At 55.6% G+C, this 67,968-nt stretch overlaps 3 protein-coding genes and 3 pseudogenes across 3 annotated transcripts; 3 read left to right on the plus strand and 3 right to left on the minus strand.

Annotated features, from left to right (window-relative positions):
• Positions 1-5,189: 5,189 nt before the first annotated feature.
• LOC138110676 (olfactory receptor 14A16-like) lies at positions 5,190-6,366 on the plus strand (annotated as a pseudogene).
• A 7,082-nt stretch (positions 6,367-13,448) lies between these two features.
• On the minus strand, positions 13,449-18,576 carry LOC138110677 (serine/threonine-protein kinase pim-2-like). Its single transcript, XM_069015874.1, has 7 exons — positions 18,034-18,576; positions 17,270-17,636; positions 16,447-16,623; positions 15,628-15,759; positions 14,935-15,069; positions 14,166-14,261; positions 13,449-13,597 (listed from the first exon to the last, which is right to left on the minus strand). Exons 1-7 carry the CDS (start codon positions 18,574-18,576, stop codon positions 13,449-13,451), a joined length of 1,599 nt encoding a protein of 532 aa, XP_068871975.1.
• A 9,246-nt stretch (positions 18,577-27,822) lies between these two features.
• LOC138110678 (olfactory receptor 14J1-like) lies at positions 27,823-28,961 on the plus strand (annotated as a pseudogene).
• Positions 28,962-38,639: 9,678 nt separating this feature from the next.
• Positions 38,640-41,203, minus strand: LOC138110216 (serine/threonine-protein kinase pim-1-like). Its single transcript, XM_069014921.1, has 5 exons — positions 40,628-41,203; positions 40,456-40,506; positions 39,864-40,230; positions 39,042-39,218; positions 38,640-38,783 (listed from the first exon to the last, which is right to left on the minus strand). Exons 1-5 carry the CDS (start codon positions 41,201-41,203, stop codon positions 38,677-38,679), a joined length of 1,278 nt encoding a protein of 425 aa, XP_068871022.1. The 3' UTR covers positions 38,640-38,676.
• A 9,240-nt stretch (positions 41,204-50,443) lies between these two features.
• On the plus strand, positions 50,444-51,588 carry LOC138110679 (olfactory receptor 14J1-like; annotated as a pseudogene).
• Positions 51,589-59,284: 7,696 nt separating this feature from the next.
• LOC138110680 (uncharacterized) lies at positions 59,285-64,176 on the minus strand. Its single transcript, XM_069015875.1, has 8 exons — positions 63,882-64,176; positions 63,251-63,801; positions 62,487-62,853; positions 61,665-61,841; positions 60,846-60,977; positions 60,153-60,287; positions 59,384-59,479; positions 59,285-59,292 (listed from the first exon to the last, which is right to left on the minus strand). The coding sequence occupies exons 1-8, from the start codon at positions 64,174-64,176 to the stop codon at positions 59,285-59,287; spliced, it is 1,761 nt and encodes a 586-aa protein (XP_068871976.1).
• Positions 64,177-67,968: the final 3,792 nt, after the last annotated feature.

A 67,968-nucleotide genomic window follows, 5' to 3' on the forward strand; every position in this document is an offset into this window, starting at 1 on the left:
ACCGTGGAGACCATTATGACACTTTGTTACTATCTGATTTACACCCAGAAGGGCAAAGAAAATGAAATCTCTGAGTATAAAAAGGAAAGAACTTTGAAGGTTCCAAATATTCCCAAAGATGAGATTAAAACCAAACGAGATTAAATGTTGGTGCCAAAAAAATGGATATCTGTTTATCTAATGGTAAGAGAGGCAAAGAGAAAGGAGAAAAGTAGAGAAAAGTTAGAAAAAGCCAAGGTTACTCTAAAAGCATAGGATAAGTCACCACCACACTGTGCTACCTTTGTTGCTGCTGAGACAGGGTGGGGGAAGTGGAGAAGTTTTTGCCTTTTTTTTTGCTGCTGTTTGAAGGGTCTTATCTGCCTCTTCCCATCTCTGGAGCAGTTTGGCTGGAAAGCGGCAGCCCATCCTCCGAGATGCAGGCTCCATGCTTGCAGCTGAACCTCGGTCCGCCTGGGACGAAGGAGCAGGGGTAGGGGTTGCACAACTCACTCGGGATTTCAGTCCAGGGGTGAAGGACTGGGGGGGTTCTCCCCAGGCGGGCGGCGTCGGCTCCCGGAGGCCTCAGGGTGTCTCGTGGCTGGCGATGGTGGTGGTGTGGGGAAAGGCAAAGGGCAGGGATTCTACCTTTCGCTTTCGCCTCCACATTTTGCGCCAGTTTTGCCTTCCTTTTTGTGGGCCTCAAGGCGGGCTATGCACGGCCCGTACGGCACGTAGTTTCCAGGCGTTCAAAAGTGATTAGGATAAGCAGCCATAATGACGAAGCGCTTTTGAAGCCTTTCCGGTGTTGAGCAGTGATAATGACAAAGCATTTTTTGGAGCCTTTCTCCTATTATTAGGCTCTTGCACACTTCAGAACCAAGGGGCCATTGTGACACTGCAGGGCCTTGTATAACCAAGGGGTCATTGTAGCACGGCAGGGCCTCGTGGAATCAAGGGGATCGCAGTGACACTGTGGGGCTCCATGAGGCCACGGGGCCATTCTGACTGTGTGGAAGCAAGCATACCATTGTTACGCTACGGGGCATCATGGAACCAAGGAGGCCATTGTGAACCAGCGGGGGAACCCGCTGAGACTATTATGACACTTCAAAGGCCTTGTGACACGGAAGGGCCATTGTGGAACTGCAGGGCCTCGTGGAACCAGTGAGACCATTGTGACATCACAGGGCCTCATGGGAGCCAGGGGCCATTGTGACACAGCCAGGCCTCATAGAACCAAGGGGCCCTTGTGACACTGCGTGGCACCATGGAGCCAAGGAGACCACTGTGACACTACAGGGCGTCACGGAACTAAGAACTATGTAACAGTAAGAGGCCCAATGGAATCAAGGGGCCATTGTGACACCACAGGGCCTCATAGAACCAAGGAAACCATTGTGACACTGCAAGGTCTCATGGAAGCAAAGGGCCAGTGTGACACAGCCAGGCCTTGTGGAACCAAGGGGCCATTGTGATCCTGGGGAGCCCAATAGAACCAAGGAGCCATTGTGACACGGCAGGACCTTATGGAATCATGGAGACCACTGTGACACTCTGTGACCTCATGAAACCAATGGGCCTCTTAGGGGCCACCTCTCATCTGCCTTCAAAACACGGGGGGGCTGTGCTTTTCTTCCCATGGAAAAAACCATCTTTCAAGTCCAGCCATCCATGGCCAAAACTGGGAATTCACCTCTGAAATTCCATCTAGCCAAGGAATAGCTCCCAGACAAAAGCTGCCAGGAATGTCCAGCTTCCCTTGGATTCCTGAGGGCCAGCTCTCATCTGCCTTTGAAACACTGGGGCTCCTCACTTTTCTGCCAATGGGAAAGAACTGTCCTTCTTGGCCAGACGTCCATGGACAAAACTGGGATTTGGCCTCCCAAATTCCCTCTATCCAAGGATCGCTCCAAGACAAAAGCTGCCCAGACAAACAGGTCTGGCTGGCCTTGGCCTCCTTGAGCCACTGCTAATCAGCCTTTGAAACACTGGGGCTCTGCCCTTTCCTTCCTGGGGAGAAGAGCTGTCATTCCGGTCCAGGCACCCACAGCTGAAATGGAACTCCACCTCCAAAACTCCCCATATGTCCAAGGGTTGCTTTCAGACAGAAGCTGCAAGGACAGACAGGTCTGGCTTGCCTTGGCCTCTGGTGGCTGCCTCTCATCTGCCTTCAAAAGACTGGGCTTCTGTGGTTTCCTTCCTGTAGAAAAGAACCGACCTTCTTGTCCAGGTGCCCGTGGCCTCAAGCACATGATCACTACATAGGGACAAAGGGGCTCTGTGCTCAGTGGAGTGGAGTCTGAGGACAGTGGAGGAGAGTCCTGGGAGGGCTTGAAGGGTGGTTTCAGAGATGGTGGATCCTTTTGACATAGTAGAGAAGAGCCGGCAAAAGAAAGAATTAATGCAAAGGGCAGCTGGGGAGGTCCAGACTGGACAGAAGGAGAAAGGAATTTCTCTCCCAGGGCAGTGCTGTGGTGCCACGTGTCCCCCAGAAGAAGTCTGGAGCAGCCCAAGGCTTTGTGTGCCAAGGCAGAGCCAGGCAGGACGCAGAGCCATCAGCAAAGGAAGGGGCCGGTGAGGTGGGGCAGCCGGGGGGATGACGACAGCCTGCAGGGACAGAGACACAGGGCACGGACACTGTAGGACAGCCTGGGCCGGAGAGGGCAGAGGGATGTGCAGAAGCTGAAAGGCCCTGACAGAGGCAACTTCTGCAGCACTTTGGCCAGGGCTGCTGTCCCTGCCCCTGAGGCCAGTTGGGAGATAAGTGACCCTTGCAGCCCTGGGGCCTCATTGCCTCTTTTTTCCTGCTCAGCAGCATGGCAGGGGCCACCCCATGGTCCTGCCCTTGGCATTGCACATGCCCACATCCCAGTGCCCCGGGAAGAGTCCCGAGCAATGAGGGAGGGACAGGATCTGCCTTTGCGGCGGCTGGGGCACTGCCTGCAGCCAGCCCGGGCACAGCACAGAGGCACAGAGGGGTTCCATCAGTTAGGGCTGGGAAGATGCTGAGAAGTGACCGGGGGAGAATCATTCCCAGCCCTTGACACAGGAAGCCTCTGGCTGCAGGACAATGCAGCTGCAGTTCCTGAAATGATCTCCTCAAGCTGGAACATACCACTGACTGTGGATTCAGGAAGTACATTCTCTGAGTATCCCTGGTGTAGAACATGAGGACATGCTCAGGGCTTCAGCTCAGTCCAGTAATATTTCCGAGACAATCCTTTCTATAAGGATGAAATTTCCTGAGACTGTTTTCCCTTTCCTACTCTTGGGGAATGGGAGGGGGGGAAGTGATAAAGGAATTCTTCATTTTTAAGAGTCCCTGAGGCATCGGAAGTGTAACTTGAGTGCTCTGCAGGAGTTTCCTAAAGTGCTTTCAAGCCACTCCTCTGCCCACGCACAGCACCGGCATCACCTTTGCTGGACCCGCCAGGCTTAGTCTGACCTGTCCTTTCTCCCACCTGCAAGCAGAACCTGTCCCCAGCCAGTGCCCTGCAAACAGGCAGGTTTCTGTAGGGCCAAGGAGAGTGCCCAGAGATATGGGGTCTGTGAGTGCTGGCAGGAAGAGATCAGGCACAGGGAAACACCTCCAGGAGGAAGATCTTCAGCAAGCAGAGAGAAGATCGGGCAATGAGAGAAAACAAAAGGCAGAAATGTTGTGGCACGGAGAGCTTAGAGACCTCCACAGGATGCCCTCGAGTGCAGCCCCTCCCTCTGAACAAGCCCCCTCCGAACAAGCCCCCTCCCCTCCTCTCTCCCTCCGCCAAGCCTCTGCCCTCAGGGCCGGGGGTCCAAGGCGTGAAGCCCCTCCTGTGCAGGCAGAGCTGCAGCAGAGCTGTGGGGCAGCTCTGCAGTCCCGGGCCCAGTTCCCTCTGCAGAGCACAGGGCCGGGAGCATCTGCCTGGCACTGGGGGGCTCTGGGAGGGGGCACAGCTGGCTCAGCTGGCTCAGGGTGACGCTGTCCCCAGTGCCCGGCTGTGGGCAATGCAGCCAGGGAAGGAGCTCAATCTCCCTACATCCAATGCCATCATTAGGACAATTGGCTTTCTTCTTGAGGATTCTCCCTAAGCTCTGAGCTTCCCTCCAGGACGCAAACAGGTCGTGTAGCATCTTTGTGTTACCTGAAAGCCCCACAGTGAGACACAAAAGTTTTATGATGGCGAAAGTGCTGTTGGGTTGGTGAAATGAGCCATGTGTGTATTTGGCTACCAATGTGGGGCTGAGACCTCGAGAAGGGGATGGACATTTGATGGGCTGTGGTGGATCCATCTGCTCTCAGCAGTGTTGGGATGGTTTCTAAGGGAAATATGGGAGGGTGATTATCCTCTGTCTGACAAGGGTGAAAGCCCAGAGGATCTTGGAACAGGACAGAGTGACAGACCACCTCCCCTCACTCTCCACTCACCACCTTGCCTCACAGAACTCGCTCTATTCTCCCCGAGGGCAGCAGCAATGCTGAGTGTTTCTGACATCCAAAACCAGTCAGCCGGGGAGATGAAGAGGAGCTATAAAAACCTCTAGAACACTTTAACAGCTTTTGCCGTTCCTGTTCTTGGGCCCTGGGAGTGCCCTTGTGTTAGCTGGGGTTTCAAAGTGTAACACCAGGACAGGTCCCTGTCCCCCTCCCACTTCTGCACAGCAAGGCTGAATTGTAAAAAGCCCCGGAGCAATTGCCCTGAAACTCATGTCGCACGCAGCCAGCAGCAAGCAGGGCTGCGGCTGGAGCTGAAGGAAGATCTGCTAGAAAAACAGAAGGGTGTTGTCGGTGATGGAACACGGACTTCGCCGGCCGCATGCAAAGCCAAATTTGATCGCACGAGTCAACTCTTTATATACTGTTCCAAACCAACAGTTCAGCAGCTACAAACTTCAGCTTCTAAGGTTATATGTTTTACATCTCCAAGGGCTACAGATTAGCATCTCCTCGCCCAATCTCCCGTTAACTATCCTACTCTTTGTCTCGCCTCTTGCTCTTTGTCTCGCCTCCTGCCAGACGCGGCCCCGGCCCGCCCCGTCTCTCGTCTCTCGCAAGGCCCCACGCCAGCCAAAGCCGTTCTCCGTGGCGACACTCTGAATCCCCATAAGGTGTCAGTGTGTGACAGGAGAAGGATTTGTGGGACATGTCTTGGATTTGGCTGAGAGCCGTTTCCCTTAAGCTGTCACTGCCTTTTCTCCGTGAACAGGTCCCCATGTCCACACACAGCCAAATGTCCAACAGCAGCTCCATCAGCCCCTTTCTGCTGCTGGCATTCGCAGACACGCAGCAGCTGCAGCTCCTGCACTTCTGTCTCTTCCTGGGCATCTCCCTGGCTGCCCTCCTGGGCAGCGGCCTCATCATCAGCGCTGTAGCCTGCGGCCACCACCTGCACACGCCCATGTTCTTCTTCCTGCTGACCCTTGCCCTCACCGACCTGGGCTCCATCTGCACCACTGTCCCCAAAGCCATGCACAATTCCATTTTGGGACACCAGAACCACCTCCTACGCAGGAGGTGCTGCACAGCCTCTTTCTCTTTCTCTTTCTCTTTCTCTTTCTCTTTCTCTTTCTCTTTCTCTTTCTCTTTCTCTTTCTCTTTCTCTTTCTCTTTCTCTTTCTCTTTCTCTTTCTCTTTCTCTTTCTCTTTCTCTTTCTCTTTCTCTTTCTCTTTCTCTTTCTCTTTCTCTTTCTCTTTCTCTTTCTCTTTCTCTTTCTCTTTCTCTTTCTCTTTCTCTTTCTTCTCTCTTTCTCTCTCTCTTTTTCATTTCAGCGGAGTTTTCCCTCCTCGCCGCCGTCGAGTGCTACGACCGCTACGTGTCCCCCTGCAAACCCCTGCAAGACGGGACCCTCCTGGGCAGCAGAGCTTGTGCTCACATGGCAGCAGCTGCCTGGGCCAGTGGCTTTCTCAATGCTCTGCTGCACACGGCCACTACCTTTTCCTTGCCCCTGTGCCAGGGCAGTGCCCTGGGCCACTTCTTGGGTGAAATCCCACAGATCCTCAAGCTCTCCTGCTCACACTGCCACCTCAGGGAACTCGGGCTTGTTGTGTTTTGCATCTGTTTAACTTTTGGTTCATTTGTGTTCCTTGTTTTCTCCTGTGTGCAGATCTTCAGGGCTGTGCTGAGGATCCCCTCTGAGCAGGGATGGCACAAAGCCTTTTGCACGTGCCTCCCTCACCTGGCCATGGTCTCCCTGTTCCTCAGCACTGGCTTTGTTGCCTGCTTGAAGCCCCCCTCCATGTCCTCCCCATCCCTGGACCTGGCACTGCCAGTTCTGTACTCGGTGGTGCCTCCAGCCCTGAAGTCCCTCATCTACAGCCTGAGGAACCAGGAGCTCAAGGATGCCCTGAGGAAAATGATGACTGGATGCTTTCCAGAAGCACAAACCTGCCTGTTTTCAGCTCCATAGGCTAAAGTGTAATCATTAGAGGCCCAGCCTGCCTTCTCAGGTTGTTTTGGTGGTGGTGGTTTGGGGGCTTTTTTTCTTCTCCTATGTTAATGTTGTGCCCAAAAGATTTTGTTATGCATCTTATTCCCTGTTTACAGGCTGAATGTGACTGTTGACAGGGACTGTGTCAATAAGGAGTCTGCTCTGTGTGTATTCACATGAAAGAAAGGACCCATCAGCAAGGTCTCAGTTTGAGATCCTTTGGTTGAGTCCATCCCTGAAGCTGGAGGGCAGGGCCAGTTTTGCAGGCGTGGGGGGGAAGAGTCCCAGCAGAGCAGCACAGCCAGGGAGCAGCAGAGCTTGGTCTTTTCAGAGCTCCTCTCTTATTACTTCCACTCTCTCCTTTGGAGCCGCTGTGATGGTGTAAGGCCAACAGCTCTGTCCGGGTGGTGCGAGTCCTGCTGCGTGTCACAGGCAGGGACAGGCCATGGGCACTGCTGGGACACAGCTGGGCTCCGCCACAGCGGTTCCATCAGCAAAGGGCATCTCCTGAAGGAGGAACTGCAGGAAGGCTTTGCTCTCCCTCCACAGTCACTGTCAGGAACAGGCCCAAGGAGCAGACTCTAAAGAGGCTGCCTGTGTTCCTTGTTCTCCCAGGGCTCGGTGGGATGAGATCAGGGTCCCAGTGTGGCCTTCAAGAGACTCAGGTGTGGTTCAGGTTTTGCTTGTTGGTGGCCAGTGCCCACCAGATGCTGAATGGTCTGTGATGAACCTTCCTGGGGCTCTGCAGCTTGTGCCAGGGCTGATGGCAGGGGAATGTTCTTCTGGAGGGACTTGGGAGCTGCCAGGAGAACACAGGGGATCTGCAGGGACAGTGTGTGCCAGGGATCAGCAGTGAGTGGAGCTCAGTGGGCACAGGCCTGTTGAGGGTGAGCTCACCCAGAGATAAAGGACTGAATGTTTCCTGTGACCCATGAGAGCTCTGCAGCCCCAGGGGACACAGCAGCTACAGGGAAAGGAGTCTGGGCAGTGACTCGTCTGACCCTATGGGAACTTGCAGAGGAGGATCCAGGGCAGCCCCAGCCCATGTGCCAGCCCTGGAACAAGGCAGGCACCTCTGAGCACCCTCCATGGCCACAGCGGAGCCTGTGTGGGAAGGGGTCAGTGCAGGGAGCACCATCAGCTGCAGAGCTCTGTCTCCCAGCTTGAGCAGCACAGCCCAGCAGAGGCAGCCCATGGCCCCGGGCAGCACAGCCCCCATGCTCTGCAGAGCAGCACCCCCAGCTCAGGGGCTGTGGGCAGCAGGGCAGAGGCTACAGCAAGGGCTGCTCAGGCCAGCACAGACGTGTTCCCCTGGGAAAGGCTCTGTGGGGAGCTGGGATGGGCCAGGAGAAGAGCAGGAGCTCGTGTGTGTGCAGAGGAGCCCTGGCAAGAGGCTGCCCTGTCCCTGGGATGGCAGCAGGAGCAGCCTGAGGAGCCCCAGAGCCAACTCTCTGCTGCTGTGCTGGGCAGCGGGGCCCTGGGGCTGCAGGAGCTTCCCAAGCTGAGGATCTCCTGAGCATTCCAGACACAGAGTCACTGTCTCGGACCTGCAGTGCCTCCAGTTCCTGCTGCAGGGCCAGACAGGACTGGGCTTCTTTGCAGGGCTGGGGCCAGGGCAGGGAGAGGAAAACAATGGACCCTTGATTATAAGACTCCCCTCAGTGTCACAATGCTCTCCATGGTTCCACGAGGCCTTGCAGTGTCACGCTGGCCCCTTGGTTCCTTTGGGCCCCACGGTGTCACTGTGGCGCCCTTGGTTACACGAGGCCCCACGGTGTCGCAAGGCACCTTTGGTTCTCCGAGGGCCCTCAGTGTCTGTTTTGCCAGTGGGCAGGGTCAGCCCCAAAGACACAGACACCAAGTTCAGGAATAGTGTAATTTATTAGAATGCAAAACTGCAAAGAATCACAAAAGGAGAAGCCCAGCAAAGCACCCAATCATCACTACCAAAGATTGCGTACAGTAATCAAGAAAGAGACAGCACCAGTTACCCTCAGGCCTCGCCATCATCCACATCCTCACATCAGCTGGGGGAAGCTGTCACAGCCAAGGACTGGAGAGCCATTCCCGCACCCTGGGAATTCCTGCAGGTGCATCCACCTTTGCGGGCAACGAGGCTTCAACCTCGCTGTGAGAGGGCCCAGCTTTGACAGCGTTGAACAAACAAGCTGACATCACTGCTAGTGTGGGAACATCTGGTTTCATTCTCCTGTTTGGTTTCTCCCAAAGCCTGGCCAGGGCTCAAGGAGGAACCGAGGGAGTTTGATCCTAAAGCCCCAAACAAGGCCAGATGGGGCCTTGTCCAGTTTCTAAATACAGAAAGGTAAATCCGTGTTTCACCAATGAACATAGAGCATATTGCTAATAATGCTTCGTTAATGAGCAGATACAAATAGAACATTTGGTTGGAAGGTTCATCTAGATGTCAACTTTGGCTCCGAGCCTGTTGTTCAGGCCTCAGTCAGGGCCTGTTGTTCAGGCCTCACTACTTCAATCAGTCCTTTGACCTAGAGACGAACTGCAACCTTCATAACAATTCTTTTGATACTACAATCTTGGATTTAAGTATTAGAAAGTCTTTGTTGACAAGCCAAAATATCATACGGGAAGTGCTTTAAGGGTATCTTTTCACAATCTTCATAGGAACGCTTAACCCAGCCATGATTAAAGAGCTGTACGTGAGTTTGATTCCATTTCCCTTTATACTGGGTGCAATTGAACAGTTTACAGTGTGGGTGCATACAACCTATTCCAGGAGACAACATCCATCCACAGACACTTTTTCCTCCATATATTCCTCTTTATCCGATTTAGGTAGGAAATGCCTTTTCTATGAAAATGCAGCGGTCGGGGATCGCCACCCTCGCTCTAGAACTCTGTTTTTATCGTGAACTGTGCTCAAGTTTCTAACCCACCATTTGGGTTGGGCCAGATGGGCCAGCCAAGGCCAGTCATCGAATCCTTCTGGACTTCCACGCACCCAGCAATTACTGAGGTTAAATGAGTTCCCTATCTCTGCTCCTGCGGTTAGAAATCAATTTAGCCAACCAGTGCTCCGATTACAAGGACAACATTAAATCAACAAGATCAACAATAGTTTCACTGTTAAGCGGTCCCTTTCTGTCTGCAGAAGTCACTCAGTGGCACATCAGTCTTCACATCGAGCGCTGTGGATCAGAGCACTTTCCAAAGGGACCATTGGGGCAAACAGGGAGATTTGGTCTGGCAGGCTCTGCAAAACAATATCCTGTAACATCTCTTTGTTCTCTCACAGAACACTTGGCTGCAGGGACACGTGCCCATCTTTCTCACCCAGCTTTCAGGATTCAAACAGTGCTGTCTTTGCCTACAGCTCTTACTTCAGCTGGCTCGGGCGGGCCATTTGGCCTCTGGACCCACACTCTGGCTCCATGATTAGGACTGGTGGATCCAAACCCTTTATCTCCATGAACAGTAGTGATGTGAAGTGGATGTCCTTTTTTCACGGTTGTTTTAAAAACTGGCAATATCAATAACTGTGCTACCCTGCCGTGGGGTTGAATGATCCAGTGTTGTTCACTATTGTTTAACAGAACTACTTTACTTTCTCCTTGATAATCTGCACCAACCACTCCTCCCACCATATGAACACTTGTCAAGGCCAAGCTTGAGTGAGCAGTTATCAAACCAAAGTGTCCCGGAGGAACCTGAATTCCTGTGCCGGTACTGATAACTCTCATTTGCTTCTGATTTATCCTAATTAATTCTAATGCCTAAAGGTCCAGCCCTGCAGCCTCTGCGATGGCCCTGTCAGGGGCCATCTCCCCCGGAACAATCTCCCAGGAAGTCCAAGTGTCACTGTCCGTGGTTGTATTTGCAAATTGGGTGCAGCCATGCGCATCCAGGGGGTTTCCATTTCCCCAGTGGGCCCATTGTTAAGGATATGGAGCACATCTGTGAGGTGGGTTTTTCATTGCCACACGTTCCCATCTCCTATATTTTTCAACTGCTCTTTTAACAACCCCTTCATCTGTTCAATCAATTCTGCAGCTTGTGGATAGTCTGGTAGATGAAAAACCCAGCAGTCTTACTCACTTTATTTTTCGCAGTAACAGACAAAGCATTCCACGTCCTAGCGTCAGCAAACCCTATAAAAACAGCCAGTTTCATCCCTTCCTCCTTCATCTGTTGTATACAATCTCACACAGTTTCCCAGCGATGTTGGGGTCCTGGCCAATCCTTTTCTGTAGCGTATTTAGTCTTATATCCCTGAGCAGCCAAAGCTAACAAATGGGTATTTGGAGCATTATTTCACAATGTCATTATATAGATGTGAAAACATAAACATCGATTTTTATTATATTATATACATGTAGATCATTAATTTTTGTTATTATTCTCGTTGTTATTATTATTATTATTATTTCCTTTGCTCAAACAAATCCAAGCTCAAGATTAAAAACTTCTTCTGTCGCTCCATGTGGGAGCGTTTCAACAACAATCGTTCCTTCTGTTGGTGCTGTTTCCGAGATGCTGTTAACAAAATTCACCCTCCTCTTCCCAAACCCACAAGTTCTTTTCCTTTTTCCATATGCAATTTTTGGATGCATTTTAATACATCCAGTGCTTCAGCTTCTTTCAATTGACGTCCTCATTGCTCGCACGGTGCTCCGACCTCAGCCCACGCCACAGCCAGCAAACCCTAGGGAAGGTCTTCCCATGCGGGAATTTTGGATGGGACCGATTCCTTACACTTACATTTAAAAAGCAGCATTTTGTTGTGATCCGGCCAGACTATACCAAATTTGTTTTACCAGTGGGCAGGGTCAGCACCAAAGACACAGACACCAACTCAAGGAATCGGCGTCATTTACTGTAGTTCAAAGCAGCAAAGAATCACAAAAGGAGAAGCTCAGCAATGCACCCAATCATCACTACCAAAGATTGCCCGTAGTGATTAAGAAAGAGACAGCAGCAGTTACCCTCAGACTTTACCGTCACCCACATCCACACATCAGCTGCGGGAAGCTGTCACAGCCAAGGACTGGAGAGCCATTCCCGGACACTGGGAGTTCCTGCAGGTGCCTCCACCCACAGGTGAGGCTTCCAACCTCCCTGTGAGAGGGCCCACCTTTGATAGTGTTGAACTAACAAACCGACAGCACTTCCAGTGTGGGAACATCTGGTTTCATTCTCCCGTTTGTTTCTCCCAAAGCCTGGCCAGGGCTCAAGGAGGAAGCAAGGGAGTTGACTTTGACCATACAGCCCCAAACAAGGCCAGATGTCAGATTTCATGGCCTTGTCCAGCTTCCAAATACAGAAAGGTCAAGCCATGTTTCACTAATGGGTGGATACATCTATCAGAGCGCTAATGACCATGCGCATTTCATGAATGAGCAAGTTCAAAGATAACCTTTGCTTGCAAGGTTCTGATGGTGCCCCAAGCCCCAGGACTGGAGGGGCCCCTTGGCTGCGGGGCTGGGAGGGAGGGAGGGAGCTGCCCCTTGTTCTCACTCTGCCTCACGCAAAGCTGGGCCGCTCACAAGTGGGGCAGCACAGCAAACAGGCAGCCTGCGAGTCTCTTCCATCCTCGTCTCTTGAGATTTTTCACCTTTGAGCTTAGGGTCTACAAAGGCAACTGCTTTTGGTCCCGCTGTGTATCCCCACATACAGCAATGCTGCTAAATCCGTCTGTAGCACAGCAGCAGGGGAAAGGCCTCAGCCCTTCAGTGTCAGGAGCTGCCGGGCTCTGCCTGAGCAGCTCAGCCAGCAGGAAGGGAGCTGCTCCACACGGCAACGAGGAGCAAAGGACTGCAGCACCTCCTTCTTGGGCAGAGCCCAAATTCGGTGGGGGAATAACAGAGTTATTCTCGTGCACTGGTGCATCAGCACTGCAGGTGCTGTGCCCGCAAGCACATGGTTCGAGATCTGCAGAAGAATTCTGCAACTCTTGACTGGGTCAGGATGTCACCAGTGCTAAACTCCACTTTAGCCCAAAGCAACCACTTTACGCATCTGCTAGTGTCTGCTAGATTTTTTCTTCAGGGTATCCAGACAAAAGTAAACAGGAGGAGCCTACATTTTCATTGTTGAGCAGAAATGTATCTCATTTTGCTGTACAATCCTTTTTTAAGACGAGTTATCTCTTAAAAAAAAAAAAGAAAGAAAAAAGAAAAAAAAATATGAAAGAGAAAAAACCAAATGTGTAGTGAAAAATCTTCTGTAACTTTGGATTAAGAGGTAACTGATCTTTTTAAAAAGAGAACAAAGTTATTTACTTTGCAAATGTGCTGATGGCATGGATCCATCTCACTGACCTCAGCATCCTTTTTTAAAGATTTTGGGGTTGATTGTCAATATTAAATTGTGGTTGAAGCAATAGGAAATTGAAATATGGATTGTGCATGACCGTGTCTTGAGTGTAAAAATATTGCAGTTTGAAACTTGGACCTAAAGTATTGCAAATAAAAGTTATAAATACCAATGGATTGTGTGACAGCAGCTTTTCCTATAGGATGTGCAGCATCAGAAAGACTTCATCAGTGTGGCTGCGGGTGCTTTTAGCTTTGTCCTGTGCCACTCTATGATGACATGAAACAGGACTTCACCTGCCACCAGCCCAGGCCACCCTTTGCCACCCCAGCTCCTTGGACCTTGGACAAGCAGACACAAAGTCTTTCTGTTGCTTCCCCCTTTTGCACAAATGCACAGAGAGCTGGGATTTTTCCAGGCCTCGTGTCTCCATTGTGCCATATTCCTAAAGAACCAGCAGCCCCTCCCGATGAATACGGTGAGTTCCACAGATGCTTGTCAGCTCCACTTCCTGCCTAGAAATCTTGAAACTGCTTCTAAATGCTGCTCTCTTCAGCTCTTGGACACCTACTCACACAGAGCCGGGCAAAAAATGCTCCTGACGCCAGCTTACAAGGTGAGTAACGCCAAAGAGGGCTATGTGGGAAATCTCTATCCCTGCCTATCCTTTTAAGAGATCTGTGCCTTGTATCTAAAGGAAGGAATGTGCAAGCAACGGGACTGACACTTTCACTCTCCGTGTTCGTTCCGCAGCCACGGGTACAAAGACATTATGGGAACCCTTGTGCAGACAGAGCCTTCCGTCCCTGTAGAAGGGAGCGCGGCGGGTGGGGGCGGTTGGCGGGCAGCGAGCCCCGGACAGCAGGCGAGATCCGGCTCCACACCCGGCAGGCCCTGCTAAGGCTCAATGCCGGCTCCTCTGCAACAGCAAAGACCTTCAGCCTTGGCACTGCCCAGAGGGGCAGTGCTGGCCCGGCCGCACAGCTCATTTTCCCCACAAGTTGCAGGAGGTGAGAACGCAACACTTGCAAACACTGACTGCGAGCCACAGCGCCGGCTGCGCACCATTAACCTCAGCTCTGGGACCACTGTCTGCCCCAAGCTCCGGGGGATGCATTGGGAGCCCGGCTGGGCTCTGCCCTGGGGCCATCCTCCAGTGACAGCTGCAAACAGGGAGCATTTAGTTGCCACCAAGAGCCCAGCCACGCGTGGAGGGGAGCCGGTGCAGGTGCGGCCTGCGCTGTTGCCTGCTGTGCTCTGGGGCTGCTGCTCCCGCAGAGGGAACTGCACTGGCGTGCCAGAGGAGACAAAGAAGCTTCAGCTTAAGCCAAACTGAGCTGGGTGGCTGGGCTGGCAGGAGTGGGGAGGGTCAAGGGCATTCACAGAGCTCATCCTGCTGGAAGGACGAGGAAAAGTGGCAGTGGGAAGTGAACAGTGAGGAGAGCTGAGGCCTGGAGGGCAGCTCTTGAATGACACTCAGGTCTCACCGGACCTCTGAGACATTGCTGTTCTTCTGCCAGTGACAGGATGAGTCCCTAAACCTGGGGCTCGCTCCTCCCCGTGGTCAAAGGCATCAAGGAAGGCTACAGTGCGACAGAGACTGCCCTGAGCTGGCAGCTCACTGGGGGAAAAGAGGGAGCACTTGTGAAGTAAAAGGCAGGTGGGGCAGAGAACTGTTCAGAGAAGGGCTGAGCTAAAGCTTGAGCAAGCTGAGAAATGTCATTTGGGGTCATCGCAGATTGATTTCATTTCACAAGTTATTGAACAAGTTTATTTTAGGGCGGGGGGGGTGTCATGTTTTCCCCTGGAGGCGTGCACTCTGCAGGCTTGAGCTGCGTTGCTGAAATGCTCGAGCACGTCTCTGCTGCGGCTGACACCGGGTTCTTCTTTGGCTTCTTCCGGCCCGGTGCTGAGCCGCAGCAGAGCCCTGGCGGAGCCCAGAGCAGCCTCAGCATCCACAGAGCCCGGCTGCAAGGAGAGAAAGCAGAAACCGCCCGTCACTTGAAGGCTGCTGTCCCCCTTGTCCCAGCCGCCCGCGGTGCCCAGGCCGTGCTGGCTGTGCTCAGAGCGGTGCCCGAAGCCGCCCGTCACTGCTGCCTTTGGCAGGAGAGCAGGACGGCAGGACACGTGCCACCGCCCGCAGCCAGCCGTGGCAGATCCACCTCCTCAGCAGCTGCCCAGAGCGGGATGCTCCTGTGCTCGCTGCCATCTCCCAAAAGCCCTTATCCCACCCGTGCCAAGAAGACGGGGACCCACCGCACGCCACCCGCCGCCGGAAGAAAAGCTGCTCCCAAGCGATGTCCTCGGTCTTCTCCAAGGCCCCGTCCCATCCACGCCGCAGCTGGTCCCAAGCACTTCCCGATCCAGGCTGGACACCACCTACAACGCTTCCTTTAAGAAAAACAAACAACAAATTAATGAAAAGGGATTACAGACAAAAAGGAGAAACAAGAAAAAAGGGAAAAAGTCTTCTCTCTGTCGGGGGCCTGAGGAAGGCCCAACCTTCCCTACATGCTGGGGAAAAACCCACCCACAGGCGAGGGAAGCCCACGCTTTCTCCCTTCCCCCCCGCACTGCCCCCCAACAGGCACAGCGAGCCCAAAGCAAACAAGCGGAGTGGAGCAGCCCAAGCCCCTCCTTTCCTGCAAAACAAAGCAGCCCGTGCACAGCTCCTGGAGTGCCACCTCTGCTCCTGCCATGGGGGCTTGTTTGTGTCGGGCTGGCTGCCCCAGCCCCAGCCCCAGCCCGGGGAACAGTGGGTGGTGGGGGCTGTTGGCAGGGCCAGGGGCCGGCTCCCATTTCCTAAGCACCCCAGCCCATCCCGCCCGCCCTGCCGAAAAGCAGCTTGGCAGCCGGCTGAAGAATTAGTTGCATCCGCCCCAGCAAAGGGGGGAACCTTTGCTTCCTGGCCAGGCCGTGCAATGCCCAAATCTGGGAGCATCCCCCTGCGTGTGGACTCATCTGTAAATTCGCTGTGGAGCCTGGCTTTGAAGAAGGTGCCAGAATCAAAGCCCATCATCTTCAGCTTGCCGGTGGCCAGGTCGAGGAAGAGCTTGCCGTCCTTGACATCGTCCTCCACGTCTCCAGCAGCAGCAGGAGTACAGCTTCTCCAGGGGCTCCTTCTTCCCTGCGGCTGAGAGCAGGCTGTCAGTGCCCCGCCCAGGGCCCCGGCTGTCAGTGAAGCAGGACAAGCAAAAGCAGCTTGCACGGCGGCCACCAGTGCTGGGAAGAGCAGCTCAGCGCCAGCACAAGGGCTGCGTGTCCCCATCTGACGACCCCTGCGCAGCCATACAGGCAGGGCAAAAAAGCCTGCATTTCTTGGCTTCTTCTGGCCAAGGCACCTGTGGAGCTGTAACTTACCGGCTCCCTGGATCAAAGTGTGCCTGTGGCTCTCTCCCTTCTTCTATGGACGCTGAATATCCTGCAGCCAAGGATCACACGACAGGTCTTCTAATGAGGGCCTGTCCAAGGAGTGCAGGGACAGACACCCTCTGATCAATTCCTTGCACTCTGCGGGGAGAAACCAGAAAGCGCCGGTCAGTTGCAGAAGGCTCCTGTCCGCTTTGCCCCACTATTGCCATGCCCAGGCCATGCCATGGGGGCTCCGAGCTGTGCCCGAACTTTCCCATCCATTCTTTGTTTTGGAGGAGAGCAGGAGAGCGGGGCATGTGCCACCTCCTCGGCAGCTGCCAGAGCGGGATGCTCATGAGCCCGCTGCTGTCTCCCAGTACTGCTATTCCCCCCCGTGCCGCAGAGATGAGCATCCACCTTGAGAGAGCCGTTCTGGGAGCGACAGCTGGCCCCAGCTGATGTTCCGGCCCTTCGGGAACGGGTGCCGCCCGCAGACCATCTGGTGCAGCACGATGCCCAGGGACCAGACGGTAGCTGCCTCGCCGTAGTACCAGCCAAAATGGGTCCATTCTGGGGGGCTGTACGCTGGTGTTCCTACGGAATAGAGAGGCAGTTCATTTGCGGGATGCTGCCTGCTCCCGGAGCCTCGCCCCAGCATCCCTGGGCACGCGGGGGCCGCACCAGTGGCACGCGGCATGACCCGCTGCCCTCTCGCCAGCGCCTGTGACTTGTGGACAAACTGTGGGTTGTAAAAGAAGCCACCGGTGTCACAAGAGGGCAGCGGAAGCCCTGGCAAGGCCCGAGCATTCCACGCAAAGGGAAAACCCGCTCAGTGCCGGGGGGGGGGGGAAAACCATGCCTTCACCCTCCCTGCCTGCATTGCCCCAAAAAAACATTCTGAAGCCAAGGCAAACAAGGCGAGCTGAGCAGTCCGAGCCGTTTCTTGCCTGCACACCAAACCGGCGGGTGCACAGCTTCTGGCCCCCGCCCTCTGCTACCCCCACCCACGGCTGTGTTTTTGTCACGCTGGCTGCCCCAGCCCCAGCGCCAGTCCTGGGCAGAGTGGCTGGCGAAGGCTGCCAGCAGGGCTGGAAGATGGCCCCCCGGCCACCCGCACTCAAAAGCAACTGGGCTGAAAACTCGGTCCCATGACTGGCATCAAAAGGGAGAATCCCCGCTGCCACAGCCAGGTTGGGCCGCGAGATGCCGGCACCGGGAGCCTACCCCGGCGAGGACTCACCTGCAAAGCGGGTGTAGGCTGTGTCTTGCAGGTAGGTGCCGCAGCCAAAGTCAATCAATTTGGCCTGGCCGGTGGCCAGGTCAACCAGGATGTTCTCTGGTTTCACATCCCTGTGAAGGACCCCGCAGCTGGTGCAGTGCCGCACGGCCTCCAGGACCTGGCGGAACAGCTTCCGTGCCACCTCCTCTGACAGGAAGCCCCGCGCTCGAATGAAATGACGCAGGTCCTGAGAGTGCTCCGGCCGCTCCATCACCAGCACCACGTTGTTGGGGAGCGCGAGCCACTCGAGGAGCTGCACCACACCAGGGAAGCCAGTGGACACCTTGTCCAGCAGCACGACCTCGAGTGGTGCGCTGGTGCCGTTGGGCTGCGGGAGGAGCACGATGCCGTCAGTGGGGCTGATGCCGTGCCAGGGCTCGGGAAGCCCTCGCCCAGCCCGGGATGCTCTGCGCCCTCCGCTGCCCCCACGCCCCCTCTCCCCCGAGGCGTCCTGGCGCCTTCCACCCTCCCGGGCCTCGGCTTATCCCCGCCCGTCACGCCCCGGCTTCTCCCGCTGCCCACCACCGCCATCCCCCCACCGCCGCTCACTCACCAGCTCGCCCCAATGACGGATGCGGTTCCGTGGCACCCGTTTGATGGCCACCTGCAAGCCAAGGGGAGCAGCAGGCTGAGCTCGCCGCCCGCCCTGCCGAGCCCCATCCTCCTTCTCCTGCGCCCTCCTCCGCCCCCCTCCTCCTGCGCCCGCCGCCGGCCCCGCCACTCACCGGGGCGCCGTCCGAGAGCCGCGTCGCCGCGAAGACGCTGCCGAAGCCGCCGCGCCCCAGCAGCGAACCCACCACGTAGCGCTCCCTCAGGCCCTGCTGCGCATTCCCTGCCGGCGAGACGCGGCTGTCAGCGCTCGGCCCGGCTCCAGAAACGGCCGCCGGGCGCTCCTCAACCGCCCCGGGCCGGGTATCCCCAGATGCTGCCTCTTTCGAAGGGGACACCGGCGGCTCGGGGGCGGGGGCCGCGCTGCCGAGCGGAAGAGCTCGGACCGGGGAAGACGCGGCGGACGCGGCGGGAGCGGCCGCGCCGTCTGTGTCCTCGGCGGGTCCCGGGAGGAGCCGGGGCCGGGGCCGGGGCCGGGGCCGGAGTCGGGCCAGCCGGAGCCAGAGGCTGACAGTGCTGCCCAAGAGGCAGGCACTGATGCCCGCCCAGCAGCGCCACAGCCAGTACGCCAAGAGCCGGGCGGAGGCGAGACCGCGGCGGGACGCCCGGGGGCGGGGAGGGCGCAGCCCCGCCCGGCGCCGCGGGAGGGCCGGGCGCATGGCCCGGCCTGGCATGGGGAGAGGGAGGCCGCGGAAGGGGCGGAGGGGGTGGAGCAGTGAAGGGAGAGCGGGACAGGGGATGCGGGACACTGGGAGAAGGAGAGGAGGAACAGGAGAAGGAACGCAGAGGGTCTGGAGAACCGCTGCTTTCGTGTTGCTCTTCTGCTGCTGCCGCTGCTGCCGCTGCTGCTGCTGCCGCCGCTGCCGCTGAAGCGCTGGGAGCGTTGGTCCGCGTGTCCGTGTGTCTGTTGCCCGGGTGTCCGTTTTTGCCCCGCGCGCCCCGCGGCCGAGCCCCGCGCGCCCCGCGCCAGCACGGGCCGCTCCGGGGCCGAAGCGGAGTCACGGAGCATCTCTTCCTCCCGCAGCCGCGCCAAACGCACCGTCTTGTTTAGCTTCTTCTTCACCAGATTGTAACTCTTCCTTGCGGCAGTCTTGCAACTTGCCCCTGCTGCTGGCTCGCCCCGCGCCGCGGTCTCTTGCTCACAAGAGCAAGAGCAACCAAAGCGCTGTCCGCACTTTTCGCCTGGAGCAGAGCAAAGTGCTGAATGAGGAGCCTGCCAGCGCCAGGCAGAGGCAGCCCCGTGGGAGGGCAGAGCAGGACGTGAGGAGGGAGACGTGCAGCCCCTGCGGGGTGCAGCGCTGCTCCCCGGCCGCTCGGCGTGGGCAGTGGGAGCGGCGGGGCCGTGCCCGGCGCGGTGCCCTCGTCGCCAGGGCTGTTGCTGTTTTCTTGTCCGGTTGCAGGTGAAAATCGGAGACTGCCGATAGGAGGCTTCAAATAAAAGAATGGAAACACTCTTTTTGCTGAGTTCTGATGCCGGTCCAATAGAGCAGCTAAGCTCTCAGCTGTTTGCCTCCTCCCTGCCAATCCAGCACTTTCAGCCTGGAGCAAAGGCCCTCTCTGCAAAGAAACTGCTGGCTGGTTTCCTTCTCCTGCTGTTCATTGACACAGGTAGAAAAGCAGACTAGTTTGGATGCTGAGTCTGTCCAAACAGACAGTGAGCTTTGCCATGTGAAGCCAAGACACGGAGTCTTGAGCCCTGCGACAGTGTCATGGGAATCACCTTTGTTGCTGCTGCTGTCTATTGTCACTGCTGAGGGTGCAGTCCTAGGGGAGCACATGCCCTGTCTCTAGAAGCCAGAGCCGAGCAAGGCACTGGGCTCTAAAATCTTCCCTTGGCAGGCTTCTGGTGTCTCCAGCATTGCTTCCAAAGCCAAACAGGGAGAAGGCAAACTGTGTGTAGCTCTTGGTATTGTAGAGTGTCTCAAACTTGCTAAGTCCTAGGTGTTTGAGGTAAGATCAGTTTGCAATGACTGTGAGGTAGAACTAGTGCAAGACAGAAAAGGGGAGCATAGAAGGGAAGCAATTCATAGTATACGGGAACATCTTGGGTTGTTTCTTTCCCTTTGCGTGTCCCTTCTGGGAAGCTGTTTTGCTTTTGCAAGAATCTTGTCCACAGTGATGTTTGCTCTTTTCAAGACCCTTTCCTGGAGACCTAGCTGGAGCTCCTGTCCCAAGATGTGCCATCACATGCAGCTTCTCTTGGCTTGCCACACTGTGCGTGCAGCACGACTCTTGCAGCAAAGCAGGACCAAGGTTTTGAGAGCTTGACAACTTGTCCTTTCTCCTCCTGGTGGACTAGCGAGTTGTGCCGTGGGTAAGGTTTTCGTCGTTACTGTTCTAGGCTAAGGAAACAGGAGGAGGGGGTAGCAGCGATTGTTAGGCTGGCTGAATGGAGAGGAAGAATGTCCGGAGCCTGCAGCCAGAAGTGGAGAGCTGGGGGCTAATCCTTCCAAGCTCTCAGTGGACATCTTGCAAGTGACCTGGACTGTGAAAATGGTCTGACAGAGGCAGTTGGTTTCTGAGTTCAGCGTAGATGCTTGCACGTCTGGTGCGTTGGTGCGCAAATCAAGAGTACAATCGGTTCACAGGAAGCACCAGAAGAAGCTGGAGCTCTCCGAGCAGACGACTGAAAGAATGTGCAAAGGAGAAATGCGGGAAATGACTTGGTGTACCTTGCCTGGAAGAAGGGTAGTTTTTTCGAATAATTCCTAATCCGTTCCCTTGGCTTTTGACTTTCTTAACAAGGCCATTTGCATCCCCGATTCAGCACGAAGCGAGAGGCCCGGGCTTACGGAAGCGCGCCAAAGATTCCTCCGCAGCGACGCTCAGGTGGAAAGAGGAGCGGGGCGCCTGAGCAGCCTCCGGGGAAGCATCCCGCGAGGTGCAATTTGCGCCGTGCTGGGAGAGGAGGAGGGGGAGAAGGATGGGCCTTGCGTGGCAGCAGCAGCAGCAGCAGCAGCAAGTTTGGGCCGCAGGACATTGGGCCTGCGCCGCTGCCCCACAATGGGCGGGCGCGTTCCCGGGGCTGCGGCCCTGGCAGCGCGTCCGCTGAGCTGCCGACGCTGCGGGAGCTCCCCGGGCTGGGCTCGGGTTCCCGCTGGGACTGGGCAGCAGGCTGTGCTCTCACTGTGGTCAGCAGCAGTGGGACGTACCTCTGGACATCCACGTCTCCTGCTGCTGGGAAGAAGCAATGAAGCGAGTGCAGAAGTTCTGCTTCCTCTTTCTCCCAGTGGATTTTTTCATTTCATTCCACACTCCAGAGGCAATTTCTGTGCTGGCCTCTGTCAGCTGATTCTATTTCAAGAGCACCAGCAACAGGGCTGTGTTTGAGCGCTGTGAATGTGGCCTGTATGGCTTTCATTCTCCTTGACTTTTTGCTTATAGACCTGTGAACATTTCAAGATCTGCTAATCAGGATGCCTGCAACAAAACATCTGAATTCCCCATCAGAAAAGTACTGTGGCTAGCACCGATCAAAAGAGGCAATTGCAGTTTTTCAGATAAAATTCAAGTGGCAACCAGAAGAGGGGGAAGAGCAGCCATGATCTGTCATTCCCAAGGCAAACGCAAGAAAAGCCTCCTGCTGTCCCCTGAGGACGAGTGAAACTGTGCTGGGAACAGTGCTGGAACCCGATCCTTTCTTTCTCGGAAGGTTGCATCAGGGCAGCACAGCTGGGCTCTGAGGAATCAGGTCTGTTTGTGGCTGATTGTGTCTCTACTCCAGAAATTCACCGGGAAAAACCTCTTGGGAAGCCGAGGCACAAGCAGGTGGGAAGGGGCTGGCGCTGCTGCTGCTCTTGGCCGGGAGCCCCGGCTGTGCCGGTACAGGGCCCACTGCGCGGTGGCTCCTGCTGCTGCCAGAGCTGGGCGGGTCTCAGGGACAGGGAATGGACACGGGGGACAGCAAAGGCTGTGGGGGGCTGCAGCGATGTTCACACTTGGGCCAGCGCCAGCACCAGCACAGAGCTTCAGCCCCGCAATTATCCCAGAGGGAAATGCTGGGGAAAGGCTCCATTTCAGCCTTCCTTTACTCATCACTGTGAAGTGACCAAAATAAAAGGAGAACAAGCAGAGCCCGATCTCTTCTCCTTCGGGAGGAGTCCCACGCCTTGGGCTGTGAGAGGCCCTGAGGGGCTGTGAAGGGCTGTGAGGCGCCATGAGGGTTTGTTAGGGGCTGTGAAGGGTCATGAGGAGTCGTGAGGGGCCGTGAGGGGCCGTGAGGGGCCATGAGGTGCTGTGAGGGGCCATGAGAGATTGTTAGGGGCTGTGAAGGGTCATGAGGGGCCATGAACTGTGAGGGACTGTGAGGGACTGTGAGCTGCCACGAGGGGCCCTGGGGAGCTGTGAGGGGCATTGAGGGGTCATGAGGGGCTGTGAGGGGCCTTGAGGGGCCATAAGGGTCTCTTAGAGGCTGTTGGAGGCCAGGCACCTCATGGAACCAAGGGTCAGTTAGGAGACTGTGCAAGCAAGGAGATCATGGTTGGCAGTACAGAACTTCATGGAACCACAGGCCCATTGTTACACAGCAGGGCCGCAGAACCAAGGAGATCATTGTGACACTACACAACCTCATGGAATCAAGGCGTCCATGTTACGCTACTGAACCTCATGGAGCCAAGGGTCCATTGTGACACTGCGGACCCAAGGAGACTGTTGCTGACAGTACGAAAGTTCATGGAACCAAAAGTCCATTGTGACATTGTGGGGCCTCATGGAACCGTGGAGACCATTATGACACTTTGTTACTATCTGATTTACACCCAGAAGGGCAAAGAAAATGAAATCTCTGAGTATAAAAAGGAAAGAACTTTGAAGGTTCCAAATATTCCCAAAGATGAGATTAAAACCAAACGAGATTAAATGTTGGTGCCAAAAAAATGGATATCTGTTTATCTAATGGTAAGAGAGGCAAAGAGAAAGGAGAAAAGTAGAGAAAAGTTAGAAAAAGCCAAGGTTACTCTAAAAGCATAGGATAAGTCACCACCACACTGTGCTACCTTTGTTGCTGCTGAGACAGGGTGGGGGAAGTGGAGAAGTTTTTGCCTTTTTTTTTGCTGCTGTTTGAAGGGTCTTATCTGCCTCTTCCCATCTCTGGAGCAGTTTGGCTGGAAAGCGGCGGCCCATCCTCCGAGATGCAGGCTCCATGCTTGCAGCTGAACCTCGGTCCGCCTGGGACGAAGGAGCAGGGGTAGGGGTTGCACAACTCACTCGGGATTTCAGTCCAGGGGTGAAGGACTGGGGGGGTTCTCCCCAGGCGGGCGGCGTCGGCTCCCGGAGGCCTCAGGGTGTCTCGTGGCTGGCGATGGTGGTGGTGTGGGGAAAGGCAAAGGGCAGGGATTCTACCTTTCGCTTTCGCCTCCACATTTTGCGCCAGTTTTGCCTTCCTTTTTGTGGGCCTCAAGGCGGGCTATGCACGGCCCGTACGGCACGTAGTTTCCAGGCGTTCAAAAGTGATTAGGATAAGCAGCCATAATGACGAAGCGCTTTTGAAGCCTTTCCGGTGTTGAGCAGTGATAATGACAAAGCATTTTTTGGAGCCTTTCTCCTATTATTAGGCTCTTGCACACTTCAGAACCAAGGGGCCATTGTGACACTGCAGGGCCTTGTATAACCAAGGGGTCATTGTAGCACGGCAGGGCCTCGTGGAATCAAGGGGATCGCAGTGACACTGTGGGGCTCCATGAGGCCACGGGGCCATTCTGACTGTGTGGAAGCAAGCATACCATTGTTACGCTACGGGGCATCATGGAACCAAGGAGGCCATTGTGAACCAGCGGGGGAACCCGCTGAGACTATTATGACACTTCAAAGGCCTTGTGACACGGAAGGGCCATTGTGGAACTGCAGGGCCTCGTGGAACCAGTGAGACCATTGTGACATCACAGGGCCTCATGGGAGCCAGGGGCCATTGTGACACAGCCAGGCCTCATAGAACCAAGGGGCCCTTGTGACACTGCGTGGCACCATGGAGCCAAGGAGACCACTGTGACACTACAGGGCGTCACGGAACTAAGAACTATGTAACAGTAAGAGGCCCAATGGAATCAAGGGGCCATTGTGACACCACAGGGCCTCATAGAACCAAGGAAACCATTGTGACACTGCAAGGTCTCATGGAAGCAAAGGGCCAGTGTGACACAGCCAGGCCTTGTGGAACCAAGGGGCCATTGTGATCCTGGGGAGCCCAATAGAACCAAGGAGCCATTGTGACACGGCAGGACCTTATGGAATCATGGAGACCACTGTGACACTCTGTGACCTCATGAAACCAATGGGCCTCTTAGGGGCCACCTCTCATCTGCCTTCAAAACACGGGGGGGCTGTGCTTTTCTTCCCATGGAAAAAACCATCTTTCAAGTCCAGCCATCCATGGCCAAAACTGGGAATTCACCTCTGAAATTCCATCTAGCCAAGGAATAGCTCCCAGACAAAAGCTGCCAGGAATGTCCAGCTTCCCTTGGATTCCTGAGGGCCAGCTCTCATCTGCCTTTGAAACACTGGGGCTCCTCACTTTTCTGCCAATGGGAAAGAACTGTCCTTCTTGGCCAGACGTCCATGGACAAAACTGGGATTTGGCCTCCCAAATTCCCTCTATCCAAGGATCGCTCCAAGACAAAAGCTGCCCAGACAAACAGGTCTGGCTGGCCTTGGCCTCCTTGAGCCACTGCTAATCAGCCTTTGAAACACTGGGGCTCTGCCCTTTCCTTCCTGGGGAGAAGAGCTGTCATTCCGGTCCAGGCACCCACAGCTGAAATGGAACTCCACCTCCAAAACTCCCCATATGTCCAAGGGTTGCTTTCAGACAGAAGCTGCAAGGACAGACAGGTCTGGCTTGCCTTGGCCTCTGGTGGCTGCCTCTCATCTGCCTTCAAAAGACTGGGCTTCTGTGGTTTCCTTCCTGTAGAAAAGAACCGACCTTCTTGTCCAGGTGCCCGTGGCCTCAAGCACATGATCACTACATAGGGACAAAGGGGCTCTGTGCTCAGTGGAGTGGAGTCTGAGGACAGTGGAGGAGAGTCCTGGGAGGGCTTGAAGGGTGGTTTCAGAGATGGTGGATCCTTTTGACATAGTAGAGAAGAGCCGGCAAAAGAAAGAATTAATGCAAAGGGCAGCTGGGGAGGTCCAGACTGGACAGAAGGAGAAAGGAATTTCTCTCCCAGGGCAGTGCTGTGGTGCCACGTGTCCCCCAGAAGAAGTCTGGAGCAGCCCAAGGCTTTGTGTGCCAAGGCAGAGCCAGGCAGGACGCAGAGCCATCAGCAAAGGAAGGGGCCGGTGAGGTGGGGCAGCCGGGGGGATGACGACAGCCTGCAGGGACAGAGACACAGGGCACGGACACTGTAGGACAGCCTGGGCCGGAGAGGGCAGAGGGATGTGCAGAAGCTGAAAGGCCCTGACAGAGGCAACTTCTGCAGCACTTTGGCCAGGGCTGCTGTCCCTGCCCCTGAGGCCAGTTGGGAGATAAGTGACCCTTGCAGCCCTGGGGCCTCATTGCCTCTTTTTTCCTGCTCAGCAGCATGGCAGGGGCCACCCCATGGTCCTGCCCTTGGCATTGCACATGCCCACATCCCAGTGCCCCGGGAAGAGTCCCGAGCAATGAGGGAGGGACAGGATCTGCCTTTGCGGCGGCTGGGGCACTGCCTGCAGCCAGCCCGGGCACAGCACAGAGGCACAGAGGGGTTCCATCAGTTAGGGCTGGGAAGATGCTGAGAAGTGACCGGGGGAGAATCATTCCCAGCCCTTGACACAGGAAGCCTCTGGCTGCAGGACAATGCAGCTGCAGTTCCTGAAATGATCTCCTCAAGCTGGAACATACCACTGACTGTGGATTCAGGAAGTACATTCTCTGAGTATCCCTGGTGTAGAACATGAGGACATGCTCAGGGCTTCAGCTCAGTCCAGTAATATTTCCGAGACAATCCTTTCTATAAGGATGAAATTTCCTGAGACTGTTTTCCCTTTCCTACTCTTGGGGAATGGGAGGGGGGGAAGTGATAAAGGAATTCTTCATTTTTAAGAGTCCCTGAGGCATCGGAAGTGTAACTTGAGTGCTCTGCAGGAGTTTCCTAAAGTGCTTTCAAGCCACTCCTCTGCCCACGCACAGCACCGGCATCACCTTTGCTGGACCCGCCAGGCTTAGTCTGACCTGTCCTTTCTCCCACCTGCAAGCAGAACCTGTCCCCAGCCAGTGCCCTGCAAACAGGCAGGTTTCTGTAGGGCCAAGGAGAGTGCCCAGAGATATGGGGTCTGTGAGTGCTGGCAGGAAGAGATCAGGCACAGGGAAACACCTCCAGGAGGAAGATCTTCAGCAAGCAGAGAGAAGATCGGGCAATGAGAGAAAACAAAAGGCAGAAATGTTGTGGCACGGAGAGCTTAGAGACCTCCACAGGATGCCCTCGAGTGCAGCCCCTCCCTCTGAACAAGCCCCCTCCGAACAAGCCCCCTCCCCTCCTCTCTCCCTCCGCCAAGCCTCTGCCCTCAGGGCCGGGGGTCCAAGGCGTGAAGCCCCTCCTGTGCAGGCAGAGCTGCAGCAGAGCTGTGGGGCAGCTCTGCAGTCCCGGGCCCAGTTCCCTCTGCAGAGCACAGGGCCGGGAGCATCTGCCTGGCACTGGGGGGCTCTGGGAGGGGGCACAGCTGGCTCAGCTGGCTCAGGGTGACGCTGTCCCCAGTGCCCGGCTGTGGGCAATGCAGCCAGGGAAGGAGCTCAATCTCCCTACATCCAATGCCATCATTAGGACAATTGGCTTTCTTCTTGAGGATTCCCCCTAAGCTCTGAGCTTCCCTCCAGGACGCAAACAGGTCGTGTAGCATCTTTGTGTTACCTGAAAGCCCCACAGTGAGACACAAAAGTTTTATGATGGCGAAAGTGCTGTTGGGTTGGTGAAATGAGCCATGTGTGTATTTGGCTACCAATGTGGGGCTGAGACCTCGAGAAGGGGATGGACATTTGATGGGCTGTGGTGGATCCATCTGCTCTCAGCAGTGTTGGGATGGTTTCTAAGGGAAATATGGGAGGGTGATTATCCTCTGTCTGACAAGGGTGAAAGCCCAGAGGATCTTGGAACAGGACAGAGTGACAGACCACCTCCCCTCACTCTCCACTCACCACCTTGCCTCACAGAACTCGCTCTATTCTCCCCGAGGGCAGCAGCAATGCTGAGTGTTTCTGACATCCAAAACCAGTCAGCCGGGGAGATGAAGAGGAGCTATAAAAACCTCTAGAACACTTTAACAGCTTTTGCCGTTCCTGTTCTTGGGCCCTGGGAGTGCCCTTGTGTTAGCTGGGGTTTCAAAGTGTAACACCAGGACAGGTCCCTGTCCCCCTCCCACTTCTGCACAGCAAGGCTGAATTGTAAAAAGCCCCGGAGCAATTGCCCTGAAACTCATGTCGCACGCAGCCAGCAGCAAGCAGGGCTGCGGCTGGAGCTGAAGGAAGATCTGCTAGAAAAACAGAAGGGTGTTGTCGGTGATGGAACACGGACTTCGCCGGCCGCATGCAAAGCCAAATTTGATCGCACGAGTCAACTCTTTATATACTGTTCCAAACCAACAGTTCAGCAGCTACAAACTTCAGCTTCTAAGGTTATATGTTTTACATCTCCAAGGGCTACAGATTAGCATCTCCTCGCCCAATCTCCCGTTAACTATCCTACTCTTTGTCTCGCCTCTTGCTCTTTGTCTCGCCTCCTGCCAGACGCGGCCCCGGCCCGCCCCGTCTCTCGTCTCTCGCAAGGCCCCACGCCAGCCAAAGCCGTTCTCCGTGGCGACACTCTGAATCCCCATAAGGTGTCAGTGTGTGACAGGAGAAGGATTTGTGGGACATGTCTTGGATTTGGCTGAGAGCCGTTTCCCTTAAGCTGTCACTGCCTTTTCTCCGTGAACAGGTCCCCATGTCCACACACAGCCAAATGTCCAACAGCAGCTCCATCAGCCCCTTTCTGCTGCTGGCATTCGCAGACACGCAGCAGCTGCAGCTCCTGCACTTCTGTCTCTTCCTGGGCATCTCCCTGGCTGCCCTCCTGGGCAGCGGCCTCATCATCAGCGCCGTAGCCTGCGGCCACCACCTGCACACGCCCATGTTCTTCTTCCTGCTGACCCTTGCCCTCACCGACCTGGGCTCCATCTGCACCACTGTCCCCAAAGCCATGCACAATTCCATTTTGGGACACCAGAACCACCTCCTACGCAGGAGGTGCTGCACAGCCTCTTTCTCTTTCTCTTTCTCTTTCTCTTTCTCTTTCTCTTTCTCTTTCTCTTTCTCTTTCTCTTTCTCTTTCTCTTTCTCTTTCTCTTTCTCTTTCTCTTTCTCTTTCTCTTTCTCTTTCTCTTTCTCTTTCTCTTTCTCTTTCTCTTTCTCTTTCTCTTTCTCTTTCTTCTCTCTTTCTCTCTCTCTCTCTTTTTCATTTCAGCGGAGTTTTCCCTCCTCGCCGCCGTCGAGTGCTACGACCGCTACGTGTCCCTCTGCAAACCCCTGCAAGACGGGACCCTCCTGGGCAGCAGAGCTTGTGCTCACATGGCAGCAGCTGCCTGGGCCAGTGGCTTTCTCAATGCTCTGCTGCACACGGCCACTACCTTTTCCTTGCCCCTGTGCCAGGGCAGTGCCCTGGGCCACTTCTTGGGTGAAATCCCACAGATCCTCAAGCTCTCCTGCTCACACTGCCACCTCAGGGAACTCGGGCTTGTTGTGTTTTGCATCTGTTTAACTTTTGGTTCATTTGTGTTCCTTGTTTTCTCCTGTGTGCAGATCTTCAGGGCTGTGCTGAGGATCCCCTCTGAGCAGGGATGGCACAAAGCCTTTTGCACGTGCCTCCCTCACCTGGCCATGGTCTCCCTATTCCTCAGCACTGGCTTTGTTGCCTGCTTGAAGCCCCCCTCCATGTCCTCCCCATCCCTGGACCTGGCACTGCCAGTTCTGTACTTGGTGGTGCCTCCAGCCCTGAAGTCCCTCATCTACAGCCTGAGGAACCAGGAGCTCAAGGATGCCCTGAGGAAAATGATGACTGGATGCTTTCCAGAAGCACAAACCTGCCTGTTTTCAGCTCCATAGGCTAAAGTGTAATCATTAGAGGCCCAGCCTGCCTTCTCAGGTTGTTTTGGTGGTGGTGGTTTGGGGGCTTTTTTTCTTCTCCTATGTTAATGTTGTGCCCAAAAGATTTTGTTATGCATCTTATTCCCTGTTTACAGGCTGAATGTGACTGTTGACAGGGACTGTGTCAATAAGGAGTCTGCTCTGTGTGTATTCACATGAAAGAAAGGACCCATCAGCAAGGTCTCAGTTTGAGATCCTTTGGTTGAGTCCATCCCTGAAGCTGGAGGGCAGGGCCAGTTTTGCAGGCGTGGGGGGGAAGAGTCCCAGCAGAGCAGCACAGCCAGGGAGCAGCAGAGCTTGGTCTTTTCAGAGCTCCTCTCTTATTACTTCCACTCTCTCCTTTGGAGCCGCTGTGATGGTGTAAGGCCAACAGCTCTGTCCGGGTGGTGCGAGTCCTGCTGCGTGTCACAGGCAGGGACAGGCCATGGGCACTGCTGGGACACAGCTGGGCTCCGCCACAGCGGTTCCCTCAGCAAAGGGCATCTCCTGAAGGAGGAACTGCAGGAAGGCTTTGCTCTCCCTCCACAGTCACTGTCAGGAACAGGCCCAAGGAGCAGACTCTAAAGAGGCTGCCTGTGTTCCTTGTTCTCCCAGGGCTCGGTGGGATGAGATCAGGGTCCCAGTGTGGCCTTCAAGAGACTCAGGTGTGGTTCAGGTTTTGCTTGTTGGTGGCCAGTGCCCACCAGATGCTGAATGGTCTGTGATGAACCTTCCTGGGGCTCTGCAGCTTGTGCCAGGGCTGATGGCAGGGGAATGTTCTTCTGGAGGGACTTGGGAGCTGCCAGGAGAACACAGGGGATCTGCAGGGACAGTGTGTGCCAGGGATCAGCAGTGAGTGGAGCTCAGTGGGCACAGGCCTGTTGAGGGTGAGCTCACCCAGAGATAAAGGACTGAATGTTTCCTGTGACCCATGAGAGCTCTGCAGCCCCAGGGGACACAGCAGCTACAGGGAAAGGAGTCTGGGCAGTGACTCGTCTGACCCTATGGGAACTTGCAGAGGAGGATCCAGGGCAGCCCCAGCCCATGTGCCAGCCCTGGAACAAGGCAGGCACCTCTGAGCACCCTCCATGGCCACAGCAGAGCCTGTGTGGGAAGGGGTCAGTGCAGGGAGCACCATCAGCTGCAGAGCTCTGTCTCCCAGCTTGAGCAGCACAGCCCAGCAGAGGCAGCCCATGGCCCCGGGCAGCACAGCCCCCATGCTCTGCAGAGCAGCACCCCCAGCTCGGGGGCTGTGGGCAGCAGGGCAGAGGCTACAGCAAGGGCTGCTCAGGCCAGCACAGACGTGTTCCCCTGGGAAAGGCTCTGTGGGGAGCTGGGATGGGCCAGGAGAAGAGCAGGAGCTCGTGTGTGTGCAGAGGAGCCCTGGCAAGAGGCTGCCCTGTCCCTGGGATGGCAGCAGGAGCAGCCTGAGGAGCCCCAGAGCCAACTCTCTGCTGCTGTGCTGGGCAGCGGGGCCCTGGGGCTGCAGGAGCTTCCCAAGCTGAGGATCTCCTGAGCATTCCAGACACAGAGTCACTGTCTCGGACCTGCAGTGCCTCCAGTTCCTGCTGCAGGGCCAGACAGGACTGGGCTTCTTTGCAGGGCTGGGGCCAGGGCAGGGAGAGGAAAACAATGGACCCTTGATTATAAGACTCCCCTCAGTGTCACAATGCTCTCCATGGTTCCACGAGGCCTTGCAGTGTCACGCTGGCCCCTTGGTTCCTTTGGGCCCCACGGTGTCACTGTGGCGCCCTTGGTTACACGAGGCCCCACGGTGTCGCAAGGCACCTTTGGTTCTCCGAGGGCCCTCAGTGTCTGTTTTGCCAGTGGGCAGGGTCAGCCCCAAAGACACAGACACCAAGTTCAGGAATAGTGTAATTTATTAGAATGCAAAACTGCAAAGAATCACAAAAGGAGAAGCCCAGCAAAGCACCCAATCATCACTACCAAAGATTGCGTACAGTAATCAAGAAAGAGACAGCACCAGTTACCCTCAGGCCTCGCCATCATCCACATCCTCACATCAGCTGGGGGAAGCTGTCACAGCCAAGGACTGGAGAGCCATTCCCGCACCCTGGGAATTCCTGCAGGTGCATCCACCTTTGCGGGCAACGAGGCTTCAACCTCGCTGTGAGAGGGCCCAGCTTTGACAGCGTTGAACAAACAAGCTGACATCACTGCTAGTGTGGGAACATCTGGTTTCATTCTCCTGTTTGGTTTCTCCCAAAGCCTGGCCAGGGCTCAAGGAGGAACCGAGGGAGTTTGATCCTAAAGCCCCAAACAAGGCCAGATGGGGCCTTGTCCAGTTTCTAAATACAGAAAGGTAAATCCGTGTTTCACCAATGAACATAGAGCATATTGCTAATAATGCTTCGTTAATGAGCAGATACAAATAGAACATTTGGTTGGAAGGTTCATCTAGATGTCAACTTTGGCTCCGAGCCTGTTGTTCAGGCCTCAGTCAGGGCCTGTTGTTCAGGCCTCACTACTTCAATCAGTCCTTTGACCTAGAGACGAACTGCAACCTTCATAACAATTCTTTTGATACTACAATCTTGGATTTAAGTATTAGAAAGTCTTTGTTGACAAGCCAAAATATCATACGGGAAGTGCTTTAAGGGTATCTTTTCACAATCTTCATAGGAACGCTTAACCCAGCCATGATTAAAGAGCTGTACGTGAGTTTGATTCCATTTCCCTTTATACTGGGTGCAATTGAACAGTTTACAGTGTGGGTGCATACAACCTATTCCAGGAGACAACATCCATCCACAGACACTTTTTCCTCCATATATTCCTCTTTATCCGATTTAGGTAGGAAATGCCTTTTCTATGAAAATGCAGCGGTCGGGGATCGCCACCCTCGCTCTAGAACTCTGTTTTTATCGTGAACTGTGCTCAAGTTTCTAACCCACCATTTGGGTTGGGCCAGATGGGCCAGCCAAGGCCAGTCATCGAATCCTTCTGGACTTCCACGCACCCAGCAATTACTGAGGTTAAATGAGTTCCCTATCTCTGCTCCTGCGGTTAGAAATCAATTTAGCCAACCAGTGCTCCGATTACAAGGACAACATTAAATCAACAAGATCAACAATAGTTTCACTGTTAAGCGGTCCCTTTCTGTCTGCAGAAGTCACTCAGTGGCACATCAGTCTTCACATCGAGCGCTGTGGATCAGAGCACTTTCCAAAGGGACCATTGGGGCAAACAGGGAGATTTGGTCTGGCAGGCTCTGCAAAACAATATCCTGTAACATCTCTTTGTTCTCTCACAGAACACTTGGCTGCAGGGACACGTGCCCATCTTTCTCACCCAGCTTTCAGGATTCAAACAGTGCTGTCTTTGCCTACAGCTCTTACTTCAGCTGGCTCGGGCGGGCCATTTGGCCTCTGGACCCACACTCTGGCTCCATGATTAGGACTGGTGGATCCAAACCCTTTATCTCCATGAACAGTAGTGATGTGAAGTGGATGTCCTTTTTTCACGGTTGTTTTAAAAACTGGCAATATCAATAACTGTGCTACCCTGCCGTGGGGTTGAATGATCCAGTGTTGTTCACTATTGTTTAACAGAACTACTTTACTTTCTCCTTGATAATCTGCACCAACCACTCCTCCCACCATATGAACACTTGTCAAGGCCAAGCTTGAGTGAGCAGTTATCAAACCAAAGTGTCCCGGAGGAACCTGAATTCCTGTGCCAGTACTGATAACTCTCATTTGCTTCTGATTTATCCTAATTAATTCTAATGCCTAAAGGTCCAGCCCTGCAGCCTCTGCGATGGCCCTGTCAGGGGCCATCTCCCCCGGAACAATTTCCCAGGAAGTCCAAGTGTCACTGTCCGTGGTTGTATTTGCAAATTGGGTGCAGCCATGCGCATCCAGGGGGTTTCCATTTCCCCAGTGGGCCCATTGTTAAGGATATGGAGCACATCTGTGAGGTGGGTTTTTCATTGCCACACGTTCCCATCTCCTATATTTTTCAACTGCTCTTTTAACAACCCCTTCATCTGTTCAATCAATTCTGCAGCTTGTGGATAGTCTGGTAGATGAAAAACCCAGCAGTCTTACTCACTTTATTTTTCGCAGTAACAGACAAAGCATTCCACGTCCTAGCGTCAGCAAACCCTATAAAAACAGCCAGTTTCATCCCTTCCTCCTTCATCTGTTGTATACAATCTCACACAGTTTCCCAGCGATGTTGGGGTCCTGGCCAATCCTTTTCTGTAGCGTATTTAGTCTTATATCCCTGAGCAGCCAAAGCTAACAAATGGGTATTTGGAGCATTATTTCACAATGTCATTATATAGATGTGAAAACATAAACATCGATTTTTATTATATTATATACATGTAGATCATTAATTTTTGTTATTATTCTCGTTGTTATTATTATTATTATTATTTCCTTTGCTCAAACAAATCCAAGCTCAAGATTAAAAACTTCTTCTGTCGCTCCATGTGGGAGCGTTTCAACAACAATCGTTCCTTCTGTTGGTGCTGTTTCCGAGATGCTGTTAACAAAATTCACCCTCCTCTTCCCAAACCCACAAGTTCTTTTCCTTTTTCCATATGCAATTTTTGGATGCATTTTAATACATCCAGTGCTTCAGCTTCTTTCAATTGACGTCCTCATTGCTCGCACGGTGCTCCGACCTCAGCCCACACCACAGCCAGCAAACCCTAGGGAAGGTCTTCCCATGCGGGAATTTTGGATGGGACCGATTCCTTACACTTACATTTAAAAAGCAGCATTTTGTTGTGATCCGGCCAGACTATACCAAATATGTTTTACCAGTGGGCAGGGTCAGCACCAAAGACACAGACACCAACTCAAGGAATTGGCGTCATTTACTGTAGTTCAAAGCAGCAAAGAATCACAAAAGGAGAAGCTCAGCAATGCACCCAATCATCACTACCAAAGATTGCCCGTAGTGATTAAGAAAGAGACAGCAGCAGTTACCCTCAGACTTTACCGTCACCCACATCCACACATCAGCTGCGGGAAGCTGTCACAGCCAAGGACTGGAGAGCCATTCCCGGACACTGGGAGTTCCTGCAGGTGCCTCCACCCACAGGTGACGCTTCCAACCTCCCTGTGAGAGGGCCCACCTTTGATAGTGTTGAACTAACAAACCGACAGCACTTCCAGTGTGGGAACATCTGGTTTCATTCTCCCGTTTGTTTCTCCCAAAGCCTGGCCAGGGCTCAAGGAGGAAGCAAGGGAGTTGACTTTGACCATACAGCCCCAAACAAGGCCAGATGTCAGATTTCATGGCCTTGTCCAGCTTCCAAATACAGAAAGGTCAAGCCATGTTTCACTAATGGGTGGATACATCTATCAGAGCGCTAATGACCATGCGCATTTCATGAATGAGCAAGTTCAAAGATAACCTTTGCTTGCAAGGTTCTGATGGTGCCCCAAGCCCCAGGACTGGAGGGGCCCCTTGGCTGCGGGGCTGGGAGGGAGGGAGGGAGCTGCCCCTTGTTCTCACTCTGCCTCACGCAAAGCTGGGCCGCTCACAAGTGGGGCAGCACAGCAAACAGGCAGCCTGCGAGTCTCTTCCATCCTCGTCTCTTGAGATTTTTCACCTTTGAGCTTAGGGTCTACAAAGGCAACTGCTTTTGGTCCCGCTGTGTATCCCCACGTACAGCAATGCTGCTAAATCCGTCTGTAGCACAGCAGCAGGGGAAAGGCCTCAGCCCTTCAGTGTCAGGAGCTGCCGGGCTCTGCCTGAGCAGCTCAGCCAGCAGGAAGGGAGCTGCTCCACACGGCAACGAGGAGCAAAGGACTGCAGCACCTCCTTCTTGGGCAGAGCCCAAATTCGGTGGGGGAATAACAGAGTTATTCTCGTGCACTGGTGCATCAGCACTGCAGGTGCTGTGCCCGCAAGCACATGGTTCGAGATCTGCAGAAGAATTCTGCAACTCTTGACTGGGTCAGGATGTCACCAGTGCTAAACTCCACTTTAGCCCAAAGCAACCACTTTACGCATCTGCTAGTGTCTGCTAGATTTTTTCTTCAGGGTATCCAGACAAAAGTAAACAGGAGGAGCCTACATTTTCATTGTTGAGCAGAAATGTATCTCATTTTGCTGTACAATCCTTTTTTAAGACGAGTTATCTCTTAAAAAAAAAAGAAAGAAAAAAGAAAAAAAAAATATGAAAGAGAAAAAACCAAATGTGTAGTGAAAAATCTTCTGTAACTTTGGATTAAGAGGTAACTGATCTTTTTAAAAAGAGAACAAAGTTATTTACTTTGCAAATGTGCTGATGGCATGGATCCATCTCACTGACCTCAGCATCCCTTTTTAAAGATTTTGGGGTTGATTGTCAATATTAAATTGTGGTTGAAGCAATAGGAAATTGAAATATGGATTGTGCATGACCGTGTCTTGAGTGTAAAAATATTGCAGTTTGAAACTTGGACCTAAAGTATTGCAAATAAAAGTTATAAATACCAATGGATTGTGTGACAGCAGCTTTTCCTATAGGATGTGCAGCATCAGAAAGACTTCATCAGTGTGGCTGCGGGTGCTTTTAGCTTTGTCCTGTGCCACTCTATGATGACATGAAACAGGACTTCACCTGCCACCAGCCCAGGCCACCCTTTGCCACCCCAGCTCCTTGGACCTTGGACAAGCAGACACAAAGTCTTTCTGCTGCTTCCCCCTTTTGCACAAATGCACAGAGAGCTGGGATTTTTCCAGGCCTCGTGTCTCCATTGTGCCATATTCCTAAAGAACCAGCAGCCCCTCCCGATGAATACGGTGAGTTCCACAGATGCTTGTCAGCTCCACTTCCTGCCTAGAAATCTTGAAACTGCTTCTAAATGCTGCTCTCTTCAGCTCTTGGACACCTACTCACACAGAGCCGGGCAAAAAATGCCCCTGACGCCAGCTTACAAGGTGAGTAACGCCAAAGAGGGCTATGTGGGAAATCTCTATCCCTGCCTATCCTTTTAAGAGATCTGTGCCTTGTATCTAAAGGAAGGAATGTGCAAGCAACGGGACTGACACTTTCACTCTCCGTGTTCGTTCCGCAGCCACGGGTACAAAGACATTATGGGAACCCTTGTGCAGACAGAGCCTTCCGTCCCTGTAGAAGGGAGCGCGGCGGGTGGGGGCGGTTGGCGGGCAGCGAGCCCCGGACAGCAGGCGAGATCCGGCTCCACACCTGCCAGGCCCTGCTAAGGCTCAATGCCGGCTCCTCTGCAACAGCAAAGACCTTCAGCCTTGGCACTGCCCAGAGGGGCAGTGCTGGCCCGGCCGCACAGCTCGTTTTCCCCACAAGTTGCAGGAGGTGAGAACGCAACACTTGCAAACACTGACTGCGAGCCACAGCGCCGGCTGCGCACCATTAACCTCAGCTCTGGGACCACTGTCTGCCCCAAGCTCCGGGGGATGCATTGGGAGCCCGGCTGGGCTCTGCCCTGGGGCCATCCTCCAGTGACAGCTGCAAACAGGGAGCATTTAGTTGCCACCAAGAGCCCAGCCACGCGCGGAGGGGAGCCGGTGCAGGTGCGGCCTGCGCTGTTGCCTGCTGTGCTCTGGGGCTGCTGCTCCCCGCAGAGGGAACTGCACTGGCGTGCCAGAGGAGACAAAGAAGCTTCAGCTTAAGCCAAACTGAGCTGGGTGGCTGGGCTGGCAGGAGTGGGGAGGGTCAAGGGCATTCACAGAGCTCATCCTGCTGGAAGGACGAGGAAAAGTGGCAGTGGGAAGCGAACAGTGAGGAGAGCTGAGGCCTGGAGGGCAGCTCTTGAATGACACTCAGGTCTCACCGGACCTCTGAGACATTGCTGTTCTTCTGCCAGTGACAGGATGAGTCCCTAAACCTGGGGCTCGCTCCTCCCCGTGGTCAAAGGCATCAAGGAAGGCTACAGTGCGACAGAGACTGCCCTGAGCTGGCAGCTCACTGGGGGAAAAGAGGGAGCACTTGTGAAGTAAAAGGCAGGTGGGGCAGAGAACTGTTCAGAGAAGGGCTGAGCTAAAGCTTGAGCAAGCTGAGAAATGTCATTTGGGGTCATCGCAGATTGATTTCATTTCACAAGTTATTGAACAAGTTTATTTTAGGGCGGGGGGGGTGTCATGTTTTCCCCTGGAGGCGTGCACTCTGCAGGCTTGAGCTGCGTTGCTGAAATGCTCGAGCACGTCTCTGCTGCGGCTGACACCGGGTTCTTCTTTGGCTTCTTCCGGCCCGGTGCTGAGCCGCAGCAGAGCCCTGGCGGAGCCCAGAGCAGCCTCAGCATCCACAGAGCCCGGCTGCAAGGAGAGAAAGCAGAAACCGCCCGTCACTTGAAGGCTGCTGTCCCCCTTGTCCCAGCCGCCCGCGGTGCCCAGGCCGTGCTGGCTGTGCTCAGAGCGGTGCCCGAAGCCGCCCGTCACTGCTGCCTTTGGCAGGAGAGCAGGATGGCAGGACACGTGCCACCGCCCGCAGCCAGCCGTGGCAGATCCACCTCCTCAGCAGCTGCCCAGAGCGGGATGCTCCTGTGCTCGCTGCCATCTCCCAAAAGCCCTTATCCCACCCGTGCCAAGAAGACGGGGACCCACCGCACGCCACCCGCCGCCGGAAGAAAAGCTGCTCCCAAGCGATGTCCTCGGTCTTCTCCAAGGCCCCGTCCCATCCACGCCGCAGCTGGTCCCAAGCACTTCCCGATCCAGGCTGGACACCACCTACAACGCTTCCTTTAAGAAAAACAAACAACAAATTAATGAAAAGGGATTACAGACAAAAAGGAGAAACAAGAAAAAAGGGAAAAAGTCTTCTCTCTGTCGGGGGCCTGAGGAAGGCCCAACCTTCCCTACATGCTGGGGAAAAACCCACCCACAGGCGAGGGAAGCCCACGCTTTCTCCCTTCCCCCCCGCACTGCCCCCCAACAGGCACAGCGAGCCCAAAGCAAACAAGCGGAGTGGAGCAGCCCAAGCCCCTCCTTTCCTGCAAAACAAAGCAGCCCGTGCACAGCTCCTGGAGTGCCACCTCTGCTCCTGCCATGGGGGCTTGTTTGTGTCGGGCTGGCTGCCCCAGCCCCAGCCCCAGCCCGGGGAACAGTGGGTGGTGGGGGCTGTTGGCAGGGCCAGGGGCCGGCTCCCATTTCCTAAGCACCCCAGCCCATCCCGCCCGCCCTGCCGAAAAGCAGCTTGGCAGCCGGCTGAAGAATTAGTTGCATCCGCCCCAGCAAAGGGGGGAACCTTTGCTTCCTGGCCAGGCCGTGCAATGCCCAAATCTGGGAGCATCCCCCTGCGTGTGGACTCATCTGTAAATTCGCTGTGGAGCCTGGCTTTGAAGAAGGTGCCAGAATCAAAGCCCATCATCTTCAGCTTGCCGGTGGCCAGGTCGAGGAAGAGCTTGCCGTCCTTGACATCGTCCTCCACGTCTCCAGCAGCAGCAGGAGTACAGCTTCTCCAGGGGCTCCTTCTTCCCTGCGGCTGAGAGCAGGCTGTCAGTGCCCCGCCCAGGGCCCCGGCTGTCAGTGAAGCAGGACAAGCAAAAGCAGCTTGCACGGCGGCCACCAGTGCTGGGAAGAGCAGCTCAGCGCCAGCACAAGGGCTGCGTGTCCCCATCTGACGACCCCTGCGCAGCCATACAGGCAGGGCAAAAAAGCCTGCATTTCTTGGCTTCTTCTGGCCAAGGCACCTGTGGAGCTGTAACTTACCGGCTCCCTGGATCAAAGTGTGCCTGTGGCTCTCTCCCTTCTTCTATGGACGCTGAATATCCTGCAGCCAAGGATCACACGACAGGTCTTCTAATGAGGGCCTGTCCAAGGAGTGCAGGGACAGACACCCTCTGATCAATTCCTTGCACTCTGCGGGGAGAAACCAGAAAGCGCCGGTCAGTTGCAGAAGGCTCCTGTCCGCTTTGCCCCACTATTGCCATGCCCAGGCCATGCCATGGGGGCTCCGAGCTGTGCCCGAACTTTCCCATCCATTCTTTGTTTTGGAGGAGAGCAGGAGAGCGGGGCATGTGCCACCTCCTCGGCAGCTGCCAGAGCGGGATGCTCATGAGCCCGCTGCTGTCTCCCAGTACTGCTATTCCCCCCCGTGCCGCAGAGATGAGCATCCACCTTGAGAGAGCCGTTCTGGGAGCGACAGCTGGCCCCAGCTGATGTTCCGGCCCTTCGGGAACGGGTGCCGCCCGCAGACCATCTGGTGCAGCACGATGCCCAGGGACCAGACGGTAGCTGCCTCGCCGTAGTACCAGCCAAAATGGGTCCATTCTGGGGGGCTGTACGCTGGTGTTCCTACGGAATAGAGAGGCAGTTCATTCGCGGGATGCTGCCTGCTCCCGGAGCCTCGCCCCAGCATCCCTGGGCACGCGGGGGCCGCACCAGTGGCACGCGGCATGACCCGCTGCCCTCTCGCCAGCGCCTGTGACTTGTGGACAAACTGTGGGTTGTAAAAGAAGCCACCGGTGTCACAAGAGGGCAGCGGAAGCCCTGGCAAGGCCCGAGCATTCCACGCAAAGGGAAAACCCGCTCAGTGCCGGGGGGGGGGAAAAACCATGCCTTCACCCTCCCTGCCTGCATTGCCCCAAAAAAACATTCTGAAGCCAAGGCAAACAAGGCGAGCTGAGCAGTCCGAGCCGTTTCTTGCCTGCACACCAAACCGGCGGGTGCACAGCTTCTGGCCCCCGCCCTCTGCTACCCCCACCCACGGCTGTGTTTTTGTCACGCTGGCTGCCCCAGCCCCAGCGCCAGTCCTGGGCAGAGTGGCTGGCGAAGGCTGCCAGCAGGGCTGGAAGATGGCCCCCCGGCCACCCGCACTCAAAAGCAACTGGGCTGAAAACTCGGTCCCATGACTGGCGTCAAAAGGGAGAATCCCCGCTGCCACAGCCAGGTTGGGCCGCGAGATGCCGGCACCGGGAGCCTACCCCGGCGAGGACTCACCTGCAAAGCGGGTGTAGGCTGTGTCTTGCAGGTAGGTGCCGCAGCCAAAGTCAATCAATTTGGCCTGGCCGGTGGCCAGGTCAACCAGGATGTTCTCTGGTTTCACGTCCCTGTGAAGGACCCCGCAGCTGGTGCAGTGCCGCACGGCCTCCAGGACCTGGCGGAACAGCTTCCGTGCCACCTCCTCTGACAGGAAGCCCCGCGCTCGAATGAAATGACGCAGGTCCTGAGAGTGCTCCGGCCGCTCCATCACCAGCACCACGTTGTTGGGGAGCGCGAGCCACTCGAGGAGCTGCACCACACCAGGGAAGCCGGTGGACACCTTGTCCAGCAGCACGACCTCGAGTGGTGCGCTGGTGCCGTTGGGCTGCGGGAGGAGCACGATGCCGTCAGTGGGGCTGATGCCGTGCCAGGGCTCGGGAAGCCCTCGCCCAGCCCGGGATGCTCTGCGCCCTCCGCTGCCCCCACGCCCCCTCTCCCCCGAGGCGTCCTGGCGCCTTCCACCCTCCCGGGCCTCGGCTTATCCCCGCCCGTCACGCCCCGGCTTCTCCCGCTGCCCACCACCGCCATCCCCCCACCGCCGCTCACTCACCAGCTCGCCCCAATGACGGATGCGGTTCCGTGGCACCCGTTTGATGGCCACCTGCAAGCCAAGGGGAGCAGCGGGCTGAGCTCGCCGCCCGCCCTGCCGAGCCCCATCCTCCTTCTCCTGCGCCCTCCTCCGCCCCCCTCCTCCTGCGCCCGCCGCCGGCCCCGCCACTCACCGGGGCGCCGTCCGAGAGCCGCGTCGCCGCGAAGACGCTGCCGAAGCCGCCGCGCCCCAGCAGCGAACCCACCACGTAGCGCTCCCTCAGGCCCTGCTGCGCATTCCCTGCCGGCGAGACGCGGCTGTCAGCGCTCGGCCCGGCTCCAGAAACGGCCGCCGGGCGCTCCTCAACCGCCCCGGGCCGGGTATCCCCAGATGCTGCCTCTTTCGAAGGGGACACCGGCGGCTCGGGGGCGGGGGCCGCGCTGCCGAGCGGAAGAGCTCGGACCGGGGAAGACGCGGCGGACGCGGCGGGAGCGGCCGCGCCGTCTGTGTCCTCGGCGGGTCCCGGGAGGAGCCGGGGCCGGGGCCGGGGCCGGGGCCGGGGCCGGGGCCGGGGCCGGAGTCGGGCCAGCCGGAGCCAGAGGCTGACAGTGCTGCCCAAGAGGCAGGCACTGATGCCCGCCCAGCAGCGCCACAGCCAGTACGCCAAGAGCCGGGCGGAGGCGAGACCGCGGCGGGACGCCCGGGGGCGGGGAGGGCGCAGCCCCGCCCGGTGCCGCGGGAGGGCCGGGCGCATGGCCCGGCCTGGCATGGGGAGAGGGAGGCCGCGGAAGGGGCGGAGGGGGTGGAGCAGTGAAGGGAGAGCGGGACAGGGGATGCGGGACACTGGGAGAAGGAGAGGAGGAACAGGAGAAGGAACGCAGAGGGTCTGGAGAACCGCTGCTTTCGTGTTGCTCTTCTGCTGCTGCCGCTGCTGCCGCTGCTGCCGCTGCTGCTGCTGCCGCCGCTGCCGCTGAAGCGCTGGGAGCGTTGGTCCGCGTGTCCGTGTGTCTGTTGCCCGGGTGTCCGTTTTTGCCCCGCGCGCCCCGCGGCCGAGCCCCGCGCGCCCCGCGCCAGCACGGGCCGCTCCGGGGCCGAAGCGGAGTCACGGAGCATCTCTTCCTCCCGCAGCCGCGCCAAACGCACCGTCTTGTTTAGCTTCTTCTTCACCAGATTGTAACTCTTCCTTGCGGCAGTCTTGCAACTTGCCCCTGCTGCTGGCTCGCCCCGCGCCGCGGTCTCTTGCTCACAAGAGCAAGAGCAACCAAAGCGCTGTCCGCACTTTTCGCCTGGAGCAGAGCAAAGTGCTGAATGAGGAGCCTGCCAGCGCCAGGCAGAGGCAGCCCCGTGGGAGGGCAGAGCAGGACGTGAGGAGGGAGACGTGCAGCCCCTGCGGGGTGCAGCGCTGCTCCCCGGCCGCTCGGCGTGGGCAGTGGGAGCGGCGGGGCCGTGCCCGGCGCGGTGCCCTCGTCGCCAGGGCTGTTGCTGTTTTCTTGTCCGGTTGCAGGTGAAAATCGGAGACTGCCGATAGGAGGCTTCAAATAAAAGAATGGAAACACTCTTTTTGCTGAGTTCTGATGCCGGTCCAATAGAGCAGCTAAGCTCTCAGCTGTTTGCCTCCTCCCTGCCAATCCAGCACTTTCAGCCTGGAGCAAAGGCCCTCTCTGCAAAGAAACTGCTGGCTGGTTTCCTTCTCCTGCTGTTCATTGACACAGGTAGAAAAGCAGACTAGTTTGGATGCTGAGTCTGTCCAAACAGACAGTGAGCTTTGCCATGTGAAGCCAAGACACGGAGTCTTGAGCCCTGCGACAGTGTCATGGGAATCACCTTTGTTGCTGCTGCTGTCTATTGTCACTGCTGAGGGTGCAGTCCTAGGGGAGCACATGCCCTGTCTCTAGAAGCCAGAGCCGAGCAAGGCACTGGGCTCTAAAATCTTCCCTTGGCAGGCTTCTGGTGTCTCCAGCATTGCTTCCAAAGCCAAACAGGGAGAAGGCAAACTGTGTGTAGCTCTTGGTATTGTAGAGTGTCTCAAACTTGCTAAGTCCTAGGTGTTTGAGGTAAGATCAGTTTGCAATGACTGTGAGGTAGAACTAGTGCAAGACAGAAAAGGGGAGCATAGAAGGGAAGCAATTCATAGTATACGGGAACATCTTGGGTTGTTTCTTTCCCTTTGCGTGTCCCTTCTGGGAAGCTGTTTTGCTTTTGCAAGAATCTTGTCCACAGTGATGTTTGCTCTTTTCAAGACCCTTTCCTGGAGACCTAGCTGGAGCTCCTGTCCCAAGATGTGCCATCACATGCAGCTTCTCTTGGCTTGCCACACTGTGCGTGCAGCACGACTCTTGCAGCAAAGCAGGACCAAGGTTTTGAGAGCTTGACAACTTGTCCTTTCTCCTCCTGGTGGACTAGCGAGTTGTGCCGTGGGTAAGGTTTTCGTCGTTACTGTTCTAGGCTAAGGAAACAGGAGGAGGGGGTAGCAGCGATTGTTAGGCTGGCTGAATGGAGAGGAAGAATGTCCGGAGCCTGCAGCCAGAAGTGGAGAGCTGGGGGCTAATCCTTCCAAGCTCTCAGTGGACATCTTGCAAGTGACCTGGACTGTGAAAATGGTCTGACAGAGGCAGTTGGTTTCTGAGTTCAGCGTAGATGCTTGCACGTCTGGTGCGTTGGTGCGCAAATCAAGAGTACAATCGGTTCACAGGAAGCACCAGAAGAAGCTGGAGCTCTCCGAGCAGACGACTGAAAGAATGTGCAAAGGAGAAATGCGGGAAATGACTTGGTGTACCTTGCCTGGAAGAAGGGTAGTTTTTTCGAATAATTCCTAATCCGTTCCCTTGGCTTTTGACTTTCTTAACAAGGCCATTTGCATCCCCGATTCAGCACGAAGCGAGAGGCCCGGGCTTACGGAAGCGCGCCAAAGATTCCTCCGCAGCGACGCTCAGGTGGAAAGAGGAGCGGGGCGCCTGAGCAGCCTCCGGGGAAGCATCCCGCGAGGTGCAATTTGCGCCGTGCTGGGAGAGGAGGAGGGGGAGAAGGATGGGCCTTGCGTGGCAGCAGCAGCAGCAGCAGCAGCAAGTTTGGGCCGCAGGACATTGGGCCTGCGCCGCTGCCCCACAATGGGCGGGCGCGTTCCCGGGGCTGCGGCCCTGGCAGCGCGTCCGCTGAGCTGCCGACGCTGCGGGAGCTCCCCGGGCTGGGCTCGGGTTCCCGCTGGGACTGGGCAGCAGGCTGTGCTCTCACTGTGGTCAGCAGCAGTGGGACGTACCTCTGGACATCCACGTCTCCTGCTGCTGGGAAGAAGCAATGAAGCGAGTGCAGAAGTTCTGCTTCCTCTTTCTCCCAGTGGATTTTTTCATTTCATTCCACACTCCAGAGGCAATTTCTGTGCTGGCCTCTGTCAGCTGATTCTATTTCAAGAGCACCAGCAACAGGGCTGTGTTTGAGCGCTGTGAATGTGGCCTGTATGGCTTTCATTCTCCTTGACTTTTTGCTTATAGACCTGTGAACATTTCAAGATCTGCTAATCAGGATGCCTGCAACAAAACATCTGAATTCCCCATCAGAAAAGTACTGTGGCTAGCACCGATCAAAAGAGGCAATTGCAGTTTTTCAGATAAAATTCAAGTGGCAACCAGAAGAGGGGGAAGAGCAGCCATGATCTGTCATTCCCAAGGCAAACGCAAGAAAAGCCTCCTGCTGTCCCCTGAGGACGAGTGAAACTGTGCTGGGAACAGTGCTGGAACCCGATCCTTTCTTTCTCGGAAGGTTGCATCAGGGCAGCACAGCTGGGCTCTGAGGAATCAGGTCTGTTTGTGGCTGATTGTGTCTCTACTCCAGAAATTCACCGGGAAAAACCTCTTGGGAAGCCGAGGCACAAGCAGGTGGGAAGGGGCTGGCGCTGCTGCTGCTCTTGGCCGGGAGCCCCGGCTGTGCCGGTACAGGGCCCACTGCGCGGTGGCTCCTGCTGCTGCCAGAGCTGGGCGGGTCTCAGGGACAGGGAATGGACACGGGGGACAGCAAAGGCTGTGGGGGGCTGCAGCGATGTTCACACTTGGGCCAGCGCCAGCACCAGCACAGAGCTTCAGCCCCGCAATTATCCCAGAGGGAAATGCTGGGGAAAGGCTCCATTTCAGCCTTCCTTTACTCATCACTGTGAAGTGACCAAAATAAAAGGAGAACAAGCAGAGCCCGATCTCTTCTCCTTCGGGAGGAGTCCCACGCCTTGGGCTGTGAGAGGCCCTGAGGGGCTGTGAAGGGCTGTGAGGCGCCATGAGGGTTTGTTAGGGGCTGTGAAGGGTCATGAGGAGTCGTGAGGGGCCGTGAGGGGCCGTGAGGGGCCATGAGGTGCTGTGAGGGGCCATGAGAGATTGTTAGGGGCTGTGAAGGGTCATGAGGGGCCATGAACTGTGAGGGACTGTGAGGGACTGTGAGCTGCCACGAGGGGCCCTGGGGAGCTGTGAGGGGCATTGAGGGGTCATGAGGGGCTGTGAGGGGCCTTGAGGGGCCATAAGGGTCTCTTAGAGGCTGTTGGAGGCCAGGCACCTCATGGAACCAAGGGTCAGTTAGGAGACTGTGCAAGCAAGGAGATCATGGTTGGCAGTACAGAACTTCATGGAACCACAGGCCCATTGTTACACAGCAGGGCCGCAGAACCAAGGAGATCATTGTGACACTACACAACCTCATGGAATCAAGGCGTCCATGTTACGCTACTGAACCTCATGGAGCCAAGGGTCCATTGTGACACTGCGGACCCAAGGAGACTGTTGCTGACAGTACGAAAGTTCATGGAACCAAAAGTCCATTGTGACATTGTGGGGCCTCATGGAACCGTGGAGACCATTATGACACTTTGTTACTATCTGATTTACACCCAGAAGGGCAAAGAAAATGAAATCTCTGAGTATAAAAAGGAAAGAACTTTGAAGGTTCCAAATATTCCCAAAGATGAGATTAAAACCAAACGAGATTAAATGTTGGTGCCAAAAAAATGGATATCTGTTTATCTAATGGTAAGAGAGGCAAAGAGAAAGGAGAAAAGTAGAGAAAAGTTAGAAAAAGCCAAGGTTACTCTAAAAGCATAGGATAAGTCACCACCACACTGTGCTACCTTTGTTGCTGCTGAGACAGGGTGGGGGAAGTGGAGAAGTTTTTGCCTTTTTTTTTGCTGCTGTTTGAAGGGTCTTATCTGCCTCTTCCCATCTCTGGAGCAGTTTGGCTGGAAAGCGGCGGCCCATCCTCCGAGATGCAGGCTCCATGCTTGCAGCTGAACCTCGGTCCGCCTGGGACGAAGGAGCAGGGGTAGGGGTTGCACAACTCACTCGGGATTTCAGTCCAGGGGTGAAGGACTGGGGGGGTTCTCCCCAGGCGGGCGGCGTCGGCTCCCGGAGGCCTCAGGGTGTCTCGTGGCTGGCGATGGTGGTGGTGTGGGGAAAGGCAAAGGGCAGGGATTCTACCTTTCGCTTTCGCCTCCACATTTTGCGCCAGTTTTGCCTTCCTTTTTATGGGCCTCAAGGCGGGCTATGCACGGCCCGTACGGCACGTAGTTTCCAGGCGTTCAAAAGTGATTAGGATAAGCAGCCATAATGACGAAGCGCTTTTGAAGCCTTTCCGGTGTTGAGCAGTGATAATGACAAAGCATTTTTTGGAGCCTTTCTCCTATTATTAGGCTCTTGCACACTTCAGAACCAAGGGGCCATTGTGACACTGCAGGGCCTTGTATAACCAAGGGGTCATTGTAGCACGGCAGGGCCTCGTGGAATCAAGGGGATCGCAGTGACACTGTGGGGCTCCATGAGGCCACGGGGCCATTCTGACTGTGTGGAAGCAAGCATACCATTGTTACGCTACGGGGCATCATGGAACCAAGGAGGCCATTGTGAACCAGCGGGGGAACCCGCTGAGACTATTATGACACTTCAAAGGCCTTGTGACACGGAAGGGCCATTGTGGAACTGCAGGGCCTCGTGGAACCAGTGAGACCATTGTGACATCACAGGGCCTCATGGGAGCCAGGGGCCATTGTGACACAGCCAGGCCTCATAGAACCAAGGGGCCCTTGTGACACTGCGTGGCACCATGGAGCCAAGGAGACCACTGTGACACTACAGGGCGTCACGGAACTAAGAACTATGTAACAGTAAGAGGCCCAATGGAATCAAGGGGCCATTGTGACACCACAGGGCCTCATAGAACCAAGGAAACCATTGTGACACTGCAAGGTCTCATGGAAGCAAAGGGCCAGTGTGACACAGCCAGGCCTTGTGGAACCAAGGGGCCATTGTGATCCTGGGGAGCCCAATAGAACCAAGGAGCCATTGTGACACGGCAGGACCTTATGGAATCATGGAGACCACTGTGACACTCTGTGACCTCATGAAACCAATGGGCCTCTTAGGGGCCACCTCTCATCTGCCTTCAAAACACGGGGGGGCTGTGCTTTTCTTCCCATGGAAAAAACCATCTTTCAAGTCCAGCCATCCATGGCCAAAACTGGGAATTCACCTCTGAAATTCCATCTAGCCAAGGAATAGCTCCCAGACAAAAGCTGCCAGGAATGTCCAGCTTCCCTTGGATTCCTGAGGGCCAGCTCTCATCTGCCTTTGAAACACTGGGGCTCCTCACTTTTCTGCCAATGGGAAAGAACTGTCCTTCTTGGCCAGACGTCCATGGACAAAACTGGGATTTGGCCTCCCAAATTCCCTCTATCCAAGGATCGCTCCAAGACAAAAGCTGCCCAGACAAACAGGTCTGGCTGGCCTTGGCCTCCTTGAGCCACTGCTAATCAGCCTTTGAAACACTGGGGCTCTGCCCTTTCCTTCCTGGGGAGAAGAGCTGTCATTCCGGTCCAGGCACCCACAGCTGAAATGGAACTCCACCTCCAAAACTCCCCATATGTCCAAGGGTTGCTTTCAGACAGAAGCTGCAAGGACAGACAGGTCTGGCTTGCCTTGGCCTCTGGTGGCTGCCTCTCATCTGCCTTCAAAAGACTGGGCTTCTGTGGTTTCCTTCCTGTAGAAAAGAACCGACCTTCTTGTCCAGGTGCCCGTGGCCTCAAGCACATGATCACTACATAGGGACAAAGGGGCTCTGTGCTCAGTGGAGTGGAGTCTGAGGACAGTGGAGGAGAGTCCTGGGAGGGCTTGAAGGGTGGTTTCAGAGATGGTGGATCCTTTTGACATAGTAGAGAAGAGCCGGCAAAAGAAAGAATTAATGCAAAGGGCAGCTGGGGAGGTCCAGACTGGACAGAAGGAGAAAGGAATTTCTCTCCCAGGGCAGTGCTGTGGTGCCACGTGTCCCCCAGAAGAAGTCTGGAGCAGCCCAAGGCTTTGTGTGCCAAGGCAGAGCCAGGCAGGACGCAGAGCCATCAGCAAAGGAAGGGGCCGGTGAGGTGGGGCAGCCGGGGGGATGACGACAGCCTGCAGGGACAGAGACACAGGGCACGGACACTGTAGGACAGCCTGGGCCGGAGAGGGCAGAGGGATGTGCAGAAGCTGAAAGGCCCTGACAGAGGCAACTTCTGCAGCACTTTGGCCAGGGCTGCTGTCCCTGCCCCTGAGGCCAGTTGGGAGATAAGTGACCCTTGCAGCCCTGGGGCCTCATTGCCTCTTTTTTCCTGCTCAGCAGCATGGCAGGGGCCACCCCATGGTCCTGCCCTTGGCATTGCACATGCCCACATCCCAGTGCCCCGGGAAGAGTCCCGAGCAATGAGGGAGGGACAGGATCTGCCTTTGCGGCGGCTGGGGCACTGCCTGCAGCCAGCCCGGGCACAGCACAGAGGCACAGAGGGGTTCCATCAGTTAGGGCTGGGAAGATGCTGAGAAGTGACCGGGGGAGAATCATTCCCAGCCCTTGACACAGGAAGCCTCTGGCTGCAGGACAATGCAGCTGCAGTTCCTGAAATGATCTCCTCAAGCTGGAACATACCACTGACTGTGGATTCAGGAAGTACATTCTCTGAGTATCCCTGGTGTAGAACATGAGGACATGCTCAGGGCTTCAGCTCAGTCCAGTAATATTTCCAAGACAATCCTTTCTATAAGGATGAAATTTCCTGAGACTGTTTTCCCTTTCCTACTCTTGGGGAATGGGAGGGGGGGAAGTGATAAAGGAATTCTTCATTTTTAAGAGTCCCTGAGGCATCGGAAGTGTAACTTGAGTGCTCTGCAGGAGTTTCCTAAAGTGCTTTCAAGCCACTCCTCTGCCCACGCACAGCACCGGCATCACCTTTGCTGGACCCGCCAGGCTTAGTCTGACCTGTCCTTTCTCCCACCTGCAAGCAGAACCTGTCCCCAGCCAGTGCCCTGCAAACAGGCAGGTTTCTGTAGGGCCAAGGAGAGTGCCCAGAGATATGGGGTCTGTGAGTGCTGGCAGGAAGAGATCAGGCACAGGGAAACACCTCCAGGAGGAAGATCTTCAGCAAGCAGAGAGAAGATCGGGCAATGAGAGAAAACAAAAGGCAGAAATGTTGTGGCACGGAGAGCTTAGAGACCTCCACAGGATGCCCTCGAGTGCAGCCCCTCCCTCTGAACAAGCCCCCTCCGAACAAGCCCCCTCCCCTCCTCTCTCCCTCCGCCAAGCCTCTGCCCTCAGGGCCGGGGGTCCAAGGCGTGAAGCCCCTCCTGTGCAGGCAGAGCTGCAGCAGAGCTGTGGGGCAGCTCTGCAGTCCCGGGCCCAGTTCCCTCTGCAGAGCACAGGGCCGGGAGCATCTGCCTGGCACTGGGGGGCTCTGGGAGGGGGCACAGCTGGCTCAGCTGGCTCAGGGTGACGCTGTCCCCAGTGCCCGGCTGTGGGCAATGCAGCCAGGGAAGGAGCTCAATCTCCCTACATCCAATGCCATCATTAGGACAATTGGCTTTCTTCTTGAGGATTCCCCCTAAGCTCTGAGCTTCCCTCCAGGACGCAAACAGGTCGTGTAGCATCTTTGTGTTACCTGAAAGCCCCACAGTGAGACACAAAAGTTTTATGATGGCGAAAGTGCTGTTGGGTTGGTGAAATGAGCCATGTGTGTATTTGGCTACCAATGTGGGGCTGAGACCTCGAGAAGGGGATGGACATTTGATGGGCTGTGGTGGATCCATCTGCTCTCAGCAGTGTTGGGATGGTTTCTAAGGGAAATATGGGAGGGTGATTATCCTCTGTCTGACAAGGGTGAAAGCCCAGAGGATCTTGGAACAGGACAGAGTGACAGACCACCTCCCCTCACTCTCCACTCACCACCTTGCCTCACAGAACTCGCTCTATTCTCCCCGAGGGCAGCAGCAATGCTGAGTGTTTCTGACATCCAAAACCAGTCAGCTGGGGAGATGAAGAGGAGCTATAAAAACCTCTAGAACACTTTAACAGCTTTTGCCGTTCCTGTTCTTGGGCCCTGGGAGTGCCCTTGTGTTAGCTGGGGTTTCAAAGTGTAACACCAGGACAGGTCCCTGTCCCCCTCCCACTTCTGCACAGCAAGGCTGAATTGTAAAAAGCCCCGGAGCAATTGCCCTGAAACTCATGTCGCACGCAGCCAGCAGCAAGCAGGGCTGCGGCTGGAGCTGAAGGAAGATCTGCTAGAAAAACAGAAGGGTGTTGTCGGTGATGGAACACGGACTTCGCCGGCCGCATGCAAAGCCAAATTTGATCGCACGAGTCAACTCTTTATATACTGTTCCAAACCAACAGTTCAGCAGCTACAAACTTCAGCTTCTAAGGTTATATGTTTTACATCTCCAAGGGCTACAGATTAGCATCTCCTCGCCCAATCTCCCGTTAACTATCCTACTCTTTGTCTCGCCTCTTGCTCTTTGTCTCGCCTCCTGCCAGACGCGGCCCCGGCCCGCCCCGTCTCTCGTCTCTCGCAAGGCCCCACGCCCGCCAAAGCCGTTCTCCGTGGCGACACTCTGAATCCCCATAAGGTGTCAGTGTGTGACAGGAGAAGGATTTGTGGGACATGTCTTGGATTTGGCTGAGAGCCGTTTCCCTTAAGCTGTCACTGCCTTTTCTCCGTGAACAGGTCCCCATGTCCACACACAGCCAAATGTCCAACAGCAGCTCCATCAGCCCCTTTCTGCTGCTGGCATTCGCAGACACGCAGCAGCTGCAGCTCCTGCACTTCTGTCTCTTCCTGGGCATCTCCCTGGCTGCCCTCCTGGGCAGCGGCCTCATCATCAGCGCCGTAGCCTGCGGCCACCACCTGCACACGCCCATGTTCTTCTTCCTGCTGACCCTTGCCCTCACCGACCTGGGCTCCATCTGCACCACTGTCCCCAAAGCCATGCACAATTCCATTTTGGGACACCAGAACCACCTCCTACGCAGGAGGTGCTGCACAGCCTCTTTCTCTTTCTCTTTCTTTCTCTTTCTCTTTCTCTTTCTCTTTCTCTTTCTCTTTCTCTTTCTCTTTCTCTTTCTCTTTCTCTTTCTCTTTCTCTTTCTCTTTCTCTTTCTCTTTCTCTTTCTCTTTCTCTTTCTCTTTCTCTTTCTCTTTCTCTTTCTCTTTCTCTTTCTCTTTCTTCTCTCTCTCTCTCTCTCTTTTTCATTTCAGCGGAGTTTTCCCTCCTCGCCGCCGTCGAGTGCTACGACCGCTACGTGTCCCCCTGCAAACCCCTGCAAGACGGGACCCTCCTGGGCAGCAGAGCTTGTGCTCACATGGCAGCAGCTGCCTGGGCCAGTGGCTTTCTCAATGCTCTGCTGCACACGGCCACTACCTTTTCCTTGCCCCTGTGCCAGGGCAGTGCCCTGGGCCACTTCTTGGGTGAAATCCCACAGATCCTCAAGCTCTCCTGCTCACACTGCCACCTCAGGGAACTCGGGCTTGTTGTGTTTTGCATCTGTTTAACTTTTGGTTCATTTGTGTTCCTTGTTTTCTCCTGTGTGCAGATCTTCAGGGCTGTGCTGAGGATCCCCTCTGAGCAGGGATGGCACAAAGCCTTTTGCACGTGCCTCCCTCACCTGGCCATGGTCTCCCTGTTCCTCAGCACTGGCTTTGTTGCCTGCTTGAAGCCCCCCTCCATGTCCTCCCCATCCCTGGACCTGGCACTGCCAGTTCTGTACTCGGTGGTGCCTCCAGCCCTGAAGTCCCTCATCTACAGCCTGAGGAACCAGGAGCTCAAGGATGCCCTGAGGAAAATGATGACTGGATGCTTTCCAGAAGCACAAACCTGCCTGTTTTCAGCTCCATAGGCTAAAGTGTAATCATTAGAGGCCCAGCCTGCCTTCTCAGGTTGTTTTGGTGGTGGTGGTTTGGGGGCTTTTTTTCTTCTCCTATGTTAATGTTGTGCCCAAAAGATTTTGTTATGCATCTTATTCCCTGTTTACAGGCTGAATGTGACTGTTGACAGGGACTGTGTCAATAAGGAGTCTGCTCTGTGTGTATTCACATGAAAGAAAGGACCCATCAGCAAGGTCTCAGTTTGAGATCCTTTGGTTGAGTCCATCCCTGAAGCTGGAGGGCAGGGCCAGTTTTGCAGGCGTGGGGGGGAAGAGTCCCAGCAGAGCAGCACAGCCAGGGAGCAGCAGAGCTTGGTCTTTTCAGAGCTCCTCTCTTATTACTTCCACTCTCTCCTTTGGAGCCGCTGTGATGGTGTAAGGCCAACAGCTCTGTCCGGGTGGTGCGAGTCCTGCTGCGTGTCACAGGCAGGGACAGGCCATGGGCACTGCTGGGACACAGCTGGGCTCCGCCACAGCGGTTCCATCAGCAAAGGGCATCTCCTGAAGGAGGAACTGCAGGAAGGCTTTGCTCTCCCTCCACAGTCACTGTCAGGAACAGGCCCAAGGAGCAGACTCTAAAGAGGCTGCCTGTGTTCCTTGTTCTCCCAGGGCTCGGTGGGATGAGATCAGGGTCCCAGTGTGGCCTTCAAGAGACTCAGGTGTGGTTCAGGTTTTGCTTGTTGGTGGCCAGTGCCCACCAGATGCTGAATGGTCTGTGATGAACCTTCCTGGGGCTCTGCAGCTTGTGCCAGGGCTGATGGCAGGGGAATGTTCTTCTGGAGGGACTTGGGAGCTGCCAGGAGAACACAGGGGATCTGCAGGGACAGTGTGTGCCAGGGATCAGCAGTGAGTGGAGCTCAGTGGGCACAGGCCTGTTGAGGGTGAGCTCACCCAGAGATAAAGGACTGAATGTTTCCTGTGACCCATGAGAGCTCTGCAGCCCCAGGGGACACAGCAGCTACAGGGAAAGGAGTCTGGGCAGTGACTCGTCTGACCCTATGGGAACTTGCAGAGGAGGATCCAGGGCAGCCCCAGCCCATGTGCCAGCCCTGGAACAAGGCAGGCACCTCTGAGCACCCTCCATGGCCACAGCGGAGCCTGTGTGGGAAGGGGTCAGTGCAGGGAGCACCATCAGCTGCAGAGCTCTGTCTCCCAGCTTGAGCAGCACAGCCCAGCAGAGGCAGCCCATGGCCCCGGGCAGCACAGCCCCCATGCTCTGCAGAGCAGCACCCCCAGCTCAGGGGCTGTGGGCAGCAGGGCAGAGGCTACAGCAAGGGCTGCTCAGGCCAGCACAGACGTGTTCCCCTGGGAAAGGCTCTGTGGGGAGCTGGGATGGGCCAGGAGAAGAGCAGGAGCTCGTGTGTGTGCAGAGGAGCCCTGGCAAGAGGCTGCCCTGTCCCTGGGATGGCAGCAGGAGCAGCCTGAGGAGCCCCAGAGCCAACTCTCTGCTGCTGTGCTGGGCAGCGGGGCCCTGGGGCTGCAGGAGCTTCCCAAGCTGAGGATCTCCTGAGCATTCCAGACACAGAGTCACTGTCTCGGACCTCCAGTGCCTCCAGTTCCTGCTGCAGGGCCAGACAGGACTGGGCTTCTTTGCAGGGCTGGGGCCAGGGCAGGGAGAGGAAAACAATGGACCCTTGATTATAAGACTCCCCTCAGTGTCACAATGCTCTCCATGGTTCCACGAGGCCTTGCAGTGTCACGCTGGCCCCTTGGTTCCTTTGGGCCCCACGGTGTCACTGTGGCGCCCTTGGTTACACGAGGCCCCACGGTGTCGCAAGGCACCTTTGGTTCTCCGAGGGCCCTCAGTGTCTGTTTTGCCAGTGGGCAGGGTCAGCCCCAAAGACACAGACACCAAGTTCAGGAATAGTGTAATTTATTAGAATGCAAAACTGCAAAGAATCACAAAAGGAGAAGCCCAGCAAAGCACCCAATCATCACTACCAAAGATTGCGTACAGTAATCAAGAAAGAGACAGCACCAGTTACCCTCAGGCCTTGCCATCATCCACATCCTCACATCAGCTGGGGGAAGCTGTCACAGCCAAGGACTGGAGAGCCATTCCCGCACCCTGGGAATTCCTGCAGGTGCATCCACCTTTGCGGGCAACGAGGCTTCAACCTCGCTGTGAGAGGGCCCAGCTTTGACAGCGTTGAACAAACAAGCTGACATCACTGCTAGTGTGGGAACATCTGGTTTCATTCTCCTGTTTGGTTTCTCCCAAAGCCTGGCCAGGGCTCAAGGAGGAACCGAGGGAGTTTGATCCTAAAGCCCCAAACAAGGCCAGATGGGGCCTTGTCCAGTTTCTAAATACAGAAAGGTAAATCCGTGTTTCACCAATGAACATAGAGCATATTGCTAATAATGCTTCGTTAATGAGCAGATACAAATAGAACATTTGGTTGGAAGGTTCATCTAGATGTCAACTTTGGCTCCGAGCCTGTTGTTCAGGCCTCAGTCAGGGCCTGTTGTTCAGGCCTCACTACTTCAATCAGTCCTTTGACCTAGAGACGAACTGCAACCTTCATAACAATTCTTTTGATACTACAATCTTGGATTTAAGTATTAGAAAGTCTTTGTTGACAAGCCAAAATATCATACGGGAAGTGCTTTAAGGGTATCTTTTCACAATCTTCATAGGAACGCTTAACCCAGCCATGATTAAAGAGCTGTACGTGAGTTTGATTCCATTTCCCTTTATACTGGGTGCAATTGAACAGTTTACAGTGTGGGTGCATACAACCTATTCCAGGAGACAACATCCATCCACAGACACTTTTTCCTCCATATATTCCTCTTTATCTGATTTAGGTAGGAAATGCCTTTTCTATGAAAATGCAGCGGTCGGGGATCGCCACCCTCGCTCTAGAACTCTGTTTTTATCGTGAACTGTGCTCAAGTTTCTAACCCACCATTTGGGTTGGGCCAGATGGGCCAGCCAAGGCCAGTCATCGAATCCTTCTGGACTTCCACGCACCCAGCAATTACTGAGGTTAAATGAGTTCCCTATCTCTGCTCCTGCCGTTAGAAATCAATTTAGCCAACCAGTGCTCCGATTACAAGGACAACATTAAATCAACAAGATCAACAATAGTTTCACTGTTAAGCGGTCCCTTTCTGTCTGCAGAAGTCACTCAGTGGCACATCAGTCTTCACATCGAGCGCTGTGGATCAGAGCACTTTCCAAAGGGACCATTGGGGCAAACAGGGAGATTTGGTCTGGCAGGCTCTGCAAAACAATATCCTGTAACATCTCTTTGTTCTCTCACAGAACACTTGGCTGCAGGGACACGTGCCCATCTTTCTCACCCAGCTTTCAGGATTCAAACAGTGCTGTCTTTGCCTACAGCTCTTACTTCAGCTGGCTCGGGCGGGCCATTTGGCCTCTGGACCCACACTCTGGCTCCATGATTAGGACTGGTGGATCCAAACCCTTTATCTCCATGAACAGTAGTGATGTGAAGTGGATGTCCTTTTTTCACGGTTGTTTTAAAAACTGGCAATATCAATAACTGTGCTACCCTGCCGTGGGGTTGAATGATCCAGTGTTGTTCACTATTGTTTAACAGAACTACTTTACTTTCTCCTTGATAATCTGCACCAACCACTCCTCCCACCATATGAACACTTGTCAAGGCCAAGCTTGAGTGAGCAGTTATCAAACCAAAGTGTCCCGGAGGAACCTGAATTCCTGTGCCGGTACTGATAACTCTCATTTGCTTCTGATTTATCCTAATTAATTCTAATGCCTAAAGGTCCAGCCCTGCAGCCTCTGCGATGGCCCTGTCAGGGGCCATCTCCCCCGGAACAATCTCCCAGGAAGTCCAAGTGTCACTGTCCGTGGTTGTATTTGCAAATTGGGTGCAGCCATGCGCATCCAGGGGGTTTCCATTTCCCCAGTGGGCCCATTGTTAAGGATATGGAGCACATCTGTGAGGTGGGTTTTTCATTGCCACACGTTCCCATCTCCTATATTTTTCAACTGCTCTTTTAACAACCCCTTCATCTGTTCAATCAATTCTGCAGCTTGTGGATAGTCTGGTAGATGAAAAACCCAGCAGTCTTACTCACTTTATTTTTCGCAGTAACAGACAAAGCATTCCACGTCCTAGCGTCAGCAAACCCTATAAAAACAGCCAGTTTCATCCCTTCCTCCTTCATCTGTTGTATACAATCTCACACAGTTTCCCAGCGATGTTGGGGTCCTGGCCAATCCTTTTCTGTAGCGTATTTAGTCTTATATCCCTGAGCAGCCAAAGCTAACAAATGGGTATTTGGAGCATTATTTCACAATGTCATTATATAGATGTGAAAACATAAACATCGATTTTTATTATATTATATACATGTAGATCATTAATTTTTGTTATTATTCTCGTTGTTATTATTATTATTATTATTTCCTTTGCTCAAACAAATCCAAGCTCAAGATTAAAAACTTCTTCTGTCGCTCCATGTGGGAGCGTTTCAACAACAATCGTTCCTTCTGTTGGTGCTGTTTCCGAGATGCTGTTAACAAAATTCACCCTCCTCTTCCCAAACCCACAAGTTCTTTTCCTTTTTCCATATGCAATTTTTGGATGCATTTTAATACATCCAGTGCTTCAGCTTCTTTCAATTGACGTCCTCATTGCTCGCACGGTGCTCCGACCTCAGCCCACGCCACAGCCAGCAAACCCTAGGGAAGGTCTTCCCATGCGGGAATTTTGGATGGGACCGATTCCTTACACTTACATTTAAAAAGCAGCATTTTGTTGTGATCCGGCCAGACTATACCAAATTTGTTTTACCAGTGGGCAGGGTCAGCACCAAAGACACAGACACCAACTCAAGGAATCGGCGTCATTTACTGTAGTTCAAAGCAGCAAAGAATCACAAAAGGAGAAGCTCAGCAATGCACCCAATCATCACTACCAAAGATTGCCCGTAGTGATTAAGAAAGAGACAGCAGCAGTTACCCTCAGACTTTACCGTCACCCACATCCACACATCAGCTGCGGGAAGCTGTCACAGCCAAGGACTGGAGAGCCATTCCCGGACACTGGGAGTTCCTGCAGGTGCCTCCACCCACAGGTGAGGCTTCCAACCTCCCTGTGAGAGGGCCCACCTTTGATAGTGTTGAACTAACAAACCGACAGCACTTCCAGTGTGGGAACATCTGGTTTCATTCTCCCGTTTGTTTCTCCCAAAGCCTGGCCAGGGCTCAAGGAGGAAGCAAGGGAGTTGACTTTGACCATACAGCCCCAAACAAGGCCAGATGTCAGATTTCATGGCCTTGTCCAGCTTCCAAATACAGAAAGGTCAAGCCATGTTTCACTAATGGGTGGATACATCTATCAGAGCGCTAATGACCATGCGCATTTCATGAATGAGCAAGTTCAAAGATAACCTTTGCTTGCAAGGTTCTGATGGTGCCCCAAGCCCCAGGACTGGAGGGGCCCCTTGGCTGCGGGGCTGGGAGGGAGGGAGGGAGCTGCCCCTTGTTCTCACTCTGCCTCACGCAAAGCTGGGCCGCTCACAAGTGGGGCAGCACAGCAAACAGGCAGCCTGCGAGTCTCTTCCATCCTCGTCTCTTGAGATTTTTCACCTTTGAGCTTAGGGTCTACAAAGGCAACTGCTTTTGGTCCCGCTGTGTATCCCCACGTACAGCAATGCTGCTAAATCCGTCTGTAGCACAGCAGCAGGGGAAAGGCCTCAGCCCTTCAGTGTCAGGAGCTGCCGGGCTCTGCCTGAGCAGCTCAGCCAGCAGGAAGGGAGCTGCTCCACACGGCAACGAGGAGCAAAGGACTGCAGCACCTCCTTCTTGGGCAGAGCCCAAATTCGGTGGGGGAATAACAGAGTTATTCTCGTGCACTGGTGCATCAGCACTGCAGGTGCTGTGCCCGCAAGCACATGGTTCGAGATCTGCAGAAGAATTCTGCAACTCTTGACTGGGTCAGGATGTCACCAGTGCTAAACTCCACTTTAGCCCAAAGCAACCACTTTACGCATCTGCTAGTGTCTGCTAGATTTTTTCTTCAGGGTATCCAGACAAAAGTAAACAGGAGGAGCCTACATTTTCATTGTTGAGCAGAAATGTATCTCATTTTGCTGTACAATCCTTTTTTAAGACGAGTTATCTCTTAAAAAAAAAAGAAAGAAAAAAGAAAAAAAAATGAAAGAGAAAAAACCAAATGTGTAGTGAAAAATCTTCTGTAACTTTGGATTAAGAGGTAACTGATCTTTTTAAAAAGAGAACAAAGTTATTTACTTTGCAAATGTGCTGATGGCATGGATCCATCTCACTGACCTCAGCATCCTTTTTTAAAGATTTTGGGGTTGATTGTCAATATTAAATTGTGGTTGAAGCAATAGGAAATTGAAATATGGATTGTGCATGACCGTGTCTTGAGTGTAAAAATATTGCAGTTTGAAACTTGGACCTAAAGTATTGCAAATAAAAGTTATAAATACCAATGGATTGTGTGACAGCAGCTTTTCCTATAGGATGTGCAGCATCAGAAAGACTTCATCAGTGTGGCTGCGGGTGCTTTTAGCTTTGTCCTGTGCCACTCTATGATGACATGAAACAGGACTTCACCTGCCACCAGCCCAGGCCACCCTTTGCCACCCCAGCTCCTTGGACCTTGGACAAGCAGACACAAAGTCTTTCTGTTGCTTCCCCCTTTTGCACAAATGCACAGAGAGCTGGGATTTTTCCAGGCCTCGTGTCTCCATTGTGCCATATTCCTAAAGAACCAGCAGCCCCTCCCGATGAATACGGTGAGTTCCACAGATGCTTGTCAGCTCCACTTCCTGCCTAGAAATCTTGAAACTGCTTCTAAATGCTGCTCTCTTCAGCTCTTGGACACCTACTCACACAGAGCCGGGCAAAAAATGCTCCTGACGCCAGCTTACAAGGTGAGTAACGCCAAAGAGGGCTATGTGGGAAATCTCTATCCCTGCCTATCCTTTTAAGAGATCTGTGCCTTGTATCTAAAGGAAGGAATGTGCAAGCAACGGGACTGACACTTTCACTCTCCGTGTTCGTTCCGCAGCCACGGGTACAAAGACATTATGGGAACCCTTGTGCAGACAGAGCCTTCCATCCCTGTAGAAAGGAGCGCGGCGGGTGGGGGCGGTTGGCGGGCAGCGAGCCCCGGACAGCAGGCGAGATCCGGCTCCACACCCGGCAGGCCCTGCTAAGGCTCAATGCCGGCTCCTCTGCAACAGCAAAGACCTTCAGCCTTGGCACTGCCCAGAGGGGCAGTGCTGGCCCGGCCGCACAGCTCATTTTCCCCACAAGTTGCAGGAGGTGAGAACGCAACACTTGCAAACACTGACTGCGAGCCACAGCGCCGGCTGCGCACCATTAACCTCAGCTCTGGGACCACTGTCTGCCCCAAGCTCCGGGGGATGCATTGGGAGCCCGGCTGGGCTCTGCCCTGGGGCCATCCTCCAGTGACAGCTGCAAACAGGGAGCATTTAGTTGCCACCAAGAGCCCAGCCACGCGTGGAGGGGAGCCGGTGCAGGTGCGGCCTGCGCTGTTGCCTGCTGTGCTCTGGGGCTGCTGCTCCCGCAGAGGGAACTGCACTGGCGTGCCAGAGGAGACAAAGAAGCTTCAGCTTAAGCCAAACTGAGCTGGGTGGCTGGGCTGGCAGGAGTGGGGAGGGTCAAGGGCATTCACAGAGCTCATCCTGCTGGAAGGACGAGGAAAAGTGGCAGTGGGAAGCGAACAGTGAGGAGAGCTGAGGCCTGGAGGGCAGCTCTTGAATGACACTCAGGTCTCACCGGACCTCTGAGACATTGCTGTTCTTCTGCCAGTGACAGGATGAGTCCCTAAACCTGGGGCTCGCTCCTCCCCGTGGTCAAAGGCATCAAGGAAGGCTACAGTGCGACAGAGACTGCCCTGAGCTGGCAGCTCACTGGGGGAAAAGAGGGAGCACTTGTGAAGTAAAAGGCAGGTGGGGCAGAGAACTGTTCAGAGAAGGGCTGAGCTAAAGCTTGAGCAAGCTGAGAAATGTCATTTGGGGTCATCGCAGATTGATTTCATTTCACAAGTTATTGAACAAGTTTATTTTAGGGCGGGGGGGGTGTCATGTTTTCCCCTGGAGGCGTGCACTCTGCAGGCTTGAGCTGCGTTGCTGAAATGCTCGAGCACGTCTCTGCTGCGGCTGACACCGGGTTCTTCTTTGGCTTCTTCCGGCCCGGTGCTGAGCCGCAGCAGAGCCCTGGCGGAGCCCAGAGCAGCCTCAGCATCCACAGAGCCCGGCTGCAAGGAGAGAAAGCAGAAACCGCCCGTCACTTGAAGGCTGCTGTCCCCCTTGTCCCAGCCGCCCGCGGTGCCCAGGCCGTGCTGGCTGTGCTCAGAGCGGTGCCCGAAGCCGCCCGTCACTGCTGCCTTTGGCAGGAGAGCAGGATGGCAGGACACGTGCCACCGCCCGCAGCCAGCCGTGGCAGATCCACCTCCTCAGCAGCTGCCCAGAGCGGGATGCTCCTGTGCTCGCTGCCATCTCCCAAAAGCCCTTATCCCACCCGTGCCAAGAAGACGGGGACCCACCGCACGCCACCCGCCGCCGGAAGAAAAGCTGCTCCCAAGCGATGTCCTCGGTCTTCTCCAAGGCCCCGTCCCATCCACGCCGCAGCTGGTCCCAAGCACTTCCCGATCCAGGCTGGACACCACCTACAACGCTTCCTTTAAGAAAAACAAACAACAAATTAATGAAAAGGGATTACAGACAAAAAGGAGAAACAAGAAAAAAGGGAAAAAGTCTTCTCTCTGTCGGGGGCCTGAGGAAGGCCCAACCTTCCCTACATGCTGGGGAAAAACCCACCCACAGGCGAGGGAAGCCCACGCTTTCTCCCTTCCCCCCCGCACTGCCCCCCAACAGGCACAGCGAGCCCAAAGCAAACAAGCGGAGTGGAGCAGCCCAAGCCCCTCCTTTCCTGCAAAACAAAGCAGCCCGTGCACAGCTCCTGGAGTGCCACCTCTGCTCCTGCCATGGGGGCTTGTTTGTGTCGGGCTGGCTGCCCCAGCCCCAGCCCCAGCCCGGGGAACAGTGGGTGGTGGGGGCTGTTGGCAGGGCCAGGGGCCGGCTCCCATTTCCTAAGCACCCCAGCCCATCCCGCCCGCCCTGCCGAAAAGCAGCTTGGCAGCCGGCTGAAGAATTAGTTGCATCCGCCCCAGCAAAGGGGGGAACCTTTGCTTCCTGGCCAGGCCGTGCAATGCCCAAATCTGGGAGCATCCCCCTGCGTGTGGACTCATCTGTAAATTCGCTGTGGAGCCTGGCTTTGAAGAAGGTGCCAGAATCAAAGCCCATCATCTTCAGCTTGCCGGTGGCCAGGTCGAGGAAGAGCTTGCCGTCCTTGACATCGTCCTCCACGTCTCCAGCAGCAGCAGGAGTACAGCTTCTCCAGGGGCTCCTTCTTCCCTGCGGCTGAGAGCAGGCTGTCAGTGCCCCGCCCAGGGCCCCGGCTGTCAGTGAAGCAGGACAAGCAAAAGCAGCTTGCACGGCGGCCACCAGTGCTGGGAAGAGCAGCTCAGCGCCAGCACAAGGGCTGCGTGTCCCCATCTGACGACCCCTGCGCAGCCATACAGGCAGGGCAAAAAAGCCTGCATTTCTTGGCTTCTTCTGGCCAAGGCACCTGTGGAGCTGTAACTTACCGGCTCCCTGGATCAAAGTGTGCCTGTGGCTCTCTCCCTTCTTCTATGGACGCTGAATATCCTGCAGCCAAGGATCACACGACAGGTCTTCTAATGAGGGCCTGTCCAAGGAGTGCAGGGACAGACACCCTCTGATCAATTCCTTGCACTCTGCGGGGAGAAACCAGAAAGCGCCGGTCAGTTGCAGAAGGCTCCTGTCCGCTTTGCCCCACTATTGCCATGCCCAGGCCATGCCATGGGGGCTCCGAGCTGTGCCCGAACTTTCCCATCCATTCTTTGTTTTGGAGGAGAGCAGGAGAGCGGGGCATGTGCCACCTCCTCGGCAGCTGCCAGAGCGGGATGCTCATGAGCCCGCTGCTGTCTCCCAGTACTGCTATTCCCCCCCGTGCCGCAGAGATGAGCATCCACCTTGAGAGAGCCGTTCTGGGAGCGACAGCTGGCCCCAGCTGATGTTCCGGCCCTTCGGGAACGGGTGCCGCCCGCAGACCATCTGGTGCAGCACGATGCCCAGGGACCAGACGGTAGCTGCCTCGCCGTAGTACCAGCCAAAATGGGTCCATTCTGGGGGGCTGTACGCTGGTGTTCCTACGGAATAGAGAGGCAGTTCATTCGCGGGATGCTGCCTGCTCCCGGAGCCTCGCCCCAGCATCCCTGGGCACGCGGGGGCCGCACCAGTGGCACGCGGCATGACCCGCTGCCCTCTCGCCAGCGCCTGTGACTTGTGGACAAACTGTGGGTTGTAAAAGAAGCCACCGGTGTCACAAGAGGGCAGCGGAAGCCCTGGCAAGGCCCGAGCATTCCACGCAAAGGGAAAACCCGCTCAGTGCCGGGGGGGGGGAAAAACCATGCCTTCACCCTCCCTGCCTGCATTGCCCCAAAAAAACATTCTGAAGCCAAGGCAAACAAGGCGAGCTGAGCAGTCCGAGCCGTTTCTTGCCTGCACACCAAACCGGCGGGTGCACAGCTTCTGGCCCCCGCCCTCTGCTACCCCCACCCACGGCTGTGTTTTTGTCACGCTGGCTGCCCCAGCCCCAGCGCCAGTCCTGGGCAGAGTGGCTGGCGAAGGCTGCCAGCAGGGCTGGAAGATGGCCCCCCGGCCACCCACACTCAAAAGCAACTGGGCTGAAAACTCGGTCCCATGACTGGCATCAAAAGGGAGAATCCCCGCTGCCACAGCCAGGTTGGGCCGCGAGATGCCAGCACCGGGAGCCTACCCCGGCGAGGACTCACCTGCAAAGCGGGTGTAGGCTGTGTCTTGCAGGTAGGTGCCGCAGCCAAAGTCAATCAATTTGGCCTGGCCGGTGGCCAGGTCAACCAGGATGTTCTCTGGTTTCACATCCCTGTGAAGGACCCCGCAGCTGGTGCAGTGCCGCACGGCCTCCAGGACCTGGCGGAACAGCTTCCGTGCCACCTCCTCTGACAGGAAGCCCCGCGCTCGAATGAAATGACGCAGGTCCTGAGAGTGCTCCGGCCGCTCCATCACCAGCACCACGTTGTTGGGGAGCGCGAGCCACTCGAGGAGCTGCACCACACCAGGGAAGCCAGTGGACACCTTGTCCAGCAGCACGACCTCGAGTGGTGCGCTGGTGCCGTTGGGCTGCGGGAGGAGCACGATGCCGTCAGTGGGGCTGATGCCGTGCCAGGGCTCGGGAAGCCCTCGCCCAGCCCGGGATGCTCTGCGCCCTCCGCTGCCCCCACGCCCCCTCTCCCCCGAGGCGTCCTGGCGCCTTCCACCCTCCCGGGCCTCGGCTTATCCCCGCCCGTCACGCCCCGGCTTCTCCCGCTGCCCACCACCGCCATCCCCCCACCGCCGCTCACTCACCAGCTCGCCCCAATGACGGATGCGGTTCCGTGGCACCCGTTTGATGGCCACCTGCAAGCCAAGGGGAGCAGCGGGCTGAGCTCGCCGCCCGCCCTGCCGAGCCCCATCCTCCTTCTCCTGCGCCCTCCTCCGCCCCCCTCCTCCTGCGCCCGCCGCCGGCCCCGCCACTCACCGGGGCGCCGTCCGAGAGCCGCGTCGCCGCGAAGACGCTGCCGAAGCCGCCGCGCCCCAGCAGCGAACCCACCACGTAGCGCTCCCTCAGGCCCTGCTGCGCATTCCCTGCCGGCGAGACGCGGCTGTCAGCGCTCGGCCCGGCTCCAGAAACGGCCGCCGGGCGCTCCTCAACCGCCCCGGGCCGGGTATCCCCAGATGCTGCCTCTTTCGAAGGGGACACCGGCGGCTCGGGGGCGGGGGCCGCGCTGCCGAGCGGAAGAGCTCGGACCGGGGAAGACGCGGCGGACGCGGCGGGAGCGGCCGCGCCGTCTGTGTCCTCGGCGGGTCCCGGGAGGAGCCGGGGCCGGGGCCGGGGCCGGGGCCGGAGTCGGGCCAGCCGGAGCCAGAGGCTGACAGTGCTGCCCAAGAGGCAGGCACTGATGCCCGCCCAGCAGCGCCACAGCCAGTACGCCAAGAGCCGGGCGGAGGCGAGACCGCGGCGGGACGCCCGGGGGCGGGGAGGGCGCAGCCCCGCCCGGCGCCGCGGGAGGGCCGGGCGCATGGCCCGGCCTGGCATGGGGAGAGGGAGGCCGCGGAAGGGGCGGAGGGGGTGGAGCAGTGAAGGGAGAGCGGGACAGGGGATGCGGGACACTGGGAGAAGGAGAGGAGGAACAGGAGAAGGAACGCAGAGGGTCTGGAGAACCGCTGCTTTCGTGTTGCTCTTCTGCTGCTGCCGCTGCTGCCGCTGCTGCTGCTGCCGCCGCTGCCGCTGAAGCGCTGGGAGCGTTGGTCCGCGTGTCCGTGTGTCTGTTGCCCGGGTGTCCGTTTTTGCCCCGCGCGCCCCGCGGCCGAGCCCCGCGCGCCCCGCGCCAGCACGGGCCGCTCCGGGGCCGAAGCGGAGTCACGGAGCATCTCTTCCTCCCGCAGCCGCGCCAAACGCACCATCTTGTTTAGCTTCTTCTTCACCAGATTGTAACTCTTCCTTGCGGCAGTCTTGCAACTTGCCCCTGCTGCTGGCTCGCCCCGCGCCGCGGTCTCTTGCTCACAAGAGCAAGAGCAACCAAAGCGCTGTCCGCACTTTTCGCCTGGAGCAGAGCAAAGTGCTGAATGAGGAGCCTGCCAGCGCCAGGCAGAGGCAGCCCCGTGGGAGGGCAGAGCAGAACGTGAGGAGGGAGACGTGCAGCCCCTGCGGGGTGCAGCGCTGCTCCCCGGCCGCTCGGCGTGGGCAGTGGGAGCGGCGGGGCCGTGCCCGGCGCGGTGCCCTCGTCGCCAGGGCTGTTGCTGTTTTCTTGTCCGGTTGCAGGTGAAAATCGGAGACTGCCGATAGGAGGCTTCAAATAAAAGAATGGAAACACTCTTTTTGCTGAGTTCTGATGCCGGTCCAATAGAGCAGCTAAGCTCTCAGCTGTTTGCCTCCTCCCTGCCAATCCAGCACTTTCAGCCTGGAGCAAAGGCCCTCTCTGCAAAGAAACTGCTGGCTGGTTTCCTTCTCCTGCTGTTCATTGACACAGGTAGAAAAGCAGACTAGTTTGGATGCTGAGTCTGTCCAAACAGACAGTGAGCTTTGCCATGTGAAGCCAAGACACGGAGTCTTGAGCCCTGCGACAGTGTCATGGGAATCACCTTTGTTGCTGCTGCTGTCTATTGTCACTGCTGAGGGTGCAGTCCTAGGGGAGCACATGCCCTGTCTCTAGAAGCCAGAGCCGAGCAAGGCACTGGGCTCTAAAATCTTCCCTTGGCAGGCTTCTGGTGTCTCCAGCATTGCTTCCAAAGCCAAACAGGGAGAAGGCAAACTGTGTGTAGCTCTTGGTATTGTAGAGTGTCTCAAACTTGCTAAGTCCTAGGTGTTTGAGGTAAGATCAGTTTGCAATGACTGTGAGGTAGAACTAGTGCAAGACAGAAAAGGGGAGCATAGAAGGGAAGCAATTCATAGTATACGGGAACATCTTGGGTTGTTTCTTTCCCTTTGCGTGTCCCTTCTGGGAAGCTGTTTTGCTTTTGCAAGAATCTTGTCCACAGTGATGTTTGCTCTTTTCAAGACCCTTTCCTGGAGACCTAGCTGGAGCTCCTGTCCCAAGATGTGCCATCACATGCAGCTTCTCTTGGCTTGCCACACTGTGCGTGCAGCACGACTCTTGCAGCAAAGCAGGACCAAGGTTTTGAGAGCTTGACAACTTGTCCTTTCTCCTCCTGGTGGACTAGCGAGTTGTGCCGTGGGTAAGGTTTTCGTCGTTACTGTTCTAGGCTAAGGAAACAGGAGGAGGGGGTAGCAGCGATTGTTAGGCTGGCTGAATGGAGAGGAAGAATGTCCGGAGCCTGCAGCCAGAAGTGGAGAGCTGGGGGCTAATCCTTCCAAGCTCTCAGTGGACATCTTGCAAGTGACCTGGACTGTGAAAATGGTCTGACAGAGGCAGTTGGTTTCTGAGTTCAGCGTAGATGCTTGCACGTCTGGTGCGTTGGTGCGCAAATCAAGAGTACAATCGGTTCACAGGAAGCACCAGAAGAAGCTGGAGCTCTCCGAGCAGACGACTGAAAGAATGTGCAAAGGAGAAATGCGGGAAATGACTTGGTGTACCTTGCCTGGAAGAAGGGTAGTTTTTTCGAATAATTCCTAATCCGTTCCCTTGGCTTTTGACTTTCTTAACAAGGCCATTTGCATCCCCGATTCAGCACGAAGCGAGAGGCCCGGGCTTACGGAAGCGCGCCAAAGATTCCTCCGCAGCGGTGCTCAGGTGGAAAGAGGAGCGGGGCGCCTGAGCAGCCTCCGGGGAAGCATCCCGCGAGGTGCAATTTGCGCCGTGCTGGGAGAGGAGGAGGGGGAGAAGGATGGGCCTTGCGTGGCAGCAGCAGCAGCAGCAGCAGCAAGTTTGGGCCGCAGGACATTGGGCCTGCGCCGCTGCCCCACAATGGGCGGGCGCGTTCCCGGGGCTGCGGCCCTGGCAGCGCGTCCGCTGAGCTGCCGACGCTGCGGGAGCTCCCCGGGCTGGGCTCGGGTTCCCGCTGGGACTGGGCAGCAGGCTGTGCTCTCACTGTGGTCAGCAGCAGTGGGACGTACCTCTGGACATCCACGTCTCCTGCTGCTGGGAAGAAGCAATGAAGCGAGTGCAGAAGTTCTGCTTCCTCTTTCTCCCAGTGGATTTTTTCATTTCATTCCACACTCCAGAGGCAATTTCTGTGCTGGCCTCTGTCAGCTGATTCTATTTCAAGAGCACCAGCAACAGGGCTGTGTTTGAGCGCTGTGAATGTGGCCTGTATGGCTTTCATTCTCCTTGACTTTTTGCTTATAGACCTGTGAACATTTCAAGATCTGCTAATCAGGATGCCTGCAACAAAACATCTGAATTCCCCATCAGAAAAGTACTGTGGCTAGCACCGATCAAAAGAGGCAATTGCAGTTTTTCAGATAAAATTCAAGTGGCAACCAGAAGAGGGGGAAGAGCAGCCATGATCTGTCATTCCCAAGGCAAACGCAAGAAAAGCCTCCTGCTGTCCCCTGAGGACGAGTGAAACTGTGCTGGGAACAGTGCTGGAACCCGATCCTTTCTTTCTCGGAAGGTTGCATCAGGGCAGCACAGCTGGGCTCTGAGGAATCAGGTCTGTTTGTGGCTGATTGTGTCTCTACTCCAGAAATTCACCGGGAAAAACCTCTTGGGAAGCCGAGGCACAAGCAGGTGGGAAGGGGCTGGCGCTGCTGCTGCTCTTGGCCGGGAGCCCCGGCTGTGCCGGTACAGGGCCCACTGCGCGGTGGCTCCTGCTGCTGCCAGAGCTGGGCGGGTCTCAGGGACAGGGAATGGACACGGGGGACAGCAAAGGCTGTGGGGGGCTGCAGCGATGTTCACACTTGGGCCAGCGCCAGCACCAGCACAGAGCTTCAGCCCCGCGATTATCCAAGAGGGAAATGCTGGGGAAAGGCTCCATTTCAGCCTTCCTTTACTCATCACTGTGAAGTGACCAAAATAAAAGGAGAACAAGCAGAGCCCGATCTCTTCTCCTTCGGGAGGAGTCCCACGCCTTGGGCTGTGAGAGGCCCTGAGGGGCTGTGAAGGGCTGTGAGGCGCCATGAGGGTTTGTTAGGGGCTGTGAAGGGTCATGAGGAGTCGTGAGGGGCCGTGAGGGGCCGTGAGGGGCCATGAGGTGCTGTGAGGGGCCATGAGAGATTGTTAGGGGCTGTGAAGGGTCATGAGGGGCCATGAACTGTGAGGGACTGTGAGGGACTGTGAGCTGCCACGAGGGGCCCTGGGGAGCTGTGAGGGGCATTGAGGGGTCATGAGGGGCTGTGAGGGGCCTTGAGGGGCCATAAGGGTCTCTTAGAGGCTGTTGGAGGCCAGGCACCTCATGGAACCAAGGGTCAGTTAGGAGACTGTGCAAGCAAGGAGATCATGGTTGGCAGTACAGAACTTCATGGAACCACAGGCCCATTGTTACACAGCAGGGCCGCAGAACCAAGGAGATCATTGTGACACTACACAACCTCATGGAATCAAGGCGTCCATGTTACGCTACTGAACCTCATGGAGCCAAGGGTCCATTGTGACACTGCGGACCCAAGGAGACTGTTGCTGACAGTACGAAAGTTCATGGAACCAAAAGTCCATTGTGACATTGTGGGGCCTCATGGAACCGTGGAGACCATTATGACACTTTGTTACTATCTGATTTACACCCAGAAGGGCAAAGAAAATGAAATCTCTGAGTATAAAAAGGAAAGAACTTTGAAGGTTCCAAATATTCCCAAAG

Source organism: Aphelocoma coerulescens, chromosome 4A (assembly GCF_041296385.1).
Source record: "Aphelocoma coerulescens isolate FSJ_1873_10779 chromosome 4A, UR_Acoe_1.0, whole genome shotgun sequence".
NCBI classification, from domain to species: domain Eukaryota; kingdom Metazoa; phylum Chordata; class Aves; order Passeriformes; family Corvidae; genus Aphelocoma; species Aphelocoma coerulescens.

What these genes read in the sequence shown, in the direction of transcription:
- LOC138110677 (XM_069015874.1), bottom strand. Translation starts at nt 18,576, where the DNA reads ATGCGCCCGGCCCTCCCGCGGCGCCGGGCGGGGCTGCGCCCTCCCCGC. An exon ending in AGCCTACACCCGCTTTGCAG is followed by an intron (nt 16,624 to 17,269) that starts GTGAGTCCTCGC and finishes TCTATTCCGTAG; the next exon opens with GAACACCAGCGTACAGCCCC. An exon ending in CCCAGAACGGCTCTCTCAAG is followed by an intron (nt 15,760 to 16,446) that starts GTGGATGCTCAT and finishes CTGCTGCTGGAG; the next exon opens with ACGTGGAGGACGATGTCAAG.
- LOC138110216 (XM_069014921.1), bottom strand. Translation starts at nt 41,203, where the DNA reads ATGCCAGGCCGGGCCATGCGCCCGGCCCTCCCGCGGCACCGGGCGGGG. An exon ending in GGCTCTCGGACGGCGCCCCG is followed by an intron (nt 40,507 to 40,627) that starts GTGAGTGGCGGG and finishes CTTGGCTTGCAG; the next exon opens with GTGGCCATCAAACGGGTGCC. An exon ending in TCCGTCATTGGGGCGAGCTG is followed by an intron (nt 40,231 to 40,455) that starts GTGAGTGAGCGG and finishes CTCCTCCCGCAG; the next exon opens with CCCAACGGCACCAGCGCACC.
- LOC138110680 (XM_069015875.1), bottom strand. Translation starts at nt 64,176, where the DNA reads ATGGTGCGTTTGGCGCGGCTGCGGGAGGAAGAGATGCTCCGTGACTCC. An exon ending in CCTCCTCTCCTTCTCCCAGT is followed by an intron (nt 63,802 to 63,881) that starts GTCCCGCATCCC and finishes TCCCCATGCCAG; the next exon opens with GCCGGGCCATGCGCCCGGCC. An exon ending in CCCAGAACGGCTCTCTCAAG is followed by an intron (nt 60,978 to 61,664) that starts GTGGATGCTCAT and finishes CTGCTGCTGGAG; the next exon opens with ACGTGGAGGACGATGTCAAG.